Source organism: Corythoichthys intestinalis, chromosome 11 (genome assembly GCF_030265065.1).
Source record: "Corythoichthys intestinalis isolate RoL2023-P3 chromosome 11, ASM3026506v1, whole genome shotgun sequence".
In the NCBI taxonomy this organism is placed as follows: Eukaryota; Metazoa; Chordata; class Actinopteri; order Syngnathiformes; family Syngnathidae; genus Corythoichthys; species Corythoichthys intestinalis.
The window spans coordinates 57329904-57401992 of record NC_080405.1 but is presented as its reverse complement, the minus strand read 5'-3'; the positions used below and the strand labels follow the sequence as shown (position 1 = coordinate 57401992).

Below are 72089 nucleotides of genomic sequence, written 5' to 3'. Positions count from 1 at the left end.
AATCCATTTTGCCACATCGCAAAAAGCTGCCACATGACAAAATCAACATTGCCACATCGCAAAAAAATGCCACACGGCAAATAAATTGCCACATGGCAAAATCACTTTTTCCATATGGCAAAAAAAAATGCCACATGCCGTAAAAATGCCACATGGCGATAAAATGCCACATGGCAAAATCCATTTTGCCACATGGCAAAAAAATGCCACGTGGCAAAATCCGTTTTGCCACATCGCAAAAAAATGCCACATAGCAAAATCAATTTTTATGCTTTTCATTGGTCACTTGCTGTTTGTTTATGGGCATTTTGAGGACGCTTCCTGTTGATTTTGTGTCACTTCCTGGTGATTTTGGGGCATTTCGTGGTGGTTTTAGGGCATTTACGGAATCCATCCCTGTGCATTTCGGATCATTCCCTGTTGATTTCAACATATTTCTGGGTCACTTGCTATTCACTGGTCACTTCCTTTTGATTTTGGGTGACTTTCTGCTGATTTTGGGGCATGCCGCAGTCGCTCCCTGTACATTTTTGGATTGTTTCCTATTGGTTTCATCTTCAAGGCATATCTGTATCAGTTGCTGTTTATTGGTCACTTCCCGTTGATTTTGGGGAATTTCCACGACCCTTCCTGTTGATTTTTTGTCACTTACTCTTGATTTTGGGGCATTTCCTGGTGATTTTAGGGCATTTAACTTGCTATTCATTGGTTGATTGATCATCAACGACTCTTCTCCTTCTTTCCCCACATTCAGACCTATTACAATATATTTTTTAAAAACGTTTTTTTATTTTTTTATACACGAGAGGTACCGGATCTGCCCAAATATGTCCCGGAACACAGAGGCCAAAATCAAGAGGTTAGGGTTAGGGATCCTGCTGGAACAAGATCCGGCACAAATTAACCCCTGATTAACACTATATGTTTTCTATTTGCCATTGACAGCGATAGACATCCAATCCACTCAAACGGAACACGTCTGTCGCCACCAACTGCAGTCAGAAACATAGAAATGGGTGGGTTTTTTTCACACAAAAAAAAGTCTCAACTCGCTGAAATTTCACAGGAAGTCTGCCATTTTTTGTGTACAACACACATTTTAAAGCTGATGCAAAAGAGTCCTTGCCCCAGTTACGATTTCAATTTTAAAATTCACCTCCAAAAGCCAATTTATCAAATTCCGAGACACGTCCGGCGAGGCTAGAGCTGCAAAAATTGATCAAGAATTCACGCTTGAGAAAACATTTTGAATTTCCAGTCTGCTTCATATAGGAAGACCGCTCAATAAATTCCTGTACGGTGGTTACGTATGTGTATTTTTGCTGTGCGTATTATGTACTAGAAATGGGCTGTAAACAAAGTGCCGTGTGGACACGGAGCAATAAAATAAATCAGCCTGCAGGTGTTCTGCTGGCTCGCTGACTCGCTCGCGTTGTATTTATTTATTTTTCTCCCCCCGGCACGACGTTTGGACCCGCAGCCAGCCGGCGTCCGCATGACACTTCACGGACTTTTGTGGATTTCTGGATGGACGGGAGCTGCCAGGAACGACAGCGCGCTCCCCTCAGGTCCTCTTCTGACTCCATCTCGAAAGCTTGTTCACAAGCACCCCGAGGCTCCTTACACACGCGTGGCAAACACACACACACTGCTCCACATGCTGTTGATGTGCTTGAAAATCTAACCCTGGAATCATTGGCGTTGTCAGGGCTATTTTAGGGGAGATTCAGGCCCCATAAAAACCTAACAAATGCCTCATTTTTAGAAAGAAATCAGCTATTTAGTCCCCCCAAAAAATTAATTTTGGGAAAAAAAGGTTCGTGCTTGGTCCACAAAGGACAAGGTTGGTTTTAGCGGTCCAAAATGTTTTTGTATTTTGATTTTGTTTAAAAAAAAATAATCATTTTTGGTCCAAATATGTTGGGTTTTTTGCTGTTCCATTTTTTTTTAAAAAAAAATATTTTTATTTTTCTTAAGTGAAAATGGTTTATTGTGTTGAAAAAATTTGTAATGATAATTTTTGACCAAAATATTTTATCATATTTTTGGGTAAAAATTATTATTACTTTTTTCTGCTGTCTTATTTTTTTTTTCAGTAAAAATGGTTTATTTTGTTTTTAAAAATTATATATATATTTTTTTTAATTATACTTTTTAAAAATTGGGACAGCGGAAAAAACATTTGGGTCAAAAATTGTGTTATTTTTTTCTGCTGTACCAATTGTTTTTTTTGTTTTGTTTTTTGTTTGTTTTTTTTTAGCTCTAATTTTTGACCAAAATGTTTTTACTGCTGTCCCATTTTTTATTTTTATTTTTTTTAGGTGAAAAGAGTTTATTTTGTTGAAAAACTTGTAATAATAATTTGGGGCCAAAATATTTTAATATATTTTTTAATTGGGATAGAAGAAAAAAACATTTTTGACACAAATATGTTTTTTTTCTGCTGTCCATTTTTTTCAGTCAAAAATGGTTTATTTTGTTAAAAAATACATATATTTTATTATATTTTATTTGTGAATTATATATATTAAATATATTGGGGGTCAAAATTTGTTTTTTTCTGCTGTCCCTTTTTTTTAGTCAAAAATGTTTTACTTTGTTTTTCTATATACATATATTATTATATATAGATTATTATATTTTAATTTTTAATTACATTATTTAAAAATTGGGACAAAAATAATAAAATAATTTCAGAAATATAAATATATTGAGGATCAATTTTTTTTTCTTCTGCCGTCCCATTTTTTTTTTTTTCAGTCAAAAATTATGTTTTTAAAAAATTATATTTTGTTATATTTTCTTATACTGTATATGGTTTTAAATTGTATGTTTTTTAAATTGGAACAGCAGAAAAAAAAAAAAAAATTTCTACTGTCCCATTTTTTTCAGTCAAAAGTGGTTTATTTATTTATTTTAATTATATTTGTTTTTGTTTTACTTATACTGATATTTTTTTAAATTGTGATAGCAAAAAAAAAGATATTTGGGTAAAAATATGTTTTTTTTTCAGTCAGAAATAGTTTATTTTGTTTAAAAAAAAAAAAAAATCATTTGCCCCTCACAGTCCAAATAGATTGGACGCCCAGCACCGCCAATGGCACTGTAATATGAGCTATAAAAAACCAATTGGAAATTCAAACCGAGGCCTGAAAGCAAAATTGAAAACTTGAGCAAAACTGGAGGGTCCTTTCTAATGATCCCTAAATGAATGCTCGAAACCAAAATGTCACTTTCTGTGAATTTTGAGTCATGTTTTCTTGAGCCTTTTTATTCGTAGACCAAGCAAATATCACGTTAGTAGGGGTAACTGTCTTTCCACTTTGCAGACACATCATTAGATAGCCTTTTAGCAATCATGTAAAAGGCTAACCTTGGTAGGATGAGTTGAGTCTAGCCCACACAGGAAGTGAGTCAATGCAGGTTATGAAAAACTCCCACACGCGTCAGCCACTTCAATAGCTATACCTGCAAAGACTGCCAGCCATTGGATGAGCTGCAGTATATCAGAAAGATTTCCTTTTAATGGTAACACAATGAAAAATAGGAGCAACCATTGATTATGAATACTGGACTGTATTAGCAACTAGCAGACAGTTGCACAAGTCCTTCTGATCCGTCATTTGGTCCAAGTCTCAGGTAAGTCCCGTGTCAAGAGTTTACGCCAAGTCGAGTCGAGACGACATAACATCATATTGACCCAAATATATTATGAGAGTTTACGCCGAATCGAGTCAAGAGCTCACGTCGAATCCAGAGTTTACGTCAGGTCGAGAGTTTACATCATGTCGAGAGTTTGCGTCGGGTAGAGTCGAGAGGTTGTGTCGAGTCGAGAGTTTGGTTCGAGTCGAGTCAAGAGTTTGATTTGAGTCGAGAGTTTGGTTTGGGTCGAATCAAGTCGAGAGTTTGCGTCGAATCGAGTCGAGTTTGCGTCGAGTCAAGAGTTTACATCGGGTCGAGAGTTTGCGTCGGGTCGAGAGTTTGGTTCGAGTCGAGTCGAGAGTTTGGTTTGAGTCGAGTCGCGGGTTTGCGTCGAGAGTTTGTGTCGGGTCGAGAGTATGTGTCGGGTCGAGAATTTGGTTTGGGTTGAGTCGAGGCTTTACGTCGAGTCGAGAGTTTGGTTCGAGTCGAGTCAAGAGTTTGATTTGAGTCGAGAGTTTGGTTTGCGTCGAATCAAGTCGAGAGTTTGCGTCGAATCGAGTCAAGAGTTTACGTCGGGTTGAGAGTTTGCTTTGGGTCGAGAGTTTGGTTCGAGTCGAGTCGAGAGTTTGGTTTAAGTCGAGTCGCGGGTTTGCGTCGAGAGTTTGTGTCGGGTCGAGAGTATGTGTTGAGTCGAGAATTTGGTTTGGGTTGAGTCGAGGCTTTACGTCGAGTCGAGAGTTTGTGTCGAGTCAAGAGTACGTTGAGTCGAGAGTTTGCGTCAAGAGTTTGCTTCTGGTCAAGGGTTTGCGTCGAGTCATGAGTTTGAGTCGGGTCGAGAGTCTACATTGAGTCGAGGGCTTACATCGAGTCGAGAGTTTATGTCGCGAGTTTATGTCGAGTCCAGAGATTAGTACGAGTCGAGAGTTTGGTTCAAGTCGAGTCTAGAGCTTGCGTTGAGTCGAAACTTTCTGTCAAGTCGAGGGTTTGTGTCGAGTCGAGAGTTTGGTTCGAGTTGAGTCGAGAGTTTGCGTCAAGTCGAGATTTTGCGTCGTTTCGAGAGTGTGTAAAGTCGAGATTCTGGTTTAAGTCGGGAGTTTGGTTCGAGTCGAGTCGAGAGTTTGTGTCGAATCGAGTCGAGCGTTTGGTTTGAGTCGAGTCAAGGGTTTGGCATCAAGTCGGGTCGAGAGTTTGCGTCGAGAGTTTGTGTCGGGTCGAGAGTATGTGTCGAGTCGAGAATTTGGTATGGGTTGAGTCGAGAGTTTATGTCGAGTCGAGAGTTTGGTTCGAGTCGAGAGTTTGCGTCAAGAGTTTGTTTCTGGTCGAGCGTTTGCGTCGAATCCAGTCAAATCGAGTGGAGAATTTGCTTCAAGTCGAGTCAAGGGTTTGCATCGAGTCAAGAGTTTGAGTCGGGTCGAGAGTCTACATTGAGTCGAGGGCTTACATCGAGTTGAGAGTTTACGTCGCGAGTTTATGTCGAGTCGAGAGATTGGTTCGAGTCGAGTCAAGAGTTTGATTTGAGTCGAGAGTTTGGTTTGCGTCAGGTCGAGTCAAGAGTTTGATTTGAGACGAGGGTTTGGTTTGCGTCGAATCAAGTTGAGTTTGCGTCGAGTCAAGAGTTTACGTCGAGTCGAGAGTTTGCATCGGGTCGAGAGTTTGGTTCGAGTCGAATCGAGAGTTTGCGTTGAGTCGAAACTTTCTATCAAGTCGACAGTTTGGTTCGAGTTGAGTCGAGGGCCTGCGTCGTTTCGAGAGTCTGTGTCGAGTCGAGAGTTTGGTTTAAGTCGAGAGTTTGGTTCGAGTCGAGAGTTTGCGTCGAATCGAGTCGAGAGTTTGGTTCGAGTCGAGTCGAGGGTTTGGCATCAAGTCGGGTCGAGAGTTGGCCTCGGGTCGAGGGTTTGCGTTGAGTTGAGGTTTGTGTTGAGTTCAAGAGCTTGGTTCAAGTCGAGAGTTTGGTTCAAGTCGAGAGATTGTGTCAAGAGTTTGCTTCAGGTCGAGCATTTGCGTCGAATTGAGTCGAGAATTTGCGTCGAGTCGAGTCAAGAGTTTGCGTCGAGAGTTTGTGTCGAGAGTTTGTCGAGTCGAGAGTATTGTTTATGTTGAGAGTTTGCGTCGAATCGAGAGTTTGGTTTGAGTCGAGAGTTTGCGTCGAATCGAGTCGAGAGTTTGGTTCGAGTCGAGTCGAGGGTTTGGCATCAAGTCGGGTCGAGAGTTGGCCTCGGGTCGAGGGTTTGCGTTGAGTCGAGGTTTGTGTTGAGTTTGAGAGTTTGGTTCAAGTCGAGAGTTTGGTTCAAGCCGAGAGATTGTGTCGAGTTTGATTAAAGTCAAGCGTTTGCGTCGAATTGAGTTGAGAATTTGCGTCGAGTCGAGTCAAGAGTTTGCGTCGAGTCGAGAGTTTGGTTTATGTTGAGAGTTTGCGTCGAATCGAGTCGAGAGTTTGGTTCGAGTCGGGTCGAGAGTTTGTGTCGGGTCGGGACTTTACCTTGAGCCGAGGTTTGTGTCGAGTTCGAGAGCTTGGTTCAAGTCGAGAGTTTGCGTCGAATCGAGAGTTTATGTCAGTTGAGTCCTTCACCATTGTTCCCCAGCCCACCACCCAAATACTCAAGGTTTTCTCTCAAATAATAAAGCTATCGTCAATGTATATCAATGTCAAAAACATAATAAGAGTTCAAGCATGTATGGATAGCGTTTGACTCTGTCCTAGTAATGAATAAATAACAGATCTACAAATGCACAGTGCCTCTCAATTTCTTAAAAAATAGCTTGCCATGGATTTTAAATCACTACATGCATTAGCTATCGCAGCAATGGTAAGTGTGAAAAGTTGTCTTTTTGGGAGGGGGATATTTGACATCCAGTGCCATCAATGGTAGTCAATGGTATTAAAAAAAGACATCTGGTTCACAAGGTCAAGTCAAACCAACTGATTTTTTTTTTTACATATGTAGCTTTTCAGGGCAGAGTCAAAGGCAAAAGCATATTATTAGGACATCTTCATCCCGAAGGTGAACAAGATGGCGTCTCATCTTTTAGTCTTTCCGCCTGGCGACGTCCAAAAATTCTCTCCGGTGAGAGGTCCGTCTCTTAATGGCGACTCTTCACCCGTCGAGTAGACAACACTTCCCGGGGCGGCGCGGCTGACGGTCTAAGGAATCTTTTGACCCGGCGCCTCGGCCGCTTCCCCGACGGTGATTATCCGCCCACGGAGAGGAGCGCCGCACCCCCGTCAGCCGGCGGACCGACAGGGGTCGACGGAGCGGGTCGACCCCGCCGCGGGAATGATGTCGTCGTCACTGGCGGGATGGCAAAAGTGTCCGCCGGCTTCCTTGTCAAAGCTGCGGGGTCAATTTCAGACTTTGTCAAGGGAAGAGCTATTTTTAATTGGCCGGTCAAGGTTCCCCGATTGTTTGCGATCAACGCGTGGGCGACCTTCTGTTCTCTTTTTGTGCTGTTGCCATAGACTGAGCTAGATGTCTAATCCATTTCAACTGGGAGGGGCGAATGAACATTCTTTCATTTTGTCAAAAGCTGTTCATTTTTCATCCATAAAGATCAGTTGGTTGAAAAGCCGTCTGTTTTTTTGATGAAAATTGAAGTAAATCATCTCAGATAAGAGTGCTTTTGTAATTTCTTACTGACCTCATTGGTTGCCAGTGACTCATTAGACGTCCAGACATCTGGACTTGATTTCTCTCGTTGCCAATGGCCTTGAACAGGGGCGTAGGTTTCGCATAGGGACGGTTGGGGCATACAGTGGGGCAAATAAGTATTTAGTCAACCACTAATTGTGCAAGTTCTCCCACTTGAAAATATTACAGAGGCTTGTAATTGTCAACATGGGTAAACCTCAACCATGAGAGACAGAATGTGGAAACGAGATAAAAAAAAAAAACTGAAAAATCACACTGTTTGATTTTTAAAGAATGTATTTGCAAATCATGGTGGAAAATAAGTATTGGGTCAAGACTAAAAGTTCATCTCAATACTTTGTTATGTACCCTTTGTTGGCAATAATGGAGGCCAAACGTTTTCTGTAACTCTTCGCAAGCTTTTCACAAACTGTTGCTGATATTTTGGCCGATTCCTCCATGCAGATCTCCTCTAGAGCAGTGATGTTTTAGGGCTGTCGTTGGGAAACACGGACTTTCAACTCCTTCCACAGATATTCTATGGGGTAGAGATCTGGAGACTGGCTAGGACACTCCAGGACCTTGAAATGCTTCTTACCAAGCCACTCCTTTATCGCCCTGGCTGTGTGTTTGGGATCATTGTCATGCTGAAAGACCCAGCCACGTCTCATCTTCAATGCCCTTGCTGATGGAAGGAGATTTTCACTCAAAAACCTCTCGATACATGGCCCCATTCATTCTTCCCTTTACACAGATCAGTCATCCTGGTCCCTTTGAAGAAAAACACCCCCAAGGCTTGATGTTTCCACGCCCATGCTTCACAGTGGGTATGGTGTTCTTTGGATGCAATTCACTATTCTTTCTCCTCCAAACACGAGAACCTGTGTTTCTACCAAAAAGTTCTATTTTGGTTTCATCTGAACATAACACATTCTACCAGTCCTCTTCTGGATCATCCAAATGCTCTCTAGCGAACCGCAGACGGGCCTGGACGTGTACTTTCTTCAGCAGGGGGACACGTCTGGCAGTGCAGGTTTTGAGTCCCTGGTGGCGCATTGTTACTGTGGTCCCAGCTCTCTGTAGGTCATTCACTTGGTCGCCCCGTGTGGTTCTGGGATTTTTGCTCACCGTTCTTGTTATCATTTTGACGCCACGGGGTGAGATCTTGCACGGAGCCCCAGATCCAGGGAGATTATCAGTGGTCTTGTATGTCTTCCATTTTGTAATAATTGCTCCCACAGTTGATTTCTTTACACTAAGCGTTTTACCTATTGCAGATTCAGTCTTCCCAGCCTGGTGCAGGTCTACAATTTTGTCTCTGGTGTCCTTCGACAGGTCTGTAGACAGGTGTCTTTTATACCGAGTTAAAACAGGTGCCATTAATACAGGTAACGAGTGGAGCCTCGTTAGAAGAAGTTAGACCTCTTTGACAGCCAGAAATCTTGCTTGTTTCTAGGTGACCAAATACTTATTTTCCGCTGTAATTTGGAAATAAATTCTTTAAAAATCAAACAATGTGATTTTCTGTTTTTTTTCCCACATTCTGTCTCTCATGGTTGAGGTTTACCCATGTTGACAATTACAGGCCTCTCTAACCTTTTCAAGTAGAACTTGCACAATTGGTGGTTGACTAAATACTTATTTGCCCCACTGTAGATAGCAATAGAACAGAATTTTCTGTGGGCCTTGCAAAATCAGTCAAAATCCAGTAAAACGGCCAGGAGCGAAGGGGGTTGCACCGGTGAAAATGGCTGGGAGTAAATGAGTTAATGGAATTTTACTGATGTCGCCGCTCATTGAGACTCATATATGGCTAAGGTAGGTGGCTGTTTTGGTTTTAGGTTGCTAGCGTCTTTGGTTTTGAAAACATTTGAATTTTAAGTTTTTGAAAATAGGCCCCCTACGAATCGGCCCTGAGCCCAATGTTTCGTATTACATAACTCATTGCCTGCCATTGACAATGACAGACATCCAATTCATTTGTACTGGAAGGACTGGCTATGAATGCTTATCTTTCAGTGCCATTGACGGTGTTAGATGTCCAATCCGTTTTGACCGGGAGGGGCCAACGAACCATCAATGGCATCCAAAGACATAAACGAGTGTTTCTTTGTTGTTACATGACCAAAAAGAAGCTGAAAAGACATCCATCATCACCAATGATAATGAAAGAGTTAACTGACGTAGATGATGGTTGAGGGAAAAACTCCAGTTTCCGATAAACAACTCGCCTCATTGTAGCTGACAGAATCAATGTCCGCAATTGTGTGTCGGGAAGACTGTTTGTACCCTGAGTTTTTATGCCACTCCGTCTCAATATCTGCAGAACAAGGGGAAAAAAATCGAAAAGGCATCAAAGCCAAATGACAAACTTTTGCGGTTTTTCAAGCCCCGCGACTCCTTATTGATTTTCGCAGGGCGGAAATGTAATTTTTCTTTGTCCTTCCCACGCCTGCCAATCAGAGGTGAGAGCGAGCGCTCCCGCCGACGCGCCTCTCTCGCTCACGGCCTCATTTCCAGGACGGGAGGCCGAAGCGATGGCCGGAGCGGTCGGTCCGGCGACAGCGGGAGGGTCGGAGACGATCTTCCCGACCGCTCGGCCATTAACCGCCGAGCTGATTGCTTTGCGCCGAAGAGAGAGGGGGAAGGAAATGAGGGAATAATGGGCAGCGGTAATGGAGGACGATGAAAAGTGGCAGCCCGGTTCATCTCGGTAAAGTTGAAAGAAAACGAGAAAAAGACGAGGAGGGGGGGGAAAAATCAGCACAGATGAAACAAATGGAGTCCATATTTTGGGAAGGGTTAGCTTGCGCCGCTGTGCCAGTGTTGAAAATGAGCAATGAGTATGCTGTCAAAAACAATACTGACAATAAGGTGTGGTAATTTTAGTCAGTTCAATATTATACGATTCCCGAGAGCAACGGTTCGTTTTGGTAGATGGCAGGTTGCAGTTCTCGGTTTTGTGGCTCTGTAAATCCACTATCTGAATAGGTAGGTACTGGACAAGGATGATGAATATTAGAAGTGGATCTCTCTGACTACTCCCAGACTCAAAATTATGCATTTTAAATGGACCAATACACAGGAACTGTGTATTGGTCCATTTAGAGCACCATCCTGCTGCAGAATTTGTCCCTTTTTACGGTTAGGAACGTAAGAGGCAGCTAAGATTTGTTGATATTTCAGACCATTTAGGTTGCCTTTGCCCTGCAGATCTCTCGCACACCCCCATACTGGATGTAACCCCAGACCATGATTTTGCCAACACCAAACTTCACTGTTTTCCGAGTGAATCTCGAATCCACGCGGGCTCCAGTAGGTCTCCTGCAATATTTGCGGCAACTGTGGTGTAATGCAATGGAAGATTCATCTGAAAAATCCAACTTTTGCCACTTTTCCAGCGTCCATCCTTTTGACAGGCTGTGGGCCTTGGCAAATGCCACACGCTTTTTAAATTGTCTTTTGTTTAATGCTGGTTTCTGGGCACTGATTCGACCATGGAGGCCATTTCTAGACAGAATTGGACAGACTGTTCTGGTTGACACAGGGACTTCAGGTGACCAGGTCTCGTGGAGCTCTGCCGCAGTGGAAAAAGATCAAGATCCTCCAGGACTGGCCAGCCCAGTCTACAGACATGAACATCATTGAGCATGTTTGGGGTAGGATGAAAGAGGAAGCATGGAAGACGAAACCCAAGAATGTTGATGAACTCTGGGAGGCACGCAAGATTGCCTTCTTTGATGTTCCTGATGACTTCATCAATAAATTGTATGAGTCCTTGCCAAAGCCCATGGAAGTCGTAGAAAATATTAAATTTGGATCTCACAGCACCACTACTTAATTCGCTTATGTTATGTAACATATTTCTGTATTTGAAGTACATTTTTTGTTCAATTTTCACACTACTTTCTGTAGGCGACAAAACTTTTGTCTTGCCAAAATTTGACCTTTATGCCTTCATGAAATGATAAATCTTTTATCAGTGAAACGAATATAGTTTTTGTACATCCAACATCATTTGAGAGGGTCTTAGCTTTCATATGAGCCATTTCTGAAACCAATTGAATCGTTAAAAGTCAGGTTATTAGCAATTGTTTCTAGAAAATGGATAAGCGACAAGACTTCTGTCAGGGACTGTATAGGTATTTTGAATAAATTGTCCAAATGTGTACCTTGATCTGGTTACAGGTCTCCGTTGTGTGGTACTGTAAATCCACAATTCTGAATAAATTCTGGCCAAGGTTGGTGAATAGTAGTAGTGAACCCCTCTGACTACTCCCATACTCAAAACTATGCATTTTTAATGTACTAATATGAAGAAAATTTGAATTAGATATCCTAAATGTGGGCTTGGATCTGGTTACAGGTCTCCGTTGTGTGGTACTGTAAATCCACAATTCTGAATAAATTCTGGCCAAGGTTGGTGAATAGTAGTAGCGAACCCCTCTGACTACTCCCATACTCAAAACTATGCATTTTTAATGTACTAATATGAAGAAAATTTGAATTAGATATCCTAAATGTGGGCTTGGATCTGGTTACAGGTTACGGGTCTCCATTTTGTGATACTGTAAATCCACAATTCTTAACAGGTTCTGGCCAAGGAGGATGAATATTAGAAGTGGACCTCTCTGACTACTCACCTTCTCAAAATTATGCATTTTCAATGGACCAATGTTTAGGAATTTTTAATAAAATGTCCGAATTGTGGACCTTGATCTGGATACAGGTCTCAGTTTTGAGGTACTGTAAATCCATAATTCTGATTAAGTTCTAGCCAAGGTTGGGGAATATTTGTTGTGGACCTCTCTGACTACTCTGAGACTCAAAACTATGCATTTTTAATGGACCAATATTTAGACATTTTTAATTAAGTGTCCTAAATGTGGACTTGGATCTGGTTACAGGTTACGGGTCTCCATTTTGTGATACTGTAAATCCACAATTCTTCACAGGTTCTGGCCAATGATGATGAATATTAGAAGTGGACCTCTCTGACTACTCACATTCTCAAAATTATGCATTTTAGATTGACCAATATTTGGGAATTTTGGATAAAATGTCCTAATTGTGGACCTTGATCTTGTTACAGGTCTCAGTTTTTGTGGTACTGTAAATCCACAATTCTGAATAAATTTTGGCCAAGGTTGACGAATAATAGTAGTGGACCCCTCTGACTACTCTCATACTCGAAACTATGCATTTTTAATGGAACAATATTTAGACATTTTTAATTAAATGTCCTAAATGTGGAGTTGGATCTGGTTACAGGTTACGGGTCTCCATTATGTGATACTGTAAATCCACAATTCTTAACAGGTTATGGCCAATGATGATGAATATTACAAGTGGACCTCTCTGACTACTCACATTCTCAAAATTATGTGTTTTAATGGACCAATATTTAGGAATTTTGAATAGAATGTCCTAATTGTGGACCATGATCTGGTTAAAGGTCTCAGTTTTGCGGTACTGTAAATCCATTATTCCGAATAAATTCTGGCCAAGGTTGGTGAATATTAGTTGTGGCCCTCTCTGACAACTCCAAGACTCAGAAGTATGCATTTTTAATGTAACAATATGTAGAAAATTATAATTAAATATCCTAAATGTGGACTTGGCTCTGGTTACAGTTTGCATTGTTGTGGTACTGTAGATCCACAATTTTGAATAAATTCTGGCCAAGTTTGATGGATTGTAGCCGTTTTTTGGAGGCCAATTATTATTTTTTTATGATTAGAAAATGTTTTTTGGTGCCCAAAAATGTTTTTTTTTTTTTTTTTTTTTTTTTGAGGGGGGGGGGGGGGGGGGGTAAAATAAAATAAAATGAAAAAACATAACTGTAAGCAATATATATAATTTGCTTGCACCTAAATGAAAATGGTTAACTTAAGGGTCCAAAATGGTTAAAGTTGGGTAAATATATATACAGTATATAGAGAGGAAAGTCAAATACATGCAATGACACTTTTCGGCCACCAGGTGGGCCTGCCCCCCCCTTTAAAATCTGCTTATGCGTCTATCACTGACAACGGCAGTCAATAAATTAATCCACGGATTGTGACCTACAACGAATGAACGCAGCCATTATTTTGACTTTCACGCCACATGATCGGACATTTATCATCGTCGATGGCACTGAAAGAGTTAACTCATCCGCTGCCATTATTTCTGATTGATGGGGAATTTCCTCCACGACGAACGATGCGGATTTCCCAGAAAGCGCTCGGCCGGACTCGCTAACCGGGTTACGGCTAAATCGGATTATCAATTTGCGGGGCCCGAGTTGAGAGGTACAGATTGCGGCCGCCGACGGGAGTGACGGCGGCCTAAGGAGCGCGCGCGCGGCTGTCAGTGCAGATGGATGGCGCCGCTCATTCCCGCCGACACCCGAGGCCGTAATTGCCGGCGCCGTATCGACGCTCTCGCTCTTCCCGTAACGGTTCCGAGGGCGGCGCGTTTGCAAATCAAACTGTTGATTTTCCGAGAGTTCCTTCAACTGCTCGTTAGCGGCGAGCCGAAGCTGAGCCGAGGGCCTCGTCGTGTTCGATATTTAAGGCGAGGGGGGTGCAAAGCGAGATGCTTCTTCACGTCCTGTTCAATATCTACAGAAGGGTTCTATAACCCTCTATATTACATATGTAGGGAGATTGGAAAGTCCGAGTTAGTGGTGTTAATAACCAACGGCCATCTTAAAGCAGTGGACCCTTTAGCGGCGAATATAAGAATTGCCCTGAAATCAACAGGAAGTGACCCAAAATCGACAGGGTCTCCCAGAATTGCCCTGAAATTGAGTGTGTCCTGGAAGTGCCCGAAAATTTGTGAAATCTCACAAATTTTGACCAAAATTTAAACATTTGTGACCACAGATTTCACCGTTTGGAACCAAAGTTTCATTCAAAAATTATTCCAATTCGAACATATTTAGTTTTTAATATTTTTCAACTTTTTGACAAAATCAACACATTTTTTAACCAACAATTCGCTATTGGGACGAAAATTCAAACATTTTTTTAATCTAATTTCACAAATTTTGACCAAAACTTTACTATTTGCGATCAAAATTTCAAATTTTTTTACTAAAAGTTCATTCAAGAATGATTCCAAATTCAAGGTACTCACCCAACATTTCACATATTTTACAGTTTTTCAAAATGTTTGACTAAATCACACTTTTTGACCAAATTTTCACCATTTGTACCGAAAACTGAAACATTTTTGACCAAAATGTCAAAATTTTAGATCAAAATTTCAACATTTGCCACCAGAATTTCAACATTTTTTACCATAATTTCACAATTTGTGATATTTCACAAAATTTGACCAAAATTTCACCAGATATTTTACCATTTGGGAGAACATTTTCATTCAAAAATGATTCCAACTTGAACAAATTTACACAATTCAATTCAATTCAGTTTTATTTGTATAGCCCTGGATCACAACAACGTTGTCTCAAAGGGCTTTGCAGAGGCAATATGATACACAATCAGAAACAGCAAATGAAGCAACAAAGATGAATTAATAAATTCAAAATTTATGACCATAAATTTCACCATTTATGACCAAAATTTCACAATTCGTGAAAAATTTTCACATTTTGAGCAACATTTCACCATTGGAGCTCAAAATGTCAACATTTGTGAGTAAAATTGAAACATTTTTTACCAAAATCTCAGATCAAAATTTCACAATTTGAGAACAAAATTACACCATTTGACATCCAAATTTCACCATTTGAGATTTTAAATAAATTACCGTTTTTGCCAAAACTTAAACAATTTGAGACCACAATTTCACCATTTGAGATAAAAAAAATTTACCAATTTAGACCAACATTTCACCATTTTTGATCAAAATGTTTTTTTGCCTTTTTTATTTGTGAGAAAAATTGAATAAATTTTGACCAAAATTGAAAATTTTGAGATCAAAATTTCAGCATTCGAGAACACAATTTCAGCATTTGAGATCAAAATTTCAATTTCAAACATTTGTGACCAGAATTTCAACATTTGTGACTGAATTTCACAAGACCAATATTTCAACATATTTGACGAAAATTTCAATATTCATGAAATTTCACAAATCTTGACCAAAATTTCACCATTCAGGCCCAAAATTTCATTCAAAATGATTTCAACTTAAACATATTCACCCATCATATGACATATTTTCTGACTAAATGTCTCAATTTTTCACCAAAATTTAAAATATTAAGACCAAAATTTCACCATTTTACATAAAAAGTCACCTTTTTTTAACCAAAAGTTTTGACCAAAATTTAACAATTCATGAAATTTCACAAATTTTGACAAAACTTTAAACATTTGTGACCATAAATATTACCATTTGTGAGCAAAATTTCACAATTTGTGAAATTTCACGTTTGACCAGAATTTCACCATTTCAGATCAAATTTTCACCATTTTTGACCAAAACCTCACTATTTGAGATCAAATTTCAGATCAAATTTTTTTTCTCCAAAATTTCATTCACAAAAGATTCCAACTTCAATATATTCACCAAACGTATAACATACTTTTAATTTTTCATAATTTTGACCAAATCATCCATTTTTGTTTGTCTGTTTTGATTGTTCTGCATCACAGACATATTCCGGCTCATTCATACTGTACAAAAAAAAAATCCCACAATTGCCCCAAAACCAACAGGAAGTGACAGCGAAACCAAATAACATCACTACTTCAATTCATGTGGCATTAGAATATATAGTAGTTTGTCACAAGTAGATGTCCAATCCATTCGAAGTGGAAGGGTTGGCAGCGAACGAAGGAATGTTTATTCACTGCGAGTTCTCCGAGTTGAATTGATTTAATAGCTAAGAAGCTGGCAAAGGTGAATACGATATTCCGTCGGGCGACGGTTTTGCTCTTCACGGCGCGGACGCAGAGCTCGGCAGATGACGATCCCCGGGCCGGCCGGGCTCCGTATCGATCCCGGGGCCCTTCGCCGAGCGCCGAGCAGATGAAGGGAGCGGCGCAAAAGTAATTGAGTCTTTACGAAGCGCACGTGAAGACGGCAGAGGTGGAATGGCTTTCAGATTGTCAATCTGCTCCTCCATTACGCACATCTAAATTCGGCCCGTCCACTTTAGCGCGGCGGCGCTCGCTCGAATTGAGCGCCCGCCGAGTCGGCACCTTTTCTTACCTTGACGGCCGTGGCCTTAAGCAAAGAGATCTGCCCGGAAAAATGATGGTATTTCGTTTTTTGTCATGTTTTCCGACGTCAATTATTATTTTCATGATTTTATTTCACGTCGTCTGATCCTGATGAATTTCATTCATGGTAGCTTTGCATCTAATGTAAAAGCTATCATCTGTGTTTTTTATTCGTCTACTCCTCTGCGCTACTCCTTCTACTCTGCTCCAAAGTCAACACCTTCCAAAATTTCACAGTTCTTCCGAAATATTCATATTTACCAGCAAAAACAAAAAAGTCTCAGTCATTTCCTGTGGCACGTTCAATAGTTCGAGTTGGAAAGCTTCCCATTCATTTTTCATGGCATTCACATGATTCCGACGTCAATATGTTAAACAAATTTTTCAAATCTTTTCAATTTTTCCACATTCCGAACCAAAATTTCTCAATTCGTGAAAGGAATTTCACCAATTTTTACCAAAACTTTACCATTTGTCACCAAATTTCCAACATTTTGACAAAGTTCACCATTTGTCAGCAAAAGTTCTGAAATTCTGACCAAAACGTCACCATTTGTCACCAAAATATCCAAAACTTTGACCAAAAGTTCGTTTTTGACCAAAATTTCTGATACTTTGAAACTTTGTTTTTGACTGAAATTTCTGTAATTTTGACCAGAATGTATGTATTTTTTGACCAAAATTTCACACCTTTTGACCAAAGTGTCCGACATTTTGACCAAAACATCACAGTTTGTCACCACTATTTCCGAAATTACCAAACCTTTACCACTTGTCAGCAAAATTTCGGAAATTTTTACCAAAACTTAACTGTTCGCTACACAATTTCCGAAATTTTGACCAAAACTTTACTAATTGTTCCCAGGATTTCACCGTTTGTCATCAAAATATAAACATTTTTAACCAAAAACCTTTGACCAAAATTTCACTGTTTGCCACAAAAATCTGAAATTTTGACACAAACCTCTCCAATTGTCACCAAAATTTCCCAAATTTTGACCAAAAGTTCACTCATTGTTCCCAAGATTCCATCGTTTATGATCAAAATTTTACTTTTTTTTTCTACTAAAATGTAAACATTTTTTGACCAAAATTTCACACCTTTTGATCAAAATGTCACACCTTTTGACCAAAAATTCACTATTTGAGATCAAAATTTCACCATATCTCACCAAAATTTCCAACATATTGAACATAACGTCACCATTTGTCACCAAAATTTCCGGAATTTTGACCCAAATTTCACTAATTGTTCCCAAGGTTTCACCGTTTGTGATTAAAATATAAACATTTTTTTACCACCATTTCACAACTTTTGACCAAGATTTCACTATTTGAGATCAACATTTCCATTTGCCACCAACCTTTGACCCGAACCTCAGCGTTTGTCACCAAAATATCTAAATTTTGACCAAAGGTTCACCGTTTCTCACCAAAACCTCTGACATTTTGACCAAAACATCACCATTTGTCACCAATATTTCTGAAATTTTGACCAAAACTTCACAAATTGTTCCCAAGATTTCACCGTTTGTGTTCAAAATATAAACATTTATGACCACCATTTCACAACTTTTGACCAAAAATTCACAATTTGAGATCAACACTTCGCTGTTTGCCACCAACCTTTCTGAAAATTTGACCGAAACCTCACTGTTTGTCACAAAAATATCTAAAATTTTGGCCAAAAGTTCACCATTTCTCATTAAAAAAAATTCTGACATTTTGACCAAAACATCACCATTTGTCACCAAAATTTCCAAAATTTTAACCAAAAGTTAATGAATTGTTCCCAAGATTTCACCATTTGTGTTCAAAATATAAACATTTTGACCATCATTTCACAACAGTTGGCCAAAAATTCACTATTTGAGATCAACATTTCCCTGTTTGCCACCAAGCTTTCTATAAATTTGACCCAAACCTCACCGTTTATCACCAAAATATCTAAAATTCTGACCAAAGGTTCACCGTTTTTGACCAAAATGTCAGACATTTTGAAACTTCACCGTTTTTGCCTAAAATTTCTATTTTGACCAGAAGGTAAGCATTTTTGATCATAATTTCACGTCTTTCGACCAAAATTTCATTCACATATGATTCCAACTTGAACGTAGTCACCAAACATTTTACGTATTTTCAATTTTTCACATTTTTGACCAAATCATCCCAGTTCTTGATTGAATTTTCACCATTTTTTTTACCAAAATGTAACATTTTATTAACCAAATCATCATTTTTTTTCCTTCTTTTATTCTGCCTAACAGGCGCATTCTTGCTCATTTCCATTGTCCATACAAAATCCCATGCTTTTATTTTGACGTTGGTGCCGTAAAACCATAGATCTGTGCGGTCGAGTGCTGCTATAATGCACTTTACTCACCCCCAACCCCCTTGATTATTTTTCACAATATATAATATATATTTTTTATATCAACTGATCTTAATTATTTTCACTTTTATTCGTATCGGCCAGTATTTATTATTTCAACTAATAATAATAAAATTTTTTTAAAAAAGGGGATCATTATTTTGTTGATAATGTCTCAACGATTCGTCCACGTCGTCTTTTACATTTTCTTACAAGGATAAGACTATTGTGAGTGTTTGTATTATTCTCTAAATCAAGCACTGTTGACGTTATGTTCGGCAAGTCTTAAAATGTCTGTTTCTTTTTAATAACAATAGGCATTGGCCGACACCTGAGTGTGAAGTAGACACGCGTGATTTCTAAAAACAAAAAGTGAGGGGAATGTTTGAAACGCACCCGCACTGCCAACATTTATACAGCGGCAAACCTTGACAGGCCGAAGCCTGAAGGACGCTCGACGTTTGCCTTCCGCGCCACGACCTCGACCCGGACCGGGCCCGCGGGTCCGCCTGACAGGGCCGGGTCAGTGACCCGGCCGGCTTCGCGGTCATCAACCCTTCAGGCGAGCTTGGGAGAATCGCCTTTCAGTTCGAGTTGAGCAAAAAAAATTGGACGCTCCCTTTGGATCTCATTGTCTGTGGATACTGAGAGGCCATGTCATGAACAGACAGGAAGAAGTTTTCAAAGGTATTTTCGCTGTAGAAAAATGCTCTACTACAATTTCACAATTTCACAATTTATTCACACACACACATTCATATTTACAAAGTGTACATCATATCTCAGTGCTGAGCCAAGATTATGTGTGTGTATGTACTAAAAAATGGTAAATCTGCCATTGATAGCACTGGACGTCCAATCCATCTTGACTCGGAAGGGCTGGCAGCGATTATTCTGAAAGACTGATTTTATCACAATGAATCTGTTATTACCGTTATTACCAAAACATCACAGTTTGTCACCACGATTTCCGAAATTACCAAACCTTTGCCACTTGTCAGCAAAATTTCAGAAATTTTTACCAAAATTTAACAGTTTGCCACCAAAATTTCTGATATTTTGACCACTACTTTACTAATTGTTCACAGGATTTCACCGTTTGTGATCAAAATATAACCATTTTTAATCAATATTTCACAACTTTTGACCAAAATTTCACTGTTTGCCACAAAAATCTGAAATTTTGACCCAGACCTCTCCAATTGTCACCAAAATATCCTAAATTTTGACCAAAAGTTCACTAATTGTTCCCAAGATTCCACCGTTTATGATCAAAAAAATTTTTTTACTAAAATGTAAACATTTTTTGACCAAAATTTCACACCTTTTGATCAAAATGTCACACCTTTTGACCAAAAAAATCACTATTTGAGATCAAAATTTCACCATATCTGACCAAAATTTCAAACATTTTGACCATAACGTCAACATTTGTCACCAAAATTTCCGGAATTTTGACCAAAGGTTCACTAATTGTTCCCAAGATTTCACCGTTTATGATAAAATTTTCTTGTTTTTTTTTTTATACTAAAATGTAAACATTTTTTGACCAAAATTTCACACCTTTTGATCAAAATGTCACACCTTTTGACCAAAAAAATCACTATTTGAGATCAAAATTTCACCATATCTGACCAAAATTTCCAACATTTTGACCATAACGTCACCATTTGTCACCAAAATTTCCGGAATTTTGACTAAAGGATCACTGATTGTTCCCAAGATTTCACCGTTTATGATAAAATGTTCTTGTTTTTTTTTTTTTTATACTAAAATGTAAATATTTTTTGACCAAAATTTCACACCTTTTGACCAAAAATTCACTATTTGAGATCAAAATTTCAGCAACCTGGCCGGTTTCGCGGTCATCAACCCTTCAGGCGAGCTTTGGAGAATCGCCTTTCAGTTCGAGTTGAGGGAAAAAAATTGGACGCTCCCTTTGGATCTCATTGTCTGTGGATACTGAGAGGCCATGTCATGAACAGACAGGAAGAAGTTTTCAAAGGTATTTTAGCTGTAGAAAAATGCTCCACTAAAGAATGGTAAATCTGCCATTGATAGCAGTGAACGTCCAATCCATCTAGACTCGGGAGGGCTGGCAGCGATTATTCCGAAAAACTGATTTTATCGCAATGAATCCGTTATTACCATATTGGCCCGAATATAAGACGGTGTTTTTTGCATTGAAATAAGACTGAAAAAGGGGGGGGGTCGTCTTATATTCGCGGTCTAGACATTATAGCCATTTACGACGCTAGATGGCGCCAGATATCATTGAAGCGATGTTCTGTCATGACAGATCTCAGCTACTCTGAAGTTTAACCAGTTTGCATTATTTTATTGCAATGTTTTTCCTTATTCAGATTGGTTTCAAGACTGCAGTTACAGTTAGACTTCACTTTGATGTTTTATGCAGTTATTGCAATTTTGTTGTTTTATCACAATAGATTGGTTTATTTACATTTCAAAAACCAGAAACCATTCATTTACGAATGTGATTGCACTTTAGTGTACATATTTAAATGTTCAGATATTAAGATTTGAATGAGGTAAAATAACATGCTTTTTCTCTCAAATACATTGTCATAATCATTTGTTTTGGATGTACTGTATTTATTTTCTGAATAGAAATTAATTTGGTGTTCAAAAAATCTTTTGTCAAACTTGAGTCTTGAAAAAGAGGGGGTCGTCTTATAATCAGGGATGTCTTATATTTGGGCCAATACGGTAATAAATAAATGACTTCCAAACATAGCAAAGGTTACTATGTTTTTTTGTTTTTTGAAAAAATGAAGAAAAAAAAACATGAAAGATAACAGCAGTTAGCCTACTTTGCCAACTAACTAATTACTCTTACATTTCAATAACTTAAGAGGCAAGGCAAGGCCAATTTATTTATATAGAACAATTCAACACAAGGCAATTCAAAGTGCTTTACATCAAATGAAGATCATAAAAATCACGTTTAAATCAATACAACGTAAAAACCAAGACAATCAAAATCGGAAATAAAATACTGTTACGTGCCAAGGACGGTTCGCGAAGGGCGTAACATAAAACAAGCCACACAAATGTACGAGTGGACACAAATTTATTTACACAACATTCAAACTCGCAATGAATATATACAGAATGCCGACGAAGCGTAACTTCAGGGTAAGCCCAGGCCAAAACAACAGACAAACGGAGCTACACTTTAACCCCACCCACTAACTAAACCCTGATCATGTAAAAGGAACAAAGAAAAGACAGCGTCTAACCTAACTTCCTACTCTATACAAAACAGGAGAAAACGGGTTGAACAGAAATGGCGACTTACCCTTACTTGCTTCAGTGCTCTTATTTACAGTGGTGAACAAAAACGATCCAATAACGAATAAACACAAAAGATCTCACCGAAAAAGCGGGAGTGTATCAAAGTAGCGATCAAATGCAAACGAGAGTGAATGGCGAGCAAATAGCTGGCGAGGAGGACCGCGGCAGAATACTGTCAAATGCGACCTCCTAGAACGTTGACAGCGGCAGGTTTAAGAAGCTTGGCGCCTTTTCCCGTGGCCAATCAGCGGTGGTGACGTCGTCGGTCCGTCCTGCATCGATCAGCTGTCGTCACAGTGGGAGGGGAAGCAGCCAGCTGGTGGAGGCGACGATCAGCTGACTGGAAGAACCTCAGAAAATTAACTATTAAACGGCCAGGGGCCGTCACACATACATAAAAATCGCATTTAATCACAAATGGAATAAAAATAAAAAATAAAACAAAAACTACTACTACTAATAATAATTAAAATCAGCAATGGAGATAAGCACAAGAGGAATAGAAAGCAAGTAGATTGAAATATATAGACAGTTATGGATATGCAGTGCTAAACAAAAGCATTTTTAGCCCTGATTTAAAAGAGCTAACAGTTTGAGCATACTTCAGACGTTCGGGTAACTTGTTCCAGAGGTGAGGAGCATAATAACTAAATGCTGCCTCACCCTGCTTGGTTCTTGTTCTTGGAATATGCAGAAGACCCGTTCCAGACGACCTTAGGGGTCTAGATGTCTCATAGGAATCTAACAAGTCAAGCATGTATTTTGGTCCAAGGCTATTAAGTGTTTTGTAGTATTTTATAGTCTATCCTTTGACTCACTGGATGCCAGTGTAGATATTTCAAAACCGGTGTAATGTGGTCCAGCTTCCTTGTATTTGTGAGGACTGGCTGCAGCATTCTGTACTAGCTGCAGCTTCCTGACTGATTTTTTATCAAGACCCGTAAATATACCGTTGCAGTAGTCCAATCTGCTGAAAATGAATGCATGCATAAGTTTTTCCATGTCTTGTTGAGTCAGAAGCCCCTAATTCTGGTTATATTTTTTAGTGGTAATAAGCAGTGACGGACTTTAGATGGCTATCAAATTTTAGGTCTGAGTCAATAATTACAACAAGGTTTCTGACTTGATTTGTAGCTGTAAGTGATATTGTGCTAAGTTGCCTGCTTATCTTTGATCTTTCCTGTATTGGCCCAAAAATGATCACCTTTGTCTTCTCGATTCGATTATTCATAAAGCACCGTTCAGAGCGCACACAAAGGAACTCTACATCAAGTCCAAGCTATTAAAATTTTATGACTTGATTAACTTCAAAACTGCCCAAATGATGTACAAGGCCCACACAAACAGTCTCCCGCCTAACCTACAAGCTCTATTCCAAGTAAGGGAATCAAACTACGACCTAAGAGGAACCAGATTGTTTTCCTAACGGGCAACTAGGACAACATTATGTTAGGTTTTGTGTTGGGTTTTTCCTAGTGTGACTTGTCTCTGTGATTAACCATTGATTTCACCTGTGTGTGTTCTCCCAGTGTATCCTGCAAACTGCATCCACCTGTGTTACCCAGCTGTTCCTCGTCTCGTTACCCCTTGTCTGCATGTGTATATAAAGACCCAGTTTCTTGTCACCCCTTGTTGCGTCATTGTCAATGTAAATGTCAATGTCAACGTCTATGTATTGTCAAGGTCAATTGCCACGTTCATGTCAGCATTTTTCCACAGTTCCTCATGTTCCTCGTCCTGCTTCGAAAGTAAGTTTATTAGTTAACCTGACTTTTGTTTGTTAAGAGTTTTTTGACCACCACAGCCTTTGTTTTGTACTTTGTGCCTTTTGTTAGTTATCATTAAAGCCTTTTTGAGTTCTCTGCCACCTGCCTTGCATCTTTGTTTTCCCTGCAATTGGGTCCACACAACCTGCCTGCCCACGCACCACGTGACACATTAAAATCTTTCTCGATTACGAACATTGGGGCTTGCCTATGGAATACATGTGATGCAGCGCTTACGAGTATAAAATCATTGAGATACTTCAAAAAGATGTACAAAGAAACTATACTAAATCGTTACATAGACCAAAATGAGACATAGCTGCACTGCACACACACATTCGCAACAAATTGTTCCCACAACAAAAAGGCAAACAGAGGATGATTAAATGTCAGGGACCGAGACTAAGACATAACATTGCATGCTGAAGATATGCCCTCCAACAAAATTAGATCACTGATCTGCTATTGCAACATGCGCGCTGTGTTTAACCTGCTGTGAGATGGAGCTCCTTGACTGGACACTTAGCTCATTGGACAAAATATTTTCTACAATGATCAACCTATCCAATGAACCTACTCAAATTGACAATATTGCAAAATGCTATGGAAATCAATGACTCTTGGAAAGTTATATGAGTAAAAAAATGGACTATGCAACACTAACATGCTAGGCTGTGCGTCCCGGGCTGTTGGGGGACGGGTATCGATAAGCATATGCTTTTTTCCACGTCTTCCTTTGTCTGTCATGGTCTTTTCAGGCAAATTACTATAATCTGTGTCAATGTTTCTCTTTCTTGGCCAAACTATCCCACACTCTGTAACTATCAATGATACTGATGATGATGACAATGACAATAAATTCATTGCACATTCATTCATTGATTTGATGAATGCATTTACTCAGGGAGACTAAGGGACTATAATCATGTGTAGCGTTGTGAGTCATCTGCATAGGCGTGATAGGAGATGTCATACTGTTTCATTATCTGAGCTAAGAGAAGCATATAGATGTTAAATAAGAGTGGTCCAAGAATTGACCCTTGAGGGACTCCACATGTGAATTTGGTTCGTTCTGACTGATGGTTTCCGATTGACACAAAGAAATCCCTATCATGTAAATAGGATGTGAACCACTGAAGAATAGTGTCAGTAAACTCTACCCACTGTTCCAATCTGGTGAGTAGTATGTTGTGATCAACCGTGTCGAATGTGGCGCTGAGATCCAATAGTAACAGAACAGATGATTTGCCTGCATCGGTATTCCGACGAATATCATTTAGGACTTCGATAAGCAGGGTCTCGGTGCTGTGTTGTGGCCTAAATCCAGACTGAAATGAGTTAAAAAGATTGTTTTGCATGATAAAAGTCTGGATCTGTTCGAGCACAACCCTTTCGATAATTTTACCCAGGAATGTCAGATTTGATATTGGCCTGTAATTACTAATGGTTGAGGCATCCAGATTAGGTTTTTTTAGGAGAGGTTTTATTACTTCAGTTTTTAAAGTCTGTGGAAACTCTCCTGTTTGGAGAGAAGTATTAATAATCTGAAGTATGTCTGGAGACATACAAGAAACATCTAAGAGTAAGTAATTTGTAACTGTAATTAATTACTTTTTAAAAGTAAGATTAACAACACTGGTCATGAAGATCAGAAAAGTGACGAAAGCTGAGATTTTATTCTGCCAATTTGTTGCCGAACACAATTTGCTCGCAACTATTGCTGATCCTGTCTCAGAATTAGTAAAAGAAATGTTCCCTGACTCAAAGATTGCATCGGTGAGTTCACTTTACCAATTGACCTTTTAAATTTCTAATTGAACACACTAACAAACTACGAATTAACGAATTGAATTGCGAGCTGAAGTGCAGCCATCAAAAGACATGACAAAATTGCCAAAAGTGCTACATACAATTATAACTAGGGCTGTCAAACGATTAAAATTTTTAATCGAGTTAATTACAGCTTAAAAATGAATTAATCGTAATTCATCGCAATTCAAACCATCTCTAAAATATGCCATATTTTTCTGTAAATTATTGTTGGAATGGAAAGATAAGACACAAGACGGATAAATATATTCAACATACGTTGCATAAGTACTGTATTTGTTTATTATAACAATAAATCAACAAGATGGCATTAACATTATTAACATTCTCTTAAAGCGATCCATGGATAGAAAGACTTGTAGTTCTTAAAAGATAAATGTTAGGACAAGTTATAGAAATTTTATATTAAAACCCTTCTTAATGTTTTTGTTTTATCAAAATTTGTAAAATTTTCAATCAAAAACTAAACTAGTAGCTCGCCATTGTTGATGTCAATAATTACACCATGCTCACTCATTTGGACCAAAGCGCCAGCAGAGGGCGCCAAACACCAAAAAACAAGTATCAAGCAGACATTACACTGCTGGCATTTTAATCTGTTTGAGCGGGGCATGTGCGTTAATTGCGTCAAATATTTTAACGTGATTAATTTTAAAAATGAATTAACGCGATAATTTTGACAGCCCTAATTAAATACTAAAGTCACTTTTAATTTTAGTAATCATGCTGTAGCTGTAGATATTGATTGTTCTTTGATTGCTCCAGGTTATGTTACAATATTATCAATAAATTCTTATTGTTTTAAAAATTGAGTTTTATTTTTGTTTTATTGCTCGCTATATACAACGTTGTCAGATTAGTCACCAATTTATAAGGGCATACGTCACTATTTGTAAGATTGCCAACGGCATCGGGTTGGCAAGTATGTCTTATAGTGCAGAAAATACGACCATTCATAGTCGATATGGACTGCAGATAATGGGTACGTTTACATTGGTAGTTTTCCTCAGTCTGACTGAAATCGATGGTATTAAGTGAACAGGATTTGATCTGTATACAGTTCTGTAGTACAAAAGGTCCAAAAGCAATATTAATCCTGTGCCATTGGGGCTCCAGATCAAAAAGTGGCAAAACCAGTGCACTTCTCTTTCTAGTTTGAGCATCAAAGAGTATCAAATAAGAAAGGAGGTCTTCCTCCCACCGCGTTAGTCCGCTTCCGTTCCCGTCGAAGGGTCGCCGCGACGCTATCTAGGATCACAGCGGCGTGACCTCTCGCTCTCATCCGGCTCTCGTCTCTGTCACGCCTGCACGGACTGGCTCGGTGGGATCACGGCGCCCCCCGGAGGCCGCTTTTTTTTCCACGTCCTCTTCTTCAGCTTCAGCGGGGCACCTCATGCATATTTCATCAGGTTTAACTCCACTTAAAATATGCATTCTAATTGGGCCTAAGTGGCGAAGCTCTGCTCCCTAAGTAGCTCCTCCGCTCCTTCGCTCACGTACTCCTCTTGACGGACACGTAGGGCTGTTTCACAGCCGTTGACGGCGACGAACGTCCAATCCGTTTGAATGGAAGAAGCCGGCGGCGATCGTTCCGTCGATGAAAATCGGAAAGTAGAGACCAGAGATGGCCCCGACATTAACCGGAATTGACCCGACGCGACAGGGAGTGACCGGAAAATGCCCCAAAGTCAGCAGGAAGTGACTTAAATCAACAGGAAGTGACCTGAAAATGCCCCAAGGAAAGCAGGAAGTGACTTAAATCAACAGGAAGTGAGCGGAGAATGTCCCAAAATCAAGAGGAAGTGGCTCTTGAACTGAAAATAACCCTAAATTAATAAGAAGTGACTCAAATCAGCAGAAGGTGAACTGAAAATGCCCCAAAATCCACAGGAAGTGACTCAAATCAACAGGATGTGACCTGAAAATACCCCTAAATCAATCGGAAATGACTCAAATGAACAGAAAGGTGTCTGGAGAATGTCCCAAAATCAAAAGGAAATAACTTAAATCAAAAGGGAGTGACTCAAAACAACAGGAAGTGGACTGAAAATGCCCCACAAGCCTTAGGAAATGGCTCAAATCAACAGGAAGTGACCTGAATTTGCCCCAACATTAAGAGGAAGTGACTCAAATCAACAGAAAGTGACCTGAAAATACCCCCATATCAACAGGATATGACCCAGATCAAAAGGAAGTGGCCAGAGGATGTCCCGACATGAAGAACTGACGAAAATCAACAGGAAGTTAACTGAAATGCCCCAAAATCAACAGGAAGTGACTCAAATCAACAGGAAGTGACCTGAAAATAACCTTAGATCAATAGGAAATGACTCACATCAACAGGAAGTGACTCCAAAACAACCTCAGATCAATAGGAAATGACTCATATCAACAGAAAGTGACCTGAAAATAACCTCAGATCAATAGGAAATGACCCGAATCAACAGGAAGTGACCTGAAAATACCCCAAAATCAAAAGGAAATTACTCAAATCAACAGGGAGTGACCCAAAAATAACCTTAGATCAATACGAAATGACTCATATCAACAGGAAGTGAACTGAAAATAACGTCAGATCAGTAGGAAATGACCTGAAGCAACAGGAAGTAACCTGAAAAACACCTCAGATCAATAGGAAATGACCCGAATCAATGGGAAGTGACCAAAAAATACCCCCAAATAAATAGGAAATGACTCAAATCCATTGGAAGTGACCTGGATTTGCCCCAACATCAACAGGAAGTGACTCAAATCAACAGGAAATGACCTGAAAATACCCCCAGATCAATAGGAAATGTCCTGAATCAACAGGATGTAACCCGAAAATAACCTCAGATCAATAGGAAATTACTCAAATCAACAGAAAGTGACTCCAAAACAACCTCAGATCAATAGGAAATGACTCAAATCAACAGAAAGTGACCTGAAAATACCCCCAAATCAATAGGAAATGACTCAAATCAACAGGAAGTGACCCAAAAATAACCTCAGATTAATAGGAAATAACTAATATCAACGGGAAGTGACCTGAAAATACCCCCAGATCAATAGGAAATGACTCAAATCAATAGGAAGTGACCTGGATTTGCACCAACAGCAACAGGAAGTGACTCAAATCAACAGGAAATGACCTGAAAATACCCCCAGATCAATAGGAAATGTCCTGAATCAACAGGAAGTGACCCGAAAATAACCTCAGATCAATAGGAAATGACTCATATCAACAGAAAGTGACCTGAAAATACCACCAAATATATAGGAAATGACTAAAATCAACAGGAAGTGACCTGAAAATACCCCAAAATCAAAAGGAAATTACTCAAATTAACAGGGAGTGACCCAAAAATAACCTTAGATCAATACGAAATGACTCATATCAACAGGAAGTGAACTGAAAATAACCTCAGATCAATAGGAAATGACCCGAATCAACGGGAAGTGACCAAAAAAATAACCCCAAATCAATAGGAAATGACTCAAATCCATTGGAAGTGACCTGGATTTGCCCCAACATCAACAGGAAGTGACTCAAATCAACAGGAAATGACCTGAAAATACCCCCAGATCAATAGGAAATGTCCTGAATCAACAGGAAGTGACCCGAAAATAACCTCAGATCAATAGGAAATGACTCAAATCAACAGGAAGTGACTCCAAAACAACCTCAGATCAATAGGAAATGACTCATATCAACAGAAAGTGACCTGAAAATACCACCAAATCAATAGGAAATGACTAAAATCAACAGGAAGTGACCTGAAAATACCCCAAAATCAAAAGGAAATTACTCAAATCAACAGGGAGTGACCCAAAAATAACCTTACATCAATACGAAATGACTCATATCAACAGGAAGTGAACTGAAAATAACCCCAGATCAATAGGAAATGACCTGAATCACCAGGAAGTAACCTGAAAAAAACCTCAGATCAATAGGAAATGACCCGAATCAACGGGAAGTGACCAAAAAATAACCCCAAATCAATAGGAAATGACTCAAATCCATTGGAAGTGACCTGGATTTGCCCCAACATCAACAGGAAGTGACTCAAATCAACAGGAAATGACCTGAAAATACCCCCAGATCAATAGGAAATGTCCTGAATCAACAGGAAGTGACCCGAAAATAACCTCAGATCAATAGGAAATTACTCAAATCAACAGGAAGTGACTCCAAAACAACCTCAGATCAATAGGAAATAACAAATATCAACAGGAAGTGACCTGAAAGTAACCTCAGATCAACAGGAAGTGACTCAAATCAACAGGAAGTGACCTGAAAATACCCCTAAATCAACAAGGCATGGCCAAAGGATAGTGGTAAACCCCCCCCCAGGTTCAAATAGATTAGACATTTATCACTGTCAATAGCAGGGAATGTGTTAACTTGGTTTATATTGAGCAAAACTACAATATGTTTGGATTTAGCATTGATAATACAAATATTAATAGCGTTTGGCTGTTTTCAGTTGTATGTTTGTGTGTGTGTACTGGTGCCTAAAAATATGAACAGTTTATGCATGTGTGTATGGTAAATTGTAGGTATGTGTGTTTATGCATTATTCATATGTGTGTGTGTGTTTCCATGCCCTCTTAAAGCATGTGTCTATATGGTTAATGTGTATGTTTATCTGCGCATAATTTGTATGTGGGTGTTTGTGTGCACTTAACGTATATGTGTGTTTGTGAGACTCAATGTGTGCGTACTCTTATTGTGTACTTATATATGCATTGTTTCTCGGTATGTGTGTGAGTGTTTGTGTACCATTTTTGTTCGTGTGGGTCTTGTGCATTATTGTGTATGCACTGTTACTGTATGTTTGAGTGAGTATTTGTGCATTTTATGCTAAAATGTGTATGCAAATGTAAGATGGAGTTATTTTTGTGGATCATTTTGGGTGTGTTTTGTATTATATTGAGCCTACGGTCGCCTTACCCCCCCAAAAAATTGAAATACAAACATATACATTCATATCATAGTTTAAGGAAAACAAACAGATTATAATTGACATAGGGCATAAGAGATACAGTGCCTTGCAAAAGTATTCGGCCCCCTTGAATGTTGCAACCTTTCGCCACATTTCAGGCTTCAAACATAAAGATATGAAATTAATGTTTTTTTGTCAAGAATCAACAACAAGTGGCTTCAAACATAAAGATATGAAATTATTTTTTTTTTGTCAAGAATCAACAACAAGTGGGACACAATCGTGAAGTGGAACAACATTTATTGGATAATTTAAACTTTTTTAACAAATAAAAAACTGAAAAGTGGGGCGTGCAATATTATTCGGCCCCTTTACTTTCAGTGCAGCAAACTCACTCCAGAAGTTCAGTGAGGATCTCTGAATGATCCAATGTTGTCCTAAATGACCGATGATGATAAATAGAATCCACCTGTGTGTAATCAAGTCTCCGTATAAATGCACCTGCTCTGTGATAGTCTCATGGTTCTGTTTAAAGTGCAGAGAGCATTATGAAAACCAAGGAACACACCAGGCAGGTCCGAGATACTGTTGAGGAGAAGTTTAAAGCCGGATTTGGATACAAAAAGATTTCCCAAGCTTTAAACATCTCAAGGAGCACTGTGCAAGCCATCATATTGAAATGGAAGGAGCATCAGACCGCTGCAAATCTACCAAGACCCGGCCGTCCTTCCAAACTTTCTTCTCAAACAAGGAGAAAACTGATCAGAGATGCAGCCAAGAGGCCCATGATGACTCTGGATGAACTGCAGAGATCTACAGCTGAGGTGGGAGAGTCTGTCCATAGGACAACAATCAGTCATACACTGCACAAATCTGGCCTTTATGGAAGAGTGGCAAGAAGAAAGCCATATCTCAAAGATATCCATAAAAAGTCTTGTTTAAAGTTTGCCACAAGCCACCTGGGAGACACACCAAACATGTGGAAGAAGGTGCTGTGGTCAGATGAAACCAAAATTGAACTTTTTGGCCACAATGCAAAACGATATGTTTGGCGTAAAAGCAACACAGCTCATCACCCTGAACACACCATCCCCACTGTCAAACATGGTGGTGGCAGCATCATGGTTTGGGCCTGCTTTTCTTCAGCAGGGACAGGGAAGATGGTTAAAATTGACGGGAAGATGGATGCAGGAACATTCTGGAAGAAAACCTGTTGGTATTGGCACAAGACCTGAGACTGGGACGGAGATTTATCTTCCAACAGGACAATGATCCAAAACATAAAGCCAAATCTACAATGGAATGGTTAAAAAATAAACGTATCCAGGTGTTAGAATGGCCAAGTCAAAGTCCAGACCTGAATCCAATGGAGAATCTGTGGAAAGAGCTGAAGACTGCTGTTCACAAACACTCTCCATCCAACCTCACTGAGCTCGAGCTGTTTTGCAAGGAAGAATGGGCAAGAATGTCAGTCTCTCGATGTGCAAAACTGATAGAAACATACCCCAAGCGACTTGCAGTTGTAATTGGAGCAAAAGGTGGCGCTACAAAGTATTAACGCAAGGGGGCCGAATAATATTGCATGCCCCACTTTTCAGTTTTTTATTTGTTAAAAATGTTTAAATTATCCAATAAATTGTGTTCCACTTCACGATTGTGTCCCACTTGTTGTTGATTCTTGACAAAAAATTAAAATTTTATATCTTTGTGTTTGAAGCCTGAAATGTGGCGAAAGGTTGCAAGGTTCAAGGGGGCCGAATACTTTTGCAAGGCACTGTACATGACGCCTTCTGACCACGGAAGCCCAACGTGTGCGTCATGCAGCTGACAGAGCAAGATTGACGCTGAATACCAGGTGATAGGCAAGATATCTACAAGCCTACGTCCCCACGTCACTTCTTCCGGACAGTCCAGAACAAATGGCGGCACGTCCTGTCCCAACTCAAAGAACGCCGGAGAACGCCCGACACCCAACTGATAACACGACTGATAAGACTCCAAGAACCCCTTTGACGCCGAAGTAGCAAAATCCACAACCCTCGTTGCCCGGACAACAGTAACTCCCGATTCCTCCCGTCCAATCCACAAACAGACAATAATCCTAAACACACCTATCTTCCTGCCCACGGCCCGCCCCGCGAGAGCCTTCAATGACTGAATGTTTAACAAAGCATTGTCATTTCTCTCGGGAACCTTTTGTTGACTTGTGGTATGGTGACCTTTGATCCTCGCCTGGGTTCCTCTGTGCCGTACGATTGTTGTTGACTCAGAATAGATTGTCAACTTGTGTTTCGAACCCTTTTTTCCAGCTATCAAAATGGAGTCAGTACAAGGGGTTACGACTAAGATGAACGCGCAGAGTTCGGCCTTTTAAGGGGTCTCGCCAGCCCGGGTCGTTGGATCCGGCAGGTTCGGCAATCTGGCTGAAAGGTCAGATTCCTTCAGTTTGTATACATGTGTGGCTGTGTCTTTATCAACAGAAAATGACGTATAAATTCCCCCAAATCAACAGGAAGTGATCTAGAATGTCCCCCCTAAAATCGACAGGAAGTGACCAAAATAAACAGGAAGTTACATAAAATGGCACAAAATCGACAGGTAGTGCCCTAAAATCAACGGGAAGTGACCTGGTAATGGCCAACATCAATAGGAAGTGACACAAAAACAACAGGAAGTGACGAGGGAAATGCATTATATCAACAGGGAGTGACTCAAAATCAGGAAGTGACCTGGAATCCACTATATCAAGAAGGGGTGACCCCAAATTGATAGAAAGTGACTTGAAAATGCCCCAAATTCAACATGAAAAGACCATAATAAACAGGAAGTGGCACAGAAATGCCCCAAATTCAACAGGAAGTGACACAGAAATGGCCCAAATTCAACAGGAAGTGACCAAAATCAACAGGAGGTGACACAGAAACGCCCCATATTCCATAGGAAGTTACCAAAATAAAACAGGATGTGATTTTAAAAAATGCCCAAAGTTCAACAGGAAGCGACCAAAATAAACAGGAAGTGACACAGAAATGCCCTAAATTCAACAGGGAGTGACCAAAATAAACAGGAAGTGACATTGAAATGCCCCAAAATCAACAGGAAGTGACCAAAATAAGCAAGAAGTGACATGAAATACCTCAACATCTATCAAAAGTGGCCAAAATTAATCAGGAAGTGACACAGAAATGCCCCAAATTCAACTGGAAGTAACCAAAATAAACAGGAAGTGACACAGAAATGCACCCAATTCAACAGGAAATAACCAAAATAAACAGGAAGTGACACAGAAATGCACTCTATTCAACAGGAAGTGACCAAAATAAACAGGAAGTGACACAGAAATGCCCCAAATTCAACAGGAAATGACCAAAATAAACAGGAAGTGACACAGACATGCCCCAAATTCAACGGGAAGTAACCAAAATAAACAGGAAGTGACACAGAAATGCCCCCAATTCAACAGGAAATAACCAAAATAAACAGGAGGTGACACAGAAATGCCCCAAATTCAACAGGAAGTAACCAAAATAAACAGGAAGTGACACAGAAATGCCCCCAATTCAACAGGAAATAACCAAAATAAACAGGAAGTGACACAGAAATGCCCCAAATTCAACAGGAAGTGACACAGAAATGTCCCAATTCAACAGGAAATAACCAAAATAAACAGGAGGTGACACAGAAATGCCCCAAATTCAACAGGAAGTGACCAAAATAAACAGGAAGTGACACAGAAATGCCCCAAATTCAACAGGAAGTGACCAAAATAAACAGGAAGTGACACAGAAATGCCCCAAATTTAACAGGAAATGACCAAAATAAACAGGAAGTGACATGAAATACTCCAACATCGATAGGAAGTGGCCAAAAATCAACAGGAGGTTACTTGAATAGGCTTTAATAACAATAAGAGATCACTTCAATTACCTCAAGATTGACAAGAAGTGACTTGGAAATGACCAATAGGAAGTGACTTTCTTTATATTCTCTTGAATCATGTATATACTGTGCTGTATTTGACGTTTGCATATATATGTAGTATTTACACATATAAATACTACACAGCATATAGAAACTCTACATTTAGTCCACTCTGCCAATGTATTAGTGTGTCACTCACACACACACGGAGCGCAAACAGTGTTAGTGAGCTTAGCGTGTGCGTAGAGTACACGCATGTGGCGGAGTGTGTCGAGGGCTCAGCGACATGATGGAGCACACGCCGAGGTGGGAGGCAGTGCTTTGTTTCCATGGCGATGGCAGAGCAACTAATAACATGGTGGTGGCAGATAAGGCACCAGCGCACATGCTGGAGTAGAAGGCGCGTGTGTCTGTGTGGATGATAAATGTCCAATCAATCACTTAGCAAACTAACTTTTTAATTATTATTTTGTTTTGTTTTGTTTATTTAATGTTTATTTAAGCCAACTTCAAACCTTTATTGACCCCAAACAAAATTATTTTGGACCACAAAAAACTCACCATTGTCTGTTTTTGGGGCCATGCATTCAACCAATTTCGCTAAAAAATTTTAAAAAATTTAAAAAGTAAAGATTTTTTTTTGTTTAGGAATGTACCATTTATGTTATATATTTATTTATTTTTAACAAAATAAACCATTTATTGACCAGAAATGTAAAATTTATGGACACCCAAAATGTATGTGTATTTTTTTTTTTTTTTTTTTACCAAGCATAAACCACAACAACCATCACCTTTTTTTTTAAACCTAATTTCATTCTCTTTTTTTTTGGGGGGGGGGGCATTTTGGACAGGGTGTGTGTGTGTGGGGGGGGGGAGGTGTGGGGGGTGTGGGGGGGTGTTTTTTTAACCCACCCTAAACATTTTTTATTTTTTTTTACTAAAAAAGACAACCATTTCGGGCCCAAATACTTTATTTTTTGGCAATGCATTTAACTTCTTTTGCCCAAAATTAACAAGTCCAGACATTTTTTTTTAAACAAAGACACTTTTTTTTTAAAATGTCAATGCTATGAACTTCCAAAATGTTTGTGTGTGTGTGTATATATTGTATATACAGTGGAGAGAACAAGTATTAAAGTCCCAAATACTTGTTCTCCCCACTGTGTGTATATATATAAATAAATATCTGTAAACGGGGGTTTCCAGGGTAAAAGGGACAATTTAATTATATATATATATTTTTATATATATATATATATATATGTGTGTGTGTGTGTGTATATATGTATATGTGTATATATATGTGTATGTATATGTATATATGTATATGTAAATATGTGTATATATATATATATATATTCAATTCAATTCAATTTTATTTGTATAGCCCTCAATCACAACAGAAGTCTCAAAGGGCTTTACAGAGGCAATATGATACACAATTAGAAATGAAGCAACAAAGATGAATAGATGCAGTTCAAGTCCTGGGTATCCCCTATCCTTAAGACCCTCCATATATATATATATATTTAATAATAATTAAATTGTCCCTTTTACCCTGGAAACCCCCGTTTACAGATATTGCGCTTTTGTTTCAACCCAGCCATAAAAAGGTGATTTATTATTCAAAATGCCTGTCATTTTTAGCTTAGAATCATTAACTGATGTCTCAAATTTCGTTGTTTTTTTGCTAAACAATTATTCACTCACATATTTTAAACTTTTAAACAAATTACGTCACAATGAAAAAAATGGCGTCTGTTAAAAAGTCACGTATATCTACCTCATAACTATCGCTAAATTGTATTTTTTAGTTACGGTCGCGTTCTCCCCGATATGTTAGATGATATATAATTGATCCAAAGAAATGTTTGTTTTTTTTTTTTAAACGTTCAAAAGGGTAAATATATGAAAAAGAAATCTCGACCACTCCTTGATGTCTGCGATTTCTGCATCGCGACCCTTGTTATATGACCCCATTCACCCATAAAATCCCCAAAAATCAGGCTTTGGTCATTCACGTCTGTGTCTTGACACTTGATGGCACATGCTACATGGAGTTTTTGGATCGAAACAAGGTAAGAACGCGATAATATCTTGTTAAAGTCATGGCGTCTGTAATTCTGCTCTCGCGTGTTCTCACCTCCAGATAGGGTTTTGCTGTTTAAAAAACTTTTTTTTTTTTTTTAAATACCCTTTTCCTCCCCCAGAAAACTGAGATTTCAACCTTTCCAATGATGTATCACACATGCATATCGGACAACTTTGAAATTTGGTCCAAATTGGGGGTCTCAGAGCGGAACTTCAAGTGTTTCCCGCCATATGTATCTATGTGGGTGTTTTTTAAAGTACCCTGCCTCCTGCCCGTTGTTAGCTGGGATAGGCTTCAGCACCCCCGCGACCTTTGTGAGGATAAGCGGTTCAGAAAATGAATGGATATGATTGAGAGATACTTTGTTTTTATTATTAACTCCTTCGATGCTATTGACAATGATAAATGTCCAATCCTGTGACGTCCAATCATCATCCTTATGTGAAGTGAAATGAGTTTGTCACTAATAGACATCCAATCTTTTTGAGTGGGAGGGTTGCTCACTCTCTGCCAACCCTTGCTTTTCAAATGTATAGAACGTCTTTTGCCGTCAACGGCACCAAAGCACAAACTGGATTTTGCATGGCTTTTGTTGTTTTGATTTCAGCCCCCCAAAAAAAGCAAATAAAAGCTGTCCTGCTTAGGCGGCCATAGTATTTCAATGCCACCTTTAGCAAAGACAACATATTTTCTTGATGTCTGAAAGACACTCTACTAATGGGAGGAGAAAGCAGCAGTTTGAATCACCTGAATGGAAGCAGAATGATTTTCAGAAGAAAGCGAATCCTTCCAAAGGTTGTTTTTTTTCCATCCTATGCAAATGTTACCTTCAACTTCATCATCATTCATTATCATCAGCAGCATCATCATTGCCACATTCACAGTACGTGCAAATGAAAAAAAAAAGTGGAATTAAAAGCACGGGGAGACAAAAACCACACAGGTTTTTCTTTCATTGAAAATGAATAGGAAATTTGGACGTACATGGCCGTCAATTGCATGGACGTGCATGGCTGTCAATGGCGTGGACTAACTTGGGCGCCGGTCGAATGTCAATGGGCTGTCATGGTAAATGGTACAGAAATCCCAAGGACCTATGTTTTCCTGCCGTTGAAAATTAATGGGAAATTTGGGCGTACAGTGGGGCAAATAAGTATTTAGTCAACCACCAATTGTGCAAGTTCTCTTACTTGAAAAGATCAGAGAGGCCTGTAATTGTCAACATGGGTAAACCTCAATCATGAGAGACAGAATGTGGGGGGAAAAAAATAAAATCACACTGTTTGATTTTTAAACAAATGATTTCCAAATTAGAGTGGAAAATAAGTATTTGGTCACCTACAAACAAGCAAGATTTCTGGCTGTCAAAGAGGTCTAACGAGGCTCCACTCGTTACCTGTATTAATCGCACCTGTTTTAACTCATTATCGGTATGAAAGACACCTGTCCACAATCTCAGTCAGTCACACTCCAAACTCCACTATGGCCAAGACCAAAGAGCTGTCGAAGGACACCACAGACAAAATTTCAGACCTGCACCAGGCTGGGAAGACTGAATCTGCAATAGGTAAAACGGTTGGTGTAAAGAAATCAACTGTGGGAGCAATTATTAGAAAATGGAAGACATACAATACCACTGATCATCTCCCTCGATCTGGGGCTCCATGCGAGATCTCACCCCGTGTCGTCAAAATGATAACAAGAACGGTGAGCAAAAATCCCAGAACCACACGGGGGGGATCTAGTGAATGACCTACAGAGAGCTGGGACCACAGTAACAAAGGGTACTATCGGTAACACAACGCGCCGCCAGGGACTCAAAACCTGCACTGCCAGACGTGTCCCCCTGCTGAAGCCAGTACACGTCCAGGCCCATCTGCGATTCGCTAGAGAGCATTTGGATGATCCAGAAGAGGACTGGGAGAATGTGTTATGTTCAGATGAAACCAAAATAGAACTTTTTGGTAGAAACGCAGGTTCTCGTGTTTGGAGGAGAAAGAATACTGAATTGCATCCGAAGAACACCATACCCACTGTGAAGCATGGGGGTGGAAACATCATGCTTTGGGGCTGTTTTTCTGCAAAGGGACCAGGACGACTGATCTGTGTAAAGGAAAGAATAAATGGGGCCATGTATCGAGAGATTTTGAGTGAAAATCTCGTCCCGTCAGCAAGGGCATTGAAGATGAGACGTGGCTGGGTCTTTCAGCATGACAATAATCCCATACACACAGCCAGGGCAACAAAGGAGTGTTCCTGGAGTGGCCTAGCCAGTCTCTGGATCTCAACCCTATAAAAAATCTGTGGAGGGAGTTGAAAGTCCGTGTTGCCCAACGACAGCCCCAAAACATCACTGCTCTAGAGGAGATCTCCATGAAGGATTGGGCCAAAATACCAGCAACAGTGTGTGAAAAGCTTGTCAAGAGTTACAGAAAATATTTGGCCTCCGTTATTGTCAACAAAGGGTACATAACAAAGTATTGAGATGAACTTTTGGTAGTGACCAAATACTTGTTTTCCACCATGATTTGCAAATAAATTCTTTAAAAACCAAACAATGTGATTTTCTGGGTTATTTTTCCACATTCTGTCTCTTGTGGTTGAGGGTTACCCATGTTGACAATTACAGGCCTCTCTAATATTTTTAAGTGGGAGAACTTGCACAATTAGTGGTTGACTAAATACTTATTTGCCCCACTGTACATGGCTGTCAATGGCGTCCCGTTAGAAATGAATGGGACAGATTTGCTTTCTTATCTTGGCAAGAGACAACATGCAATGTTGCTTTAGCATATAAAAGTCTGTGCTGAATGATCATCACACTCAATGTAACTCCTAGCATTCGAGTTAGCATTAGCAAGTAGCATGGGCAGCAATGTCTTAAACTTTCTGAGTGCTTGATGGGAAATGATGTTTTTGCTCTTCCGTAAACCAACAAAACTGTGGCTTCGTTGGATTGGTCGCCCTCTGATAGCGAGTCAATCAGGGGAAAGCGGTCTACTGGTGATAAATTCATTAAATTCAGAGCAGATTGTACATCTAGAACCGTCTAGCGAGGAATACGAGCGCGGTCACGCTACGGCTTCAACTCCTAAATCAAAGCGTTTGCTCTGCTAGTATTCCCTCTCATTACAAGTCAGCACACACACGTATTACATGCGCACACACATTAGTAGCGCAATGATCCAATTAATCAGACTTTTTGCTTTGGGTTAGAATACTGATTCCTCGTATTTTTTTCTCGCCGAGCCGCAAATCCATCCGCCTGTCGGAGGCGTTTTGGCCGGGAGGCTCGAGCGCCTCCCGTCGAGCCGAGCGCCATTAAAACGCCCAAATATATCCATATATAAAATGTGGCGGCGCCGTCGCTCAGCTGGGCGCCGCCGACGAAAAATTCGAAGCCGGGCTAACGTCTTACGTACGAGGCCTTGGCTTTGGATATGTAAAAAAAAAAAAAAAAAAAACTGCCATATGCCAAAAGTCATTTTGCCATATGCCCAAAGCTATTTGCCATATGTAAAAAAAAACTGTCGTATGCCAAAAGCCATTTTGCCATATGCCAAAAAAATTGCATACGCCAAAAGCCATTTTGCCATGTGCAAAAAAACTGCCATATGCCAAAAGCCATTTTGCCATATGAAAAAAAACTGCCATATGCCAAACGCCATTTTGCCATATGTAAAAAAAAAAACAAAAAAAAAACTGCCATCTGCCAAAAGCCATTTTGCCATATGCCAAAAAACTGCTATATGTAAGACATATGTAGATGAAAAATTCGAAGCCAGGCTAATGTCTTACGTACGAGGCCTCGGCTTCGGATGTTGCTGAATGTAATTTCATGAAGGAGAATGTCACATTTTGTCATACAGTATGATTGAGTGTCAAAGGATTAATAAATGGCTTAAAAAGTAAGACGGCACTTCCTGATTGATTGATTGATTGATTGATTGATTGATTGATTGATTGATTGATTGATTGATTGATTGATTGATTGATTGATTGATTGATTGATTGATCATGCCGTACCGTCTTGCAAACCTCAATTGTCCAACCATTTCCCTGGCTCATCTGATATTCCAGCCAATGAGGAGAATGAAGCGAGGTAGCAGTGTTTCAGCAGGGCTGAGAATGAAAAGTTGGATTTTTTGACATATGGTAAAATGGATTTTGGCATACAGTATGGCTGTTTATTTCTGCACATGGCAAAATGGCTGTTTTTTGGCAAATGGCAAAATGGCTTTTGGCGTATGGCAGTTTTTTGGCATGCCAAAAAACATTTTGCCATATGCCAAAAAAATTGACATATGCCAAAATCTGCCTTTCGCCAAAGAAAAAAAACTGCCAAATGCCAAACGCCATTTTGCCGTATGCCAAAAAATTGACATATGCCAAAAGCTATTTTGCCATATGTAAGAAAAATACTGCCATATGCAGAAAACATTTTGCTATATGCTGAAAATTTTGTCATATGCCAAAAGCTATTTGCCATAAGTCAAAAAAAAAAATGCCATATGCCAAAAGCCATTTTGCCATGTGCCAAAAAAACGCCACACGCCAAAAGCCATTTTGCTATGTGCAGAAATAAACAGTCATATGCCAAAAGCCATTTTACCATATGTCAAAAACAAAAACTGCCACATGCCAAAATCCATTTTGCCATATGCAAAAAATACTGCAATATGTAACAAAACTGCCATATGCCAAAGGAAATCTTGCATATGTCAAAAAAACTGCCATATGTCAAAAAAAGAAACACCCATATGCCAACCAAACCTTCCATATGCCAAAAGCCAGTTTGCCATATGCTAAAAAACTGCTATTTGTACAAAAAAACTGCCATATGCCAAAAGAAATCTTGCATATGCCAAAAGATATCTTGCCACATATGAAATTGTCATATGCCAAAAGCCATTTTGCTATATGCCAAAGAACTGCCATATGCAAAAATATCTGCCAAATGTCAAAAGCAATCTTGCCACATGTCGAACAAATTGTCACATGCAAAAAGCCATTTTGCCTATTGCCAAAAAACTGCTATCTGTAAAAGAAAAACGCCATATGCTAAAGCCATTTTGCCATATGCCCAAAAATTTGACATATGCCAAAAGCTATTTGCCAAATGCAAAAAAAAAAACTACCATACGCCAAAAGCCATTTTGCCATGTGCAGAAAAAAGCTGCCAAAAGCCATTTTGCCATATGCAAAAAAAAATTTGCTACATGTCAAAAAAGAAAAACTGCCATATGTTAAAAGAAATCTTGCATGTCAAAAAAAAAAAAAAAAACTGCTATATGCTAAGAGCCATTTTGCCATATGCCAAACGAAATCTTGCCTATTGCCAAAAAACTGCCATATGTCAAAAAAAAAAAAAAAAAAAAACGGCATATGCCAAAAGAAATCTTGCCATATGCCAACGAAAACTGCCATATGCCAAGAGTAATTTTTTCAACTTTCATACAGTTAGTGGCGTCAATCTGGCGTGTCCGGTTAGCGTCCCAGTCAAAATGCGTCCTCTTCGTCCGAGGCGCTGTACCTTTAAGAGATGTTGCATTCAAGGTAGCGCCTGCTATACGTGCAAACTAAATATGACAAGCTCCCAAGGATCTCTGAAGTCTTTTTTTTTTTTTTTTTTTTTTGCATGTATCGCCCTGCCGTTTTTCATTTGCCTGATGAAAAATCTTTTGGAATTGTCATCAATGGCCTCCTCATCTTCATCATCATCATTCTCCTCATCACACGTGCGTTTGAGGCTTGTGAAGGATTCCTTTTTATTTATTTCATCACTCCCCGCCGTCTTCTGAGGGAATCAGATAACGACGTCGCAAACGATGATGCCGGCAGCTCGTCTGATGCCTGACAGGAAATAGCTGCGGGCGCCGCATATCAAAAAAGGCATCCGAAAAAAAAGGGAAAAAAACGCTGCGCTCAAGTGCCGAGACGTGAACGCTGAGGGTGCAGGTAGTGACACCGTGTGGAAAGTACTTTCCGGCGAGAAAGCAGTCACTTGTAGTTAATGGTGCGGTGGATTAATCAAAACAAACGATTAATCTCACAATGACTCTATCAGTAACTGTGATTAAAATCCATTTTGCCACATGGTAAAAAAAAAAAAATGCCACAAGGCAAAAAATGCCACAGGGCAAAATCAATTTTGCCACATGGCAAGAAAATGTCACATGGCAAAAAAAAAAATGCCACATGGCAAAATCCATTTTGCCACATGGTAAAAAAAATGCCACAAGGCAAAATCCATTTTGCCACATGGCAAAAAAAAAAAAAAATGCCACATGGCAAAATCAATTTTGCCACATGACCAAAAAAATGACACATGGCTAAATCCATTTTGCCACATGGCCAAAAAATGCCACATGGCAAAAATAAATGCCACATGGCAAAATCAATTTTGCAACATGTTTAAATAAATTCCACAATGCAAAATCCATTTTGCCACATGGCAAAAAAAAAAAAAAAAATGCCTCGTGGCAAAGAAAAATGCCACATGGCAAAATCCATTTTGCTTCATGCTAAAAAAATGCCACATTTTGCCACATGGAGGAATCCATTTTGCCACATGACAAAAAAATGCCACAAGGCAAAATCCATTTTGCTTCATGCTAAAAAAATGCCACATTTTGCCACATGGAGGAATCCATTTTGCCACATGACAAAAAAATGCCACAAGGCATAAAAAATGCCACATGGCAAAATCAATTTTACCACATGGCCAAAAGATGCCACATGGCAAAATCAATTTTGCCACATGTTAAAAAAATGTCACAAGGCAAAATCCATTTTGCCACATGGCAAAGAAAAAATGCCATATGGCAAAATCCATTTTGCTTCATGGTACAAAAAATGCCACAAGGCAAAATACATTTTGCCACATGGAGAAATCCATTTGCCACATGACAAAAAAAATGCCACAAGGCAAAAAAAAAAAAAAAAAAAAAAAATGCCACATGGCACAATCAATTTTGCCACGTGGCAAAAAAATGCCAAATGGCAAAATCCATTGTGCTTCATGGTACAAAAAATGCCACAAGGCAAAATTTTGCCACATGGAGAAATCCATTTTGCCACATGACAAAAAAATGCCATAAGGCAAAAAATAAATGCCACATGGCAAAATACATTTTGCCACGTGGCAAAAAATGCCACATGGCAAAAAAGATGCCACTTGGCAAAATCAATTATGCCACATGGCCCTAAAAATGCCACATTTTGCCACATGGAGAAATCCATTTTGCCACATGACAAAAAAATGCCACAAGGCAAAAAAAAAAAAAAAATGCCACATGGCAAAATCAATTTTGCCACATGGCCAAAAGATGCCACATGGCAAAATCAATTTTGCCACATGTTAAAAAAAATGTCACAAGGCAAAATCCATTTTGCCACATGGCAAAAAAAATGCCACATGGCAAAGAAAAAATGCCACATGGCAAAATCAATTTTGCTTCATGGTAAAAAAATGCCACAAGGCAAAATACATTTTGCCACATGGAGAAATCCATTTTGCCACATGACAAAAAAAATGCCACAAGGCAAAAAATAAATGCCACATGGCAAAATCAATTTTGTCACATGGCCCAAAAAATGCCACATGGCAAAGAAAAAATGCCACATCGCAAAATCAATTTTGCCTCATGGTAAAAAAATGCCACAAGGCAAAATCCATTTTGCCACATGGCCAAAAAATGCCAGATGGCAAATAACACTTTTGGTTCTCGCTGTCTCTCCATTTTAGAGCATTTTGGATTTTGAGTCACTTCCTATTCATTGGGGAGATGCTTCCTTTTCAGTAACCCCAAATCAACAGGAAGTGACCTATAAATTCCTCAAAATGACTGAAAATCAAGAGGAAATGACGTGGCGCTGAAACCATTTACAGGTCACTTCCTGTTCATTTTGAGTCACTTCCGACTCATTCCAGCATCACTTCCTGTTCTGTAACCCAAAATCAACAGGAAATGATGTGGCACGGAAACCGAAGAATGTCTTGTGGTCATTTACAGGTCACTTCCTGTTCATTTTGGGGCTGTGAATGCTCATGTTTGAGTGCCATTGACAGCACAAGATGTCCAATCTGAGTGCCCTGTAACGGGTTAAAAACATGGCCTGAAATAAACGAATGAATGAAATGAATGAATGAAGACAGGTGTAGCGTTTCAAAGTATGGTTGGATTCAAGGTCAGAGTTTCCAACAAAGTTTAAGGTTCCGAATATGGCTTTTAAAACAGGTTTAAGGCTTGAAAGAAGAGTAAGAGTCTTTTTTTCCCCCCCTTTCGACACGGTTTGGCCCGGTAAATACCAGCCGCCAATCACCCACCTGCTAACCTTTTCTCGCATTCTTCAGCCGCGAGGGGGGAAATTCGCTCGAGGACCGCGGCGCCGCTGTTGCGCTGACGCCAACATTTCAAATTTGACGTCTCCTCTTTATGGTCGCCAGTCGCGGTGAGAGCTTTGGCTTGTTCTCTGACAAAAACAGGGGATAGGATTCGCGTACCGTGCACGGCTGTTTACATCCCGATCGGTAAAGTCGGTCTGAAAATAATGCAAACTAGAAAATGCGATTTCTGGGGAAAACGGTATAATGGGTAACTTCCTGTTGACTTTGAGGCCTTTCGGGGTCACTTCCTGTTTATATTGGGTAATTGTCTGTTTGTCTGGTGGCATTTCCGGGTCATTTCATGTTGATTTTGTGGCATTTTGGGGTGTCTTTTTGTTGGTTTTAAGGCCTTTTGATTGTGTTGATATGGAGGCTTTTCCAGGTCACTTCCTGTTGATATTGGGTAACTTCCTGTTGATATTGGGTAACTTCCTGTTTGAAAATGCAATTTCTGGAAAGTTGGTATATTGGTTCAATTCCTGTTGATTTTAGGACGTTTTGAGGTCACTTTGTGTTGATATGGAGGCCTTTCCAGGACATTTCCTGTTCATATTGGGTAACTTCCTGTTTATATTGGGTAACTGCCTGTTTGTATGGGGGCATTTCCGGGTCATTTCCTGTTGATTTTGTGGTATTTTGGGGTCACTTTATGTTGATATGAAGGCTTTTCCAGGTCACTTCCTGTTCATATTGGCCAACTTCCTGTTAATATTGGGTAACTTCCTGTTTGAAAATGCAATTTCTGGAAAATTGGTTCACTTCCTGTTGATTTTAGGACATTTTGGGTCACATTTTTTTTTTTTTTTTTTTTTTAATGGAGGCATTTCCAGGACACTTCCTGTTCATATTGGGTAACTTCCTGTTTATATTGGGTAACTGCTTGTTTGTATGGAGGTATTTCCGGGTCATTTCCTGTTGATTTTGTGGCCTTTTGGGGGTCAATTTGTGTTGATACGGAGGCTTTTCCAGGTCACTTCCTGTTCATATTGGCTAACTTCCTGTTTATATTGGGTAACTTCCTGTTTCAAAATGCAATTTCTGGGAAAAATGGTATATTGGTATGGGTCACTTCCTGTACATTTTGAGGCATTACAGGGTAACTTTTTGTATATTTTGGATAATTTTTTGTTGATTTTGGGAAATTTCCAGGTGACTTCTAGTTGATTTGGTGACACTTCCTGTTGAATTTGGGGCATTTTGGGTAACTTCTTATTTGTATGGGGTCATTTCCTGTTTATTTCGTGGCATTTTGGGGTCACATTGTGTTAACATGTAGGCTTTCCAGGTTACTACCTTTTCATGTTGGCTAACTTCCTGTTTATGTTGGGTAACTTCCTGTTTGAAAATGCAATTTCTGGAAAATTGGTATATTGGTTCACTTCCTGTTGATATTAGGACATTTTGGGGTCACATTGTTTTCATATGGAGGCATTTCCAGGACACTTCCTGTTTATATTGGGTAACTTCCTGTTTGAAAATGCAATTTCTGTAAAAATTGGTATAGTGGTATGGATCACTTCCTGTACATTTTGAGGCATTACGGGGTTACTTTTTGATTTTGGGAAATTTCCAAGTGACTTCCAGTTGATTTGGTGCCACTTCCTGTTGAATTTGGGGCATTTTTGGCAACTTCCTATTTGTATGGGGTCATTTCCTGTTGATTTTGTGGCATTTTGGGGTCTCTTTTTGTTGGTTTTAAGGCCTTTTGGGGTCACTTTGTGTTGATATGGAGGCTTTTCCAGGTCACTTCCTGTTCATATTGGCTAACTTCCTGTTTATATTGGGTAACTTCCTGTTTGAAAATGCAATTTCTGGAAAGTTGGTATATTGGTTCAGTTCCTGTTGATTTACGACATTCTGAGGTCACTTTGTGTTGATATGGAGGCTTTTCCAGGTCACTTCCTGTTCATATTGGGTAACTTCCTGTTTGAAAATGCAATCTTTGGAAAAATTGGTATATCGATAGGGGTCACTTAATGTCCATTTTGAGGGATTACGGGGTAACTTTTTGTATATTTCCTGTTGATTTTGGGAAATTTCCAGGCAACTTCCTGTTGAATTTGGGCCATTTTGGGTAACTTCCTATTTGTATGGGGTCATTTCCTGTTGATTTTGTGGCATTTTGGGGTCACACTGTGTTGATATAGAGGCTTGTCCAGGTCACTTCCTGTTCATATTGGATAACTTCCGGTTTGAAAATGCAATTTCTGGAAAATTGGTATATTGGTTCACTTCCTGTTGATTTTAGGACATTTTGGGGTCACATTGTTTTGATATGGAGGCATTTCCAGGACACTTCCTGTTTATATATTGGGTAACTTCCTGTTTGAAAATGCAATTTCTGGAAAAATTGGTATATTGGTATGGGTCACTTCCTGTACATTTTGAGGCATTACGGGGTTACTTTTTGTATATTTTGGATAATTTCCTGTTGATTTTGGGATATTTCCAGGTGACTTCCGTTTGATTTGGTGCCACTTGCTGTTGAATTTTGGTCATTTTGGGTAACTTATTATTTGTATGGGGTCATTTCCTGTTGATTTCGTGGCATTTGGGGGTCACATTGTGTTAATATGTAGGCTTTCCTAGGTCACTTCCTGTTCATGTTGGCTAACTTCCTGTTTATATTGGGTAACTTCATGTTTGAAAATGCAATTTTTGGAAAATTGGTATATTGGTTCACTTCCTGTTGATTTTAGGACATTTTGGGCTCACATTGTTCTGATATGGAGGCCTTTCCAGGACACTTCCTGTTCATATTGGGTAACTTCCTGTTTATATTGAGTCACTGCCTGTTTGTATAGGGGCATTTCCGGGTCATTTCCTGTTGATTTAGTGGCATTTTGGGGTCACTTTGTGTTGATATGGAGGCTTGTCCAGGTCACTTCCTGTTCATATTGACCAACTTCCTGTTTATATTGGGTAACTTCCTGTTTGAAAATGCAATTTTTGGAAAATTGGTATATTGGTTCACTTCCTGTTGATTTTAGGACATTTTGGGGTCACATTGTTCTGATATGGAGGCCTTTCCAGGACACTTCCTGTTCATATTGGGTAACTTCCTGTTTATATTGAGTCACTGCCTGTTTGTATAGGGGCATTTCCGGGTCATTTCCTGTTGATTTTGTGGCATTTTGGGGTCACTTTGTGTTGATATGGAGGCTTTTCCAGGTCACCTCCGGTTCATATTGGCCAACTTCCTGTTTATATTGGGTAACTTCCTGTTTGAAAATGCAATTTTTGGAAAATTGGTATATTGGTTCACTTCCTGTTGATTTTAGGACATTTTGGGGTCACATTGTTCTGATATGGAGGCCTTTCCAGTACACTTGCTGTTCATATTGGGTAACTTCCTGTTTATATTGAGTAACTGCCTGTTTGTATGGGGGCATTTCCGGGTCATTTCCTGTTGAATTTGTGGCATTTTGGGGTCGCTTTGTGTTGATATGGAGGTTTTCCAGGTCACTTCCAGATCGTATTGGGTAACTTCCTGTTTATATTGGGTAACTTCCTGTTTGAAAATGCAATTTCTGGAAAATTGGTATAGTATGTTTTCTCAAATTATGCTGCAAAATTTGTCTGTAGTCTTCAGACTTCATAATGCCATGCATGGGGTCAAGCAGTCCAGTGCCAGAGCAAGCAAAGCAACCCCAAAACATCAGGAAACCTCAGACATGTTTGACTGTGGGGATAGAGTTCTTTTCTTTGAAGGCCTTGTTTTTTTTTTTCCTGTAAACTCTGTGGATGCCCTTTTTCCCAAAAAGCTCTACTTTTGTCTCATCTGACCAGAGAACTTTCTTTCAAAACATTTTTGGCAAACTCCAGCCTGGCTATTTTATGTCTCTGGGTCAGAAGTGGGGTCTTCCTGGGGATCCAACCATAGAGTCCCTTTTCATTCAGACGCCGACGGATAATACGGGTTGAGACTGTTTTACCCTCGGACTGAGGGACAGCTTGAACTTGTTCGGATGTTAGTCGAAGTTCTTTATCCACCATCCACACAATCTTTCCTTGAAATCTCTCGTCAATTTTTCTTTTCCGGCCACATCTAAGGAGGTTAGCCAGAGTGCTGTGGGCTTTACACCTATTGATGCCACTGCGCGCTGTAGACACAGGAACATTCAGGTCTTTGGGTTCCTCACAATGGTTCCTCACAATTTTGCTTCTGAAGTCCTCAGACAGTTCTTTGAGCATGGAGAAAAGAAAGAAAATCAATGCAAAAGGACACAGGACAGAGGTTGAGTCAACTTTAATCCATTTTAACTGACTGCACGTGTGATTTTGTAAATGCTACCACCTGTTTTGTGCCACAGGTAAGTAACAGGTGCTGTTAATTACACAAATTAGAGAAGCATCATATAATTTTTCAAGGGGTGACAATACTTTTGTCCAGCCCATTTTTGGAGTTTTGTGTAAAATGATCATGATTGATTTTTTTTTTTTTTTTCCCATTCTCTTTTGTTTTGTTTTTTTGTTTTTGTTTTTTATTGCAAGCAAAATTTATTAAGATATTACTGCCAAAGCATTTGTAATTGCAATCATTTTAAGGTTAGGTTAGGTTAGGTTAGGTTAGGTTAGGTTAGGTTAGGTTAGGTTAGGTTAGGTTAGGTTAGGTTAGGTTAGGTTAGGTTAGGTTAGGTTAGGTTAGGTTAGGTTAGGTTAGGTTAGGTTAGGTTAGGTTAGGTTAGGTTAGGGATAGGTTTAGGGCTTATCTGACAGAATTGCAAGGGTGCCAATACTTTTGGCCAGTATTGTATTTTCATGATATAGATTGAAGTCCGGACAAGATGGTAATGTAAAAAAAAAAAAAAAAAAAAAAAAAAAAAAAAACACTTTAAGACACAGCAGACCTCTTTTCCTTTTACGTTGAGTGCGGCTAACGAGTGTAAAAATGTATGTAAAGCCCATGGCGTCCCGCGGCGCCCGCAAAGGCGGACGTGGAGTACGCCGCTCTTCTCTTCATCCCCTCATTACCGCCCGATAATGCGGTGACAAAGCTCGCCGGCGCTTTAACCGCCGCTTTTTATCCTATGTCTAATGTAGCTGTGTTGACTTTCATCACCTCCCTGACATCATCAAAGCGATACGAGCGTTAACAGGACACCGTGGAACGAACTGTGTGTGTGTTTTATGGTGCTTTGAATTGTTTCATTGTGTCGGCCATTATTGTGGTTGGTACACGAGCGGGGGCGCATCAGTGCTTTTTACGATCGCTGATGTGACGTTACTATCATATGATCCTTATTCCACACCTTTTTTGAATATTTCACTTGGTCGATTACAATTTTGACAGAAAGGAAGCAGCGGGCGGGGGTATCTAGTGTACAATCCGCCAGGGGGATGCAGGGCCGGGAACGAAAAGTTGTATTTGCCATGTGTCAAAATGGATTTTGCCATGTGCCTTTTTTTTGCCATGTGGCAAAATGGATTTTCAATCAATCAATAAATCAGTCAATCAAATTTATTTCTATAGCCCTTTACAAAAACCTGAATGGTCCTCAAAGTTTGCCACGTGGCATTTTATTTTGCCATGTGGCAAAATGGATTTTGCCATGTGGCATTTTTTATGCCATGTAGCAAAATGGATTTTGCCATGTGGCAACATGGATTTTGCCAAATGGCAAAAAAAATTGCCATGTGGCAAAATGGATTTTGCCATGTGGCAACATGGATTTTGCCATGTGGCATTTTTTGCCATATGGCAAAATTTTTCACCATGTGGCAAAATGGATTTTGCCATTGGGCTTTCTTTGCCATGTGGCAATATTTTGTTGCCATGTGGCAAAATGGACTTTGCCACATTGCTTTTTTTTTTTTGCCATGTGGCATTTTTTGCCATGTGGCAGAATTGATTTTGCCACATTGCACATTGCATTTTTTGCCATGTGGCATTTTTTGTTGCCATGTGGCATTTTTTGTTGCCATGTGGCAAAATTGATTTTGCCACATTTAATTTTTTTGCCATGTATCACTTTTTTTTGTCATGTGGCATTTTATTTTGCCATGTGGCAAAATGGATTTTGCCATGGGGCTTTCTTTGCCATGTGGCAATATTTTGTTGCCATGTGGCAAACTGGATTTTGCCATGTGGCAAAATGGACTTTGCCACATTGCATTTTTTTGCCATGTGGCTTTCTTTGCCATGTGGCAACATGGATTTTGCCATGGGGCTTTCTTTGCCATGTGGCAATATTTTGTTGCCATGTGGCAAAATGGACTTAGCCACATTGCTTTTTTTTGCCATGTGGCATTTTTTGCCATGTGGCAGAATTGATTTTGCCACATTGCACATTGCATTTTTTGCCATGTGGCATTTTTTGTTGCCATGTGGCATTTTTTGTTGCCATCTGGCGTTTTTTTTTGCCATCTGGCAAAATTGATTTTGCCACATTGAATTTTTTTTGCCATGTGTCACTTTTTTTTGCCATGTGGCATTTAATTTTGCCATGTGGCAAAATGGATTTTGCCATGGGGCTTTCTTTGCCATGTGGCAATATTTTGTTGCCATGTGGCAAACTGGATTTTGCCATGTGGCAAAATGGACTTTGCCACATTGCATTTTTTTGCCATGAGGCATTTTTTGCCATGTGGCAAAATTGATTTTGCTACATTGCACATTGCATTTTTTGCCATGTGGCATTTTTTTGTTGCCATTTGGCAAAATGGATTTTGCCATGCGGCATTTTTTTTTTTTTTTTGCCATGTGGCAAAATTGATTTTGCTATGTGGTTAAATGGATTTTGCCACATTGAATTTTTTTGCCATGTGTCACTTTTTTTTGCCATGTGGCAAAAAAGGATTTTAGTTTGAATTATTTTATTTTATTTTTTTTGGGGGGGGGGGGGACACAAAATCAACAGGCAGTGTTCTAAAAATGCCCCAAAATCAACATGAAGTGACCAATGAAAATCAAATAATCTGTAAATGCCCTCAAATCACAAGGGAAGTGACACAAAATCAACTGGAAGTGTCCTAAAAAGGCCGCAAAATCAATTGGAAGTGACCAGTGAAACAAAGGGATCCGTAAATGCCCTAAAATCACCAGGAAATGCCCCAAAATCACTGGGAAGTGACACAAAATCACCTGGAAGTGTTCTGAAAATGTGCCAATATCAACAGGAAATGACCCAAAATGAACAGCGAGTGACTCCAGAATGCCCCAAAATTTATCCAAAATGAACAGAAAGTTGTTTTTTTCCACTTTAATCCATGCCAATGGCGTGTTAAACGCAGGTGTCCCTCGAAAAGAGCCCTGGGGGACTCCAAACTGGAACGAGCGCTTTGTTCTTTCGTCTGGTTCACGAATGAAGCCGACACGTTTTCATCATTTGCATCTGACAAAAGAAAGTTTTTCTTCACACGGCGCCTGTTGTGTTTTTCAGCTTCTCATCGTCGCCCCCGAGGAGAAGGCGCCGGTTCAAGCGCATCCCGGCTTTGAAGACGAGAATGTTACAAACGAGGATGACGAAGATTTCACCTCCAGGACGTTCTCCTCTGTTTTTTTTCCGAGATGCAAAGAGCCAAACGAGCGAGCTCTCATTGTGTCAGTCTGACATCATGTCATAACAATTTAACGGCGGGCGGGTGATGCTTGGCTTTTGAGAATTGTAGAAGCCAGCGAGCGTGGGCGCCATTGACGGGGATAGACGTCCAATTCATTTGGACTGAGAGCGAACGAATGATCGCACCGGGAGATGAGCGTTTACAGTCAGTCCTTCCAGTATAAGTGAATTGGACGTCGAGCGTTGTCAATGACGGGCAATGAGTTGATTTGCGTCATTTCCTGTCAATTTTCCATCATTTCCTGTTGATTTTTCGGGCAGTACTGGGCTGCTACCTTTGGATTTAACCTGTTGATTTGGTGTCACTTCCTGTCAGTTTTGGGTTGCTGCCTTGTAATTTTAGGGTACTTCCGGGTCACTTTCTGTTCATTTTGGGCCATTCTAGGGTAACTTTCTGTAAATTTTAGATCATTTTCTGGTATATGGCAAAAAAAAAATGCCACAAGGCAAAAAAACAAACAAATGCCACATGGCAAAATCCATTTTGCCACTTGCAAAACAAATGCCATATAGCAAAATACATTTGCCACATGGCAGAAAAATGCCACATGGCAAAAAAAAAAAAAACACATGGCAAAATCAATTTTGCCAAATGGCAAAAAGAGCCACATGGCCACAAAAAATTGCCACTTGGAAAAAGAAAAAACACATGGCAAAATCCATTTTGCCACGTGGGGAAAAAAAATGCTACATGGCAAAATCCATTTTGCCACATGCGAAAAAAAAATGACACATGGCAAAATATATTTTGCCACATGGCAAAAAAATGCCACATGGTAAATGGTGTGCAAAAAAGCCACAAGGCAAGAAAAAAATGCCACATGGAAAAATCCATTTTGCCACATGGCCAAAAAAAAAAAAAAAAAAAAATGCCACATGGTTACAAAAATGCCACATGGCACAAAAAATACCACATGGCAAAATCTATTTTCCCAAATGGCAAAATAATGCCACATGGCAACAAAAAATTGCCACATGTAAAAAAATAAAATAAAAAAATTAAAAAACACGTGGCAAAATCAATTTTACCACATGGGGGGAAAAACGCTACATGGCAAAATCCATTTTGCCACATGCGAAAAAAATGACACATGGCAAAATCCATTTTGCCATCTAGCGAAAAAAATGCCACATGGCAAAAAAAAAAATGCCACATGGCAAAAAAAGCCACAAGGCAAAAAAAAAAAATGCCACATGGCAAAAAAAGCCACATGGTAAAATCAATTTTGCCACATGGCAAAAAAAAACGCCACATGGCAAAATCCATTTTGCTACATGGCAAAAAAAAAATGCCACATGGCAAAATCAATTTTGCCACTTGGCAAAAATTGCCACATGGCAAAATCCATTTTGACACATGGCCAAAAAAATTCCACATGGCAAAAAAAACAATGCCACATGGCAAAATCCATTTTGACACATGGCAAAAAAAATGTCACATGACAAAAAAAATGCCACATGACAATATCAATTTCGCCACTTGGCAAAAAAACGCCACATGGCCAAAAAATGCCACATGGCAAAATCAATTTTGCCACATGGCAAAAACAGCCACATGGCAAAAAAAAATGCCACATAGCAAAATCCATTTTGCCACATGGCAAAATAGATTTTGCCTCATGGCAACAAAAATTGCCAGATGGCAACAAAAAATTTCCGCATCGCAAAATCCTTTTTGCCATATGCGGAAAAAAAATGCCACATGGCAAAATCCATGTTGCCACATGGCAAAAAAATGCCACGTGGCAAAATCCATTTTGCCACATGGCAAAAAAATGCCAGTAATCGTTCTCTCCAGGTGACGAATATACAAAAACATTTCTGGCTTTCCGCCATCTAACGCAGGTTTAGGGTGGCCCGAAGGTCAAAGCAACACTTTTTTTGAAAAAGGTATAAGCAAGGCCCTTTTCATCAGCTTTGGTGATTGTAATTATGATTATTTGTATTCCACAAATGCCATCAGCAAGGTCGCTATAGTTTCTTTGCTCATGTTTTGAGTCTCTTGAAAACGGCGAGCGCGCGAACGCGGCGGCGCTGAAAGGCCTCGTCGCGCGCATGTGTTTGAATAATTAGAAGATGAAGTGGCTCCTCTATTCACGGCAAACACAAACCCACTGAATTCCTTTCACCCAGTCATTATTAAAGTTCAGCGCGAGCTTTGCGTCGACACAAAAGAGACGCCGCCGCTGTTCAGCCGCATTCAGATTCCAAGAACGCGCTGTAGACTCACCGGTAATTTGTGTCGATAACATGTGTTTTTTTCCCGTCCGCCCGGATGAGAGGCAAAGTGCACTTTAAGCAGTTGGCCCTGAACACTAGTGAAAGGTGCAAAGTTTGACGCCGGTACTTTAAAAGCCGCGGTACGCCAGACGGCTCGTCAAAGGCGAGCACGAGACATATCGCTAGGAATATGTACAAGAAATTTCGAGTCATACGGGGGGGTCTTGGAAAACGTGGCCGTGAGAATGTGGTCGTTGGCGGCGAAGGATTGCTGCCAGTTGAACCAGTCAAAATGGCAGCCGCGCGAAGGCCGGAAATTGGTGTTTGGTATATGGCAAAATGGATTTTGACATACGGCTTTTTTTTTTGTATTGGCAAAACGGCTTTTTGCATATTGCAATTATTGTGGTATTAAGAAAATGGCTTTTGGCATATTGTATTTTTTTTGCATATGGGCATATGGCAAAATGGCTTTTGGCATATGGTACTTTGGGGTTTTTTTTGCAAAATGGCTTTTGGCATATGGCTTTTTTTGTATTGGCAAAATGGCTTTTGTCATATGGCATTTTATTTTTTAGTATATGGCAAAATGTCTTTTGGGATATGGCATTTTTGGAGGGAAGATGGCAAAATGGCTATTGGCCTATGGCATTTTTTTCATATAGCAAAATGGCTTTTGGCATATGGCAGGTTTTTTTTTGTTTTGTTTTGTTTTGTTTTTATATATGGCAAAATGACTTTTGGCGTATAGCATTTTTTCGGTATATGGCATTTTTTTCGCATGTGCCAGTTTTTTGGTATATGGCAAAATGGTATTTGGCATATGATTTTTTTTTTGTATTGGCAAAATTGGCTTTTGGCATATGGCATTTTGTGGTTGGGGGGAGATGGCAAAATGGCTTTTGGCCTATGGCATTTTTTTACATGGCAAAATGGCATTTGGCATATGGCTTTTTATATTGGTAAAATGGCATTTGGCATATGGTATTTTTTGGGGTATTGGCAAAATGGCTTTTGGCATATGGTATTTTGGGGGGTATTGGCAAAATGGCTTTTGGCATACGGCATTTTTTTTTTTTTTTTTTTTGGGTATATGGCAAAATGGCTTTTGGCATATGGTATTTTTTGGGTTTTGGCAAAATGGCTTTTGGCATATGGTATTTTTTGGGTTTTGGCAAAATGGCTTTTGGCATATGGCATTTTGGGGGGAAGATGGCAAAATGGCATTTGGCCTATTGCATTTTTTTATATGGCAAAATGGCTTTTGGCATATGGCTTTTTTTTGTATTGGCAAAATGATTTTTGGCATATGGTATTTTTTGGGGTATTGGCAAAATGGCTTTTGGCATATGGTATTTTGGGGTGTATTGGCAAAATGGCTTTTGGCATACGGCATTTTTTTTTTTTTTTTTTTTGGGTATATGGCAAAATGGCTTTTGGCATATGGTATTTTTTGGGTTTTGGCAAAATGGCTTTTGGCATATGGTATTTTTTGGGTTTTGGCAAAATGGCTTTTGGCATATGGCATTTTGGGGGGAAGATGGCAAAATGGCGTTTGGCCTATTGCATTTTTTTATATGGCAAAATGGCTTTGGGCATATGGCTTTTTTTTGTATTGGCAAAATGATTTTTGGCATATGGTATTTTTTGGGGTATTGGCAAAATGGCTTTTGGCATATGGTATTTTGGGGGGTATTGGCAAAATGGCTTTTGGCATACGGCATTTTTTTTTTTTTTTTTTTTTTTTTGGGTATATGGCAAAATGGCTTTTGGCATATGGTATTTTTTGGGTTTTGGCAAAATGGCTTTTGGCATATGGCATTTTGGGGGTAAGATGGCAAAATGGCGTTTGGCCTATTGCATTTTTTTATATGGCAAAATGGCTTTTGGCATATGGCTTTTTTTTGTATTGGCAAAATGATTTTTGGCTTATGGTATTTTTTCGGGTAATGGCAAAATGGCTTTTGGAATATTTCATTTTGGGGGGGAAAGATGGCAAAATGGCTTTTGGCCTATGGCATTTTCTTATATGGCTTTTGGCATATGGTATTTTTTGGGGTATTGGCAAAATGGCTTTTGGAATATTACATGTTTTGGCATATGGCAAAATGGCTTTTGGCATATTGAATTTATTTTTGTAAATGGCAAAATGGCTTTTGGCACATGGCATTTTTTGGGGGAAAGATGGCAAAATGGCTTTTTGCTTATGACTTTTTTTATATGGCACAATGACTTTTGGCATTTGGCTTTTTTTGTATTGGCAAAATGGCTTTTGGCATATGGCATTTTATTTTTTTGGTATATGGCAAAATGGCTTTTGGCATATGGCCTTTTTTGGGGGGAAGATGGCAAAATGGCTTTTGGCCTATGGCATTTTTTATATGGCAAAATGGGTTGTGCATATGGCAGTTTTTTTCAGTATATCGCATTTTTTGGCATATGGCAGTTTTTTTTGTGTATAGCAAAATGGTATTTGGCATGACGGAGATGTGATCTGATGTGGAGCGGTTTGGCATGAAGCCAGCCTGATTGGGGGGCAGAGGGGGCATTTCTGGGTCTTGGCCTTGATGTGGCAAGGGGGCTTGCGCGTTCCAGTGACCCTGGAGAGCGATACCGTCTGGAGCTCGCGTCTGGTAGGGTCACCCTTAGTGAGACGGTCTCCAGGTAGGTTCCAGACAAACAAGACCCTAGCGTGTCGGTACGCTGTGAGGTAGTAGCCCCACCAACCGACTCTCCTGTGAAGGGCTAACAACCCACCCAGGTGAACCCCCCTGTTGTTACGAAACTGACTGATAAAAGAAGCCGGACTGCGCAACACTGTAACAGACCCCAACCAACAAGTATGGATTAATATCATGTCACTTCCTGTTAACTTTGGGTCACTTTATGTTAATTTTGAGTCACTTTCTGTTGACGTTTTAGCAAGTATAAAATACCGCTTCCTGTTAATTATGGGTGGCTTTCTGTTGATTCTAGTGCATTTTGAAGACATTTGTACTCCTTTCCCACTGAAACTAGTGGGTCAACGTGCAACCGACGAGCAATTGGCATTAGGCACCTTTCCCATTGACAAAAACAGCCGTCTTTTTTTTTTTTTCACCCGTCTAACCTCCCACCCCTCCTCAGCCGTGCGTAAGGTTACGTGATGTCACCACGCTAAGATACGCGTCGACAAATGCGACCAAATTCATTCAATTCAAGGAAGTAAACAATGCAGAGCAAAATGGAAGCCTCCTTTCCGTTTGTGTTCTCTCTTTGCATGCTTTTTACTGCCCTCAAAATGGTCGAAATGCGGCAAAGGATCAACACTCTGCTTGTGCTGAGGCAACGTAGGCGACGTGAATTCTTCTTCTTCTACTAGCTTTGTTGTTAGCATCGACGTAACTACGGTTGTGGGGCGTGTTAAATGGGAGGCGACTGGCATGTTGTTATGACGCATCAGGTAAGAGCCTACGTCACCATGTAGATTAGGGTGTTGACTGTTGACCCGGGGTTTTGCTTTCACACTGCATGACGATCAGAGCCGAGGTGATTTTAACGCGGGTCGCTTGGCGGGTTGATTGACACGGGTCGAGGCGGGTCGCTGCACCTTTCCCACTGCCACCAAAAGCCGATTGTTAGTGGGTTGACACGGGTTTTTTGGCCAGTGGGAAAGGGGTCTTTTTGATTTTTCCTGTTGTTTTTGTGGCAATACCGTGTCACTTCTTGTGAATCTGTGGTCACTTCCCGTTGATTTTGGTAATACCATGCACACTTTCTGTTGATTCCCGTGTGTTTTGAAGTCACTTGTTGATTTTGGGTCATTTCTTGTTGATGCAGGTGCAATTCCAGGTTACTGCCTGTTGATTTTGGGGGCAGTTAGAAATGGCCGAGAACCAAAAGTGGTATTTGCCATGTGGCAAAACGGATTTTGCCATGTGGTAAAATGGATTTTGCCATGTGGCATTTTTTTTACCATGTGGCAAAATGGATTTTGTCATGTGGCATTTTTTTTTTTTTTTTTTTGCCATGTGGCATTCTTTTCGCCATGTGGCAAAATGGATTTTGCCATGTGGCACTTTTTTGCCATATGGCAAAACTGATTTTGCCATGTGGCATTTTTTTGCCATATGGCAACATTGATTTTGCCAAGTGGCTTTTTTTTTTTTTTTTGCCATGTGGCATTTTTTTGCCATGTTGCAAAAATGATTTTGCCATGTGGCATTTTTTTTTGCCATGTGGCAAAACTGATTTTGTCATGTGGCATTTTTTTTGCCAAATGGCAAAATTGATTTTGCCATGTACCATTTTTTTTGCCAAGTGGCAAAACGGATTTTGAAATGTTGCATTTTTTTTTTTTTTTTTTTTGTTAAGTTTGTCGCATTTTGGGGGGGGGGGGGTATGTGATATTTTTGGGGGGTATTGGCAGTTTTGAAGGCCGTGAACTTCCATGCTATTGACGGCCATGCATGTCCGAATTTTCCATTCATTTCAAATGGCAGAAAAACATGTATGGCTGCGATTTTTGACCATACACTTAGCATTACAGCAAAATGACATTCAACTGGCAACCAAGTCAGGATATACCATTGACGCCTATGCACATCCAAATTTTCCAAACTCCAAATCCATTCTGCCACATACAAACAAGAAAGCCAAATGTCACAATCCATTTTGCCACATGGCAAAAAATGCCACTTGGCAAAATCAATTTTGCAACATGGCCAAAAAGGCCACATGGCAAAATTCATTTTTCCACATGGCAAAAACATGCCACATGGCAAAGTCAATTTTGCCATAAGTCAAGAAAAATGCCACATGGCAAAATCAGTTTTGCCACATGACAAAAAAATGACACATGGCAAAATCAATTTTGCCACATGGCAAAAAAAATATATCACATGGCAAAAAAATGCCACATGGCAAAATCAATTTTGCCACGTGGCAAAAAAAAAATGCCACATAGCAAAATCCATTTTACCACATAACAAAATCAATTTTTCAACATGGCCAAAAATGCCACATGGAAAAATCCATTTTGCCACATGGCAAAAAAAATGTCACATGACAAAAAAATGCCACATAGCAAAATCAATTTTGCAACATGGCCAAAAATGCCACATGGAAAAATCCATTTTGCCACATAGCAAAAAAAAACGCCACATGGCAAAATCAATTTTGCCATATGGCAAAAAAATGCCACATAGCAAAATCTATTTTGCCACATAGCAAAATCAATTTTGCAACATGGGCAAAAATGCCACATGGAAAAATCCATTTTGCCACATGGCAAACAAAAAACGCCACAGGGCAAAAATCAATTTTGCCATATGGCAAAAAAATGCCACATAGCAAAATCCATTTTGCCACATGGAAAAAATCAATTTTGCAACATGGCCAAAAATGCCACATGGCAAAATCAGTTTTGCCACATGGCAAAAATATGCCACATGGCAAAAAAAACCATGCCACATTGCAAAATCCATTTAGCCACATGGTGAAAAAAATGCAACAGGGCAAAAAAATGCCACATGGCAAAATCCATTTGGCCACATGGCAAATACCACTTTTGGTTCTCGTTGTCTCATTAGAAGAGCATTCTTGTTGGTTTGCGGTCACTTCCTGTCAATGTTGGGAAATTTCAGTCACTTTTTTGTTAATTTTGGGTCAATTCCTGATGATTTTAGTCCATTTTGAATTCACTTTGTGATTTTGAGTCACTTCCTCTTGTTACGGGGGCAATTCCACGTCGCTTCCTGTTAATTTGGGGGCAGTGAGAAGACAATTCTTGTTGGCTTGTCGTCACTTCCTGTCAATGTTGGGACATTTCAAAGTCACTTGTTGATATTGGGTCACAGGGTGCACTTTACCTTTTCATTGTACCTGCTGTTATTGATTAGGGGTTCCCCTAGACTTTATTTTCTTCTAATTAATTGTGATTCACTACCTGTTGATTGGGCTCTCCAGCCTTTCCAGTTCAAACGGATCGGACGCCGATCGCCGTCGATGGTAGCCGATGAGTTCACGTGAACGTCACGCTCCACTGCGAGATGACTGACAGGATGACATCACGCTCATTTTAAAGAAGAGCCAGAGATGTGTTGGATGGAAATGAGAGTACATTTCCATTTCTGGAAATACATACAGTCCACATCATAAATGCACATTCATATGTAAATGCTGTGTTATTTGCATTTCAGATGAACGCTAAAACGCACACACGGGTGCACGCATGTAATTTGCAACAAAGGCGGATTGAAAAAGCGAGGGGGTGGGGGGGAGAAGAAAGACTCCGGAGTGTCGTTAATAAGCTCGGAAATCCCGGCGGCTTTGTGCCGCGTGACCTTGCAGCTTGCATATTTTTTTTGGGTCTATTTGTATTACTGTTGTCAAGATACTAAAATTTCCCATGTCGATACCAAAGTATATGTATACTTTTTTCAAAGCTACATGCATTAAAAAAAAAAGAAAATTAAATGTTGAAAAAATATACAGTAAGTGAACCGCTAATTTTCCCAAATCATTAAAAAACAAAAAAAACAATCAACAGCAAGCAAGCAAACAGGAAGTCTCCAATGAACAGCAAGTGATCCAGAAATACCGTATTGGCCTGAATATAAGATGGCCCTGATTATAAGACGACCCCCTCTCTTTCAAGACTCAAGTTTGAAGAGTGATCCAAAATTTAGAGGAAGTTACCCTAGAATGGCCTAAAATGTATAGAAAGTGACTCGGATAGGCGGAGTTTGACTTTTGGAGTAGGGGGGGCACAACATGTTGATGACCGATGAAATTAATTTTCAAGAATGTTTTTAATAATAATGTTGACAATGAGCGTTTTTTGTTTCCTACCATTCATGAGGGGAATTCTAAATCAGGCTGCTTAGGCAATACTCTTCACCAAGATCGTCATCCATTGAATATGGTACGCCTGCCGGTGTCGTGCCAATGTAGTTACCCCAGTCAAAAATTGTATCCCATGGGCAGAGCCATATGGGGGTATATTTTGTGTCTTTATTATTCAATTTTTTAAAAAAAAGTTGCTCCCACCCCAAAAAAAAGTTACTTCAATCAAAATATATATTTAATAATATAATTAATAATAATATAATATTTAAAAAAAAGTGTTTGAATGCAAAAATGAATTTGAAACTCCCAAAAATGCACGTGAAAGCTATTTTCCTTTTTTTTTTTTTCTTTTTTTTTTTTTTTTTTTTTTTGTTTGTTTGTTTGTTTGATTGAAGTAATGTTGATTTGTGTTTGGGCCACATTTTAGAAAGGACATGTTTTGTCTTTATTATTCAATCAAAAAATAAGTTGCTTAATTATTTATTTATTTATTTATTTTCCAAAAAAAAAAATCACTTCAATCAAAATAAAAAATTCAATAATGGAAAAAGTTTTTGAATGCGAAAAACTGTTTGACATTTGTTCTGTCCTCACTAAACGTGAGCCTGTTTAGCTGGACAGACAGCACAACGCGGCAAAAGTGGATTTTGAAGTCTTTACTTCCTCACTCTTGATAAATTCGTAAAACTGAAAACACACATACAAAAATGTTGAAAATGACACACATATCTATACTAAATATTTCACACAAAACAAATAGTCGCCAAACGTCCCTTCCATTCAATCAATATATAAATTTAGTAAATTAAATCTGCACCATTTGTATACAAAAGTCCGCTAGCTTTGATGCTAAAAATGCTAACGTGTTCTCCCTTCTCTCCTCGTAAAACGCTAAATATAACTATACAAACAATATCTCCCCGCTTAACGACAAATACACACACCAACATACATTCATTGAAACAACTTACAGCCTCATGTGGGTCGAACCAGAACGTAGCTGTCCTTTAGCATTGTTAGACACGTCTGCTTCATAGGAAAAGAAAGGCAGGAATTCAACTACACCCAAAGCCGCCACCAGAGGTCATTATTTGACAAATACAATTGAACAAACCATCACAGCATTGAAAAATTTGCATTTGAACACTTAAATTTTCATCGAAAAAGTTTTCGTTAATTGAAACAATCCTTTTTGTGTTTGGGCCATATTATGGATAGGACATTTGTGTCTAAATCATTTAATCCCCCCAAAAAGTTGCTTCAATCAAAAAGAAAATATTTTGATCTGATTTTATTTTGATCCATTGTAAAAGTATAAATTTTTGTTCATTTCATTCATTTTTGTTGCTGTTTTATTGCTTTACAACGTGTATATATATATATATATAGGAAAGACAATTACATGCAATAACACTTCTGGCTCCCCACCCCAAATCCCCTTATGTTCATAAGTACCATAAAATCACAAACCAGTGACCCAAAAATGCCCCAAACCTAACAGGAAGTGACACCAAATCAAAAGGAAGTAACCCATGGTAGAGGAATTTCTCCAGAAATGACATTTACTAGTTTTTAATTTTGAGATTTCTTCAAACACTTGTTTTTCCAAGCTCAGCCCACTCCATTTGCATACGCCACAATCCTCATGAACGGGTGGCCAGTTGCCGGGCAGAACGGATGCACTTCCTTGAAGGCCACATTTGCGGCTTAATCGCCTCCTTTAAACCTAGCGACTCCTGCGGGAGGACATTTTCCATCGCCCGGAACAAAAAAGCAGGGTTACCATCGGGGCTCCGTCCACGGGGACCCTTCCCACAATGCGCTTGGTTGGGGAGACGTGTTTTGAGTGGTCATCCACTGGTGGCGAGGGGCAAAGGGGAAGTTCTCAGAGGACACAGCGTTTGAAATGAGCTTCTTCCCACGGGACGAGAGCCATGGCGGGCGGGCCAATTATTTCTTGGTGGGAAAACACTCCAGAAAGGACATGAGATGAAAGAACATCAAAACGCTCTCTTTTTGTCTCCTTGTTTGTCAAAAACATTACATCCGAAGGTTGATGTGAGCGTCGTCTGCGCTTATTGTGTAGCATAGGTATCAAAATCCGGACCGCCACGTCACTTTCAGTGCCCGCTAAAGCTAGCATGTAAGGAGCCCCTAAAGGGACATCAACAAAAACAAAATAAATTTAAGCAATCTGGCACGCACGTGTAACAATCTGGTGCACACCAGTAACTATCTGGTAAACATTAGCATTACATAGCATGTAAGCTAGTGAACATTTGCTGTGCAAGTTAGCCAGTTGTTGTAAACATGAGCATGATATATAGTATTTAAGCTAACGGACGTTTGCAATGCAAGTTAGGCAATTGTTGTAAACATTAGCATTGCACAGCATTTAAGCTAGCGGACTTTTGCTATGCTAGTTAGGCAATTGTTGTAAACAGTAGAATTATGTAGCACTTAAGCTAGTAGACTTTTGCTACGCAAGTTAGCTAATTGTTGTAACCATTAGCATTATTTAGCATTTAAGCTAGCGGACGTTTGCTATGCAAGTTAGCCAGTGGTTTTAACCATTAGCATTGTACAGCATTTAAGCTAGCGGACTTTTGCTATGCAAGTTAGCCAATTGTTGTAAACAGTAGAATTATATTTGCATTTAAGCTAGTGGACTTTTGCTATGCAAGTTAGCCAGTTGTTGTAAACAGTAGAATTATATTTGCATTTAAGCTGGTGGACTTTTGCTATGCAAGTTAGCCAATTGTTGTAACCATTAGCATTATATAGCATTTAAGCTAGCGGACTTTTGCTATGCAAGTTAGCCAATTGTTGTAACCATTAGCATTATATAGCATTTAAGCTAGCAGAATTTTTCTATGCAAGTTAGCCAATTGTTGTAAACATTACATTATCTAGCATTTAAGCTAGTGGAGTTTTGCTAGGCAAGTTAGCCAATTGTTGTAAATATTCGCTAGATTAAATGCTATACAATGCTAACTTTTGCTCTGCAAGTTAGCCAATTGTTGTAAACATTACTAATATATAGCATTTAGGCTAGCAATTGGCTAATTTTTGCTCTGCAAGTTAGCCAATTGTTGTAAACATTAGCATTATATAGCATTTAAGCTAGCGGACTTTTGCTATGACAATTAGCCAATTGTTGTCAACATTAGCATGATATAGTATTTAAGATGGCAGACTTTTGCTGCACAAGTCAGCCAACTGTTGTAAACATTAGCATTATACAGCATTTAAGCTGTTGGAATTTTGCTATGATAGTTAGCCAATTGTTGTAAACATGAGCGTTATAAAGCATTTAAGCTAGCGGACTTTTGCTAAGCATGTTAGCCAATTATTGCATTGCTGCAATTGGCTAAGTTGCTTAGCAAAAGTTAGCTTAAATGCTATATAACGCTCATGTTTACCAGATAGTTTTTGCGCACAAGATTGCTTAAATTATTTTATTGCTGTCGATGTCCTTTTAGAGGCTCCGTAAGCATGTGAATCGACTTCATGTTGTTTTTTAATACATTCCAAGATTGCAGATTGGTATTACTTTTAAGAACGTTGCAATACTGCAAGCATTGAGGCAACAATTTTGATAGTCGAATAATGGTTTTTACCGAAAACTGGTCCAAATCCTGTTCTTTGAGCCTTTCTCAAAAAGTTACTTCAGTAAATGTAATGCGTTAGTACCTACCTCTGACGACAAACACGCAAAAATTTGCACGCCCCTTGTCGCTGTGTGCAACTTCCCAATTAGCCAAGCCTCCCAGGATGCACTGCAGCATTTGTCTCCATTAGCGAAGCGGTCAGGGGGCTTTTAAAAAAAACTTCTCGGACGCAATTAGGAGGCGAGCGAGGGCGGTGCGCGCCGACCGAGCGGCCGGGAATCCCGGGCGGCGAGTATCCCGCCGGCCCGCCCGCTGACTTCAGCGTGCCTAATAAATCATCTGCACTCGCAATCGATTAGCTGGCCACCTACGACGACATTGAGACCGCCGGTAAGTCTGCTACGGCGGCACCGAAGCTATTGGCCACAGAGTAAAAGTGGCTAAAAAGGCCCAAAAGAAGGAAGAAAAAGCCTTTCAGGAGAACAGGCCATGGTTTCCTCTCCAGCACAGGTGTCAAAATGGCGGCCCGGGGGCCAGATCCAGCCTGCCACATCTTTTTGTGTTGCCGACAAATGTCCATTTCGATACATACAGTGGTATGAAAAAGTATCTGAACCTTTTGGAATTTCTCACATTTCTGCATAAAATCACCATCAAATCTTTGTCAAAATCACACAGATGAAAAAAAGTGTCTGCTTTAACTAAAACCACCCAAACACTTCTAGGTTTTCATATTTTAATGAGGATAGCATGCAAACAATGATAGAAGGGGGATTCATAAGTAAGTGAACCCTCTGCCTAAGTAAACTTAAAGAGCAATTGAAGCCAATTTTTCCCAAACAATTTAAGTCAAGGGTGTGCCCAATCAATGATGAGTGGTTTTTAGCTGCCCAGCCCACTATAAAACACACACCTGGTCAGAATGGTCTTGATGAGAAGCATTGTCTGATTTGCATCATGGCTCGGTCAAAAGAGCGATCAGTGATTGTTGATGTGTATAAAGCTGGGGAAGGATACAAAACCATCTCAAAAAGTTGACAGTCAGAGAAGTTGTCTACAAATGGAGAGAGTTTGTAGGTGACCAAATAAGCTTCGGCTTCTCCCGTCTGCCCTTTTCTTTTCGGGTTGAATCAATTGTAAACACATATAAATGCTGTATATTTGGATTTGTCATGCCTGAAGGGAAAAAAATAATAAATTAATAAATACTTATTTTCCACTCTAATTTGGAAATAAATTCTTTAAAAATCAAACAATGTGATTTTCAGTTTTTTTCCATATTCTGTCTCTCATGGTTGAGGTTTACCCATGTTGACAATTACAGGCCTCTCTCATCTTTTCAAGGGGGAGAACTTGCACAATTAGTGGTTGACTAAATACTTATTTTCCCCACTGTAAATATATACAGTATATGCATACATACGTGTATATAGACTATACATATAAAATACACACACATATATGAATACTGTATATACTATAAACACATATAGGTGCAGTATATATACACATACAGTATACGTAAACACATACACATATACGCATATATACACATATGCATATATACACATATACATATACACACATATACATATGTACACATATATACACATACGTATATATACACATGTACATATATACACACACACCCACATATATACACACACATACGTACTTATTAACTTATACATATATCTAAATGTGTATATATGTGTATATGCATGATGTATATATAGATGTATATATGTACATATACCACTACAGTATGTATATATATATATATATATATATATATATATATATATATATATATATATATATATATATATATATATATATATATATATATATATATATACTGTACATATACGTATATATACACATGTACATATATACACACACACACACACATATATACACACACATACATACTTACTTACTTACTTATACATATATCTAAATGTGTATATATGTGTATATGCATGATGTATATATAGATGTATATATGTACATATACCACTACAGCATGTGTATATATATATATATATACTATACATATATGATACACACATATGTGAATACTGTATATACAATACTATAAACACATAAACGTATACTGTATATACACATATACGTAAACACATACACATATACGCATATACAGTATACACATGTGCATATATACACCTATACATATAAACACATATACATATGTACACACATATACACATACGTATATACTGTATACACATGTACATATACACACACATATATACTGTATATACACACACATACATACTTACTTACTTATACATACAGTATATCTAAATGTATATCTGTGTATATGCATGATGCATATATACAGTGGGGAGAACAAGTATTTGATACACTGCCAATGGGATACCACAACAGTATGTGTATATATATGTATGTGTGTATATGTATGTATATGTGTGTATATATGGTTGCAGTCCAAATGGATTGAACGTCTATTGCTGTCAATGGCAGGCAGTGAGTTCAAGTCTAGTGGTGGAACTCAAGAGATTAGTGTAGTTTGGAAATGAGCGCAAGCAATTAAGGATGGAGGGTTAAACGTGATTAACTTTACATAGGATTTAGGCGAATTATGAACACGAGAGAGTTCAGACCTTCGGAAAAAAAAAATGTCAGTGATGAAATATAACATTAATGGAGTGTGGAAAAAAAGAGGTAGTATTTCTAATTTTGATGTTTAACTCTGAATCATTCATTATTTTTCATAACAGGAGGTGGACTATTTAAAAAGGATTATTTCTGAATACGGTAAACACACACACACTATCGTTGTCAATGACAGCTATTGAGGTAAGATGGCCGAACGCCGCAGACTCTTTGCTCTCTATATATGTGATATCTATGGAAAAAAGAAGAATTAGAAGCAAAAGGATGTTTGCTGATTGAGAGCTTTCAAGCCACAATGGCGGCGTAATTGAAAAGGCCCCGACAGCCTTTTGTCATATCTTTTTAATTAACTTTCCTTTTCTGCCGCGCGATGGCAGGCGGCGATACAACCGAAACGCGCGGAGACGTTTTCTTCATTAAATCGGGCTTCTTGAAACAAGCCGGCCAAATTAAAATTCTGCCCGGCAACCATTTAAACATTGATTCATTCGCCCCCTCCCTGTCAAAATGAATTGGACCACTAGCTCCGTCAATGGCAGCCCATGTTGGCCGATATTGCTTTTCATAAGGAATCTGAACACTTGTCCCAGCAGCCGGTAAATTGCGTATTTCCAGCGCCGTGTCACGGAGCTAAGTGCGGGCAAAGCGTCCTTTTGTCTGCGGCCGCGCCGGCGGATATTTGGCCAAGGCCGCATCACAAAAATAGTTTAAAAAGTGTAACTGTTCTCCGAGGTTGTTCTTTGTGCGCCCGAGATCGAGTTTGAAAGCGTCGATGAGGTTTGAAGAATGCTACGAAGATCCCATCGACCGCTAGGGACTCTTTCGAGGCACGTTCCGTTTGGCTTTTTCAAGCCGGCCCACCTATGTAAAAAATAATAATAATAATAATGTTGTTATCCATCTTGGATATTTTAATGGCTTTGTAATCTTTATTTCTGTTCTCCTTAGAGTGTCTTTTTTTTTTGTTTGTTTCTTTGTAGTAATTCTACGACTTTATAGCCTTCCAAGCAAGACGACGTTGGTTGGCTGGTTCTAATGGTGGGTGGGTTGGTCGGTTGGTTCTAATGGTTGGTTGTTTTCTTGAATGGATGGTTGGTTGGTTGGTTGGTTGGTTGGTTGGTTGGTTGGTTGGTTGGTTGGTTGGTTGGTTGGTTGGTTGGTTGGTTGGTTGGTTGGTTGGTTGGTTGGTTGGTTGGTTGGTTGGTTGGTTGGTTGGTTGGTTGGTTGGTTGGCTCTAATGGTTGGTTGTTTGCTTGAATGGTTGGTTCTCATGGTTGGTTGGTTGGCTCTAATGGTTGATTGTTTGCTTGAATGGTTGGTTCTCATGGTTGGTTGGTTGTTTGCTTAAATGGTTGGTTCTCATGGTTGGTTGGTTGGTTGGTTGGTTGGTTGGTTGGTTGGTTGGTTGGTTGGTTGGTTGGTTGGTTGGTTGGTTGGTTGGTTGGTTGGTTGTTTTCTTGAATGGTTGCTTGCTTGCTTGCTTGCTTGCTTGCTTGAATGGCTGGTTCTCATGGTTGGTTGGTTGGCTCTAATGGTTGATTGTTTGCTTGAATGGTTGGTTGGTTGGTTGGTTGGTTGGTTGGTTGGTTGGTTGGTTGGTTGGTTGGTTGGTTGGTTGGTTGGTTGGTTGGTTGGTTGGTTGGTTGGTTGGTTGGTTGTTTTCTTGAATGGTTGCTTGCTTGCTTGCTTGCTTGCTTGCTTGCTTGCTTGGCTCTAATGGTTGGTTGTTTGCTTGAGTGGTTGGTTCTCATGGTTGGTTGGTTGGCTCTAATGGTTGATTGGTTGGTTGGTTGGTTGGTTGGTTGGTTGGTTGGTTGGTTGGTTGGTTGGTTGGTTGGTTGGTTGGTTGGTTGGTTGGTTGGTTGGTTGGTTGGTTGGTTGGTTGGTTGGTTGGTTGGTTGGTTGGTTGGTTGGTTGGTTGGTTGAATGGTTGCTTGCTTGCTTGCTTGCTTGCTTGCTTGCTTGGCTCTAATGGTTGGTTGTTTGCTTGAGTGGTTGGTTCTCATGGTTGGTTGGTTGGCTCTAATGGTTGATTGTTTGCTTGAATGGTTGGTTGGTTGGTTGGTTGGTTGGTTGGTTGGTTGGTTGGTTGGTTGGTTGGTTGGTTGGTTGGTTGGTTGGTTGGTTGGTTGGTTGGTTGGTTGGTTGGTTGGTTGGTTGGTTGGTTGGTTGGTTGGTTGGTTGGTTGGTTGGTTGGTTGGTTGGTTGGTTGGTTGGTTGGTTGGTTGGTTGGTTGGTTGGTTGGTTGGTTGGTTGGTTGGTTGGTCGATCATGCAGTAGCATCTTGCAAACCTCAACTGTCCAACCACTTCCTTGCTCATCTGATGTTTCAGCCAATCAGGAGAAGGAGGTGGGACCAAGAAGTAACTATCTGCTTGAACACAATGTTGATGTGCAAAGCGGTTAAATTTCTGAAATTTTGTCAGAAATGCAGTTCAATTCCTCATTAAAAGAGCAAAGAATTTCACTAAAAGTTTTCTTAAACGGAAACCATGTTTTTGCTCTTTCGTGAACCGATATGACATATGGTGGCTTCACGTAAATTGTTTGCCTTGTGATGGCGAGCCAATCTGGGGAAAGAGATGGAAAGCCGGACGCCACTATCTGCTTAAATACTAAGACTTGTTTTTGTAGATAGGTAAATTTCAGAAGTTTTGTCTGAAATATCCTTCATTTGGTCATTAAAAGAGGAACAATTTGGAGGATGTGGGAGGAAAGCGGCTTTAAATAAATGTATTTATTTATTGCCATTTTTTTTTTATCTGACAGTACATCTCCCAAATAATGTTAAAACATTCCCTTGGAAAAATCCGAAGTCGTGAAATTGATTTTGACAGAACTTCACCGTGGCTACCATAACGCAGTATGCATTAGAAGCGCGCGTGAAACGAAGCCGGACGCCGGCTATTTAGCGCTCATGTCGACGCTGCGGAGGCGTCGCACGTTGTCGGGCGAGATCAATAAAACCTTCGCGAGGACGAGCCCGCCGCGGCCCGCCGGCACAAAGAGCCGCTGACCTTTTGTTGGCGAAGACTCCCCCTCTCGCCGCTCTTTTGTGCCACATCAATGTTGTTTTCCCCGTCGGAGCGAGGCCTCGGCGCAAAGAGCAAAATAATCACCGCCTTCGCCCGAAGCCGCAGCTTTATCAACTGATTTAAAGCAAACGTTCTCCTGGACAGAAGGTCGGCGCGCCGAGCTCGTTACGTGGAAGGAAAAAGAAACACACAGATAAAAGAAAAGAAAAAAAATTGATGTGTTAAAAGTGTTCTAGCAAGGAATAAAAGTTGCATTGTTTGCAAACCGTTATCCTCATCGTCAATGATCCGCCCTTAACTCATTCGATGCCATCGCAACGGCAGCCAAAGGCTTGCAACTATGTTGATGCTACTTTTGTTAGCTCTTCAATGGCGTTGTTCATTATGAGTTAGCATGAAGCTAAAAGCACCAGCAAATATAATGCCTTGGGTACCAAATTGGTCAGGAACATCCCTGTGTGATAGGAGATGTCCTACTGTTCCATGATCTGAGCTAGAGGAAGCATACGGATGTTAAATAAAAGTGGTCCTAGAATGGAGCCTTGAGGAACCCCACATGTGAGTTTGTTTTTTTCCGACTGATGGTTTCTCCATCCATCCATTATTTTCCGACTTATTCGTAGTTCCGTCACGGGGGCAATATCTTTAGCAGGGAAGCCTAGACTTCCCTCTCCCCAGCCACTTCAACCAGCTCCTCTGGCGGGACCCCAAGGCGTCCCCAAGCCAGCCGAGAGACATACAGTCCCTGACAAAAGTCTTGTCGCTTATCCATTTTGTAGAAACAATTGCTAATAACTAGGGTTGTTCCGATCATGTTTTGTTTTTGCTCCCGATCCGATCCCGTTCGTTTTAGTTTGAGTATCCGCCGATCCCGATATTTCCCGATCCGATTGCTTTTTTTTTTGCTCCCTATTCAATTTCAATCATTCCCAATAATTTTTCCCGATCATATACATTTTGGCAATGCATTAAGAAATGAATAAAACTATATATATAATATATACATTCAACATACAGTACATAAGTACTGTATTTGTTTATTATGACAATAAATCCTCAAGATGGCATTTACATTATTAACATTCTTTCTGTGAGAGGGATCCACGGATA

At 39.5% G+C, this 72089-nt stretch overlaps 1 long non-coding RNA gene across 1 annotated transcript; it reads right to left on the bottom strand.

The window, feature by feature from the left end:
* Positions 1-21875: 21875 nt before the first annotated feature.
* On the bottom strand, positions 21876-62719 carry LOC130924513 (uncharacterized). Its single transcript, XR_009064888.1, has 4 exons — positions 62644-62719; positions 60771-60954; positions 45003-49246; positions 21876-22473 (listed from the first exon to the last, which is right to left on the bottom strand). It is a non-coding gene; the product is annotated as an uncharacterized LOC130924513 (long non-coding RNA).
* Between the last annotated feature and the right edge of the window lie 9370 nt (positions 62720-72089).